The sequence below is a fragment of the Chiloscyllium plagiosum genome, unplaced genomic scaffold (genome assembly GCF_037043375.1).
Source record: "Chiloscyllium plagiosum isolate Xiang-an unplaced genomic scaffold, Cpla_swu_hap1 HiC_scaffold_35, whole genome shotgun sequence".
Taxonomy (NCBI): Eukaryota; Metazoa; Chordata; class Chondrichthyes; order Orectolobiformes; family Hemiscylliidae; genus Chiloscyllium; species Chiloscyllium plagiosum.
In genome coordinates this window covers 71,112,608-71,184,696 of record NW_028270173.1, presented here as the reverse complement: position 1 = coordinate 71,184,696, position 72,089 = coordinate 71,112,608, and the positions used below count along the sequence as shown (strand labels likewise).

General features: G+C 42.5%; 1 protein-coding gene across 1 annotated transcript in view; it reads right to left on the bottom strand.

The window, feature by feature from the left end:
* Positions 1-71,818: 71,818 nt before the first annotated feature.
* Positions 71,819-72,089, bottom strand: part of LOC148141110 (putative G protein-coupled receptor 139) — a 4,512-nt gene continuing 4,241 nt past the window's right edge. Inside the window, exon 2 of the mRNA XM_087979765.1 lies at positions 71,819-72,089. This exon is cut by the window's right edge and continues 2,439 nt beyond it. The gene's annotated coding sequence lies outside the window, so the exon portion shown is untranslated.

Here is a 72,089-nt window from a genome sequence, read left to right as displayed (position 1 = left end):
TAGGTTCTAATGTTTAGATGTTTCATTAAGAACAGAAAAGGTATCAAAAGAGGGTGAGGTGTGGCATTATTTGTCAACGACAGTATTATGGTGACAGAAAGGACACTTGATGCGGACTTGTCTACTGAGGTAGAATGGGCAGACGGTAGAAACTGGAGGGGAGAGGTGACATTGTTGTGAAAAGTTCCAGAGATGTCGAGGACCGATTTCAAAGATGATCCTGGAAATGAGGGAAAGTAACAGGGTCGTTGTCATGGGTCCTTCAATTTTCCGAATAGTGACTAAAAATGTTGCAGCTTGAGAATTCTAGATTGGCCATCTTTTTTCCAATATGCGCAGAAAGGCTTCCTGACACAGTGTATAGATAGACCAACAAGATAGATGTGCACTTTGGAGTTGTTACTGTGTAATGAACGAGGCAGGTGTTAAACTTGGAGGAAAGTGAGCACTTTGGTGATAGTGACCACAATTCGGATATGTTTATTTCAGCGATAGAAATTGACAGGGAAATACCTCAGAGCAAGATTTATAGCTGGGGCAAAGACAATTAGGATGCGATTAGACAAAAATTAGGATGCAGAGGATGGGGAAGAAAACGGCAGAGGATGGGAACAATTGTAATGTGGAGCTTGTTCAAGATCAGCGACCACGTGTCCTTGATAATTATATACCTGTCAGGTAGGCGGAAGTGGTCGAGCAAGAGAGCCGTTGTTTAGTAAAGAACTTGAATCGTTGGTCAAGTGGACGAAGCAGGCTTATGTAATGTTGAGACGTGTAGGCTCAGTTAGGGTGATTGTGTTACAGGTTAGTCAGGAACGTCCTAAAAATAATAGTAATAAATGGCCAGGGGGGATACAAGAAGTCATAAAATCATAGAGTCATAGACATGTACAGCATGGAAACAGATCCTTCAGTCTCACCCGTCCATGCTGACCAGATATCCCAACCCAATCTAGTCCCACCTGTCAGTACGCGGCCCATATCCCTTCAAACCCGTCCAAGGATCAGGAAATCCCTCAAGCTTTCTGCAGGTATGTCAGCAATAAATAAATAACCAGAGTAACGTAAGGGCCAGTCAAAAACCGTATTGCAAAGCTGTGCATGGACTCTGAGGAGATAGGAGTGGCGCTAAGTCAATATTTAGTGTCAGTATTCACACTGGAAAAAAATGTTGACGAGAATACCGAGATAAAGGCGACTGGACTAGGAGGAATTGCTGTTCATAAGAAGGAAACGTTAGCAATTCTGGAAAGCGTGAAATTTTGTAAGTCGCCTGGGCCAGATGGGATTCATCCTCGGATTCTCTGAAAGTTCAGAATAAGATTGCAGAAACTTTGGCTTTGAGCTTTATGCCGTCATTGTCTACAGGAATAGTTCCAAAAGATAGAGGATAGAAAATGGTAGCCCCTTGTTCAAGAATGACAGACAGCATTTATAATCATCAAGAAAGGGAATAATTCCATTGGGGATGGGCAACACCGTTTTGTGAAATGTAGATCTTGCCTCACAAACGTTATTCAGTTATATGACAAGGTCACTAAACAGTGAATGGGGGTGAAGCGTTTGATGTGGTGTCGATGGATTTCAGTAAGTCATTTGATAAATTTACCCACGGTAGGCTCTTGCAGAAAATACGGAGCCATGGAATTGAGGGGTTTTTTTTTAGCCGTTTGAATCAGAAATTGGTTAGTCGAAGGAACACAGAGGTCGATGTTGATCGAAAATGTTCATCCTTGTGTACTCTTGGTGTACCACAAGGACCTGATGTGGGCCCACTTCTTTTGCATTTAAATGACCTGAATGAGGGCGTAGAAGGATGGGTTAGTAAGGTCAGTGGAGTTGTGGACAGGGTCGAATGTTGTTGCTGGTTACAGATTAACATAGATAAGCTACAAAGCAGGGCAAAGTGGCGGCAAATTGAGTTTAATGCGCTATAGTATGAGTTTTATCACTTTGGATGGAGTACAAGGAATATGAAGTACTGGCTTCATGATGTTTCTGGGTCGTGTAGATTAGCAGACAGATTAGATTAGACTCCATTCAGTATGGAACGGGCCCTTCTGCCCTACAAGTCCACATTGCCGAAGGGTAAGCTACCGACACCCATTCACCTACCCTATATTTACCTCTGACGAATGCAGCTAACCGTTTGGGCAATTGTGCATGGCCAATTTACCTGACCAATACATCTTTGGATTGCGGGAGGAAACTGGAGCACCCGTTGGATAGCACCTGCTGTTATTGATCGGGCCGAACACGCTCAAATCATTTTAAGAGGGTAACCCAGACCCTACCGTTTTCAGTTGTTTTCAGTAATTACAAGGTGGAAATCCCAGGAATGATGTAGCTGGTCTGAAGTAAAGCATAATTTACTTGTGCACCAGCAAACAAAATATAAACAAACGCAAAAACACAATTTAAAATAGCAATGCTTTGAAAGCCCGTCCAACACAATACCCCCCACAACTTAACAAACAGCTGTTTCAATTTCCCACAAGTTCCCATAATATATCGCTAGGTCAAAAGACATATTCAGGCATAGGATTCATGCAAGCAGCAGAGATTTCATGGAGAAAGTTCAGGCAACATAACTGTTGAAACTTGCATTCTCTTTTCACTTCGGCTGTTTGTCTTGGAGCCCTGCTAAAGCTAACCTAAACATGAAACTGAAAGGGGAGCAATGAACACTCCCGTATCATTGAAGAACGGTTAAAACAAAAAGTCTAAAAACCAAAAACCATTTCCTGATTATTGCCTTATGCAGAACCTGTTAGCCATAATTAATGTGGCCTTTCCCAGCCAAATCAGAATCTCCGCCTTTCATAAACCCCTCTGAAAATAAATCAAGTGCAACAAATCGTTATTGAAGGCATAGTGTCGTCATTCCTGTGTACGCATTTCTTGGCTATAAAGAATCAACATGAATTTGTGTAAAAGACAGAAATTTCCAAACTCAATTTGTCTTCAACGAACCCGGAGAAAACCGTTCAGGATCCTAGGAACATGTTCGCCCATGTATCAGAGAACGTGGAAATGCCCCAGAAATCGTCTTTGTTACGGATGTGTGTCTGAGGAGATGTGATTCTTTGTGTTTTAAGTCACATTTTTGCAAGTAATTCAGAACTTTACACTACCTATTTCCACCTCAATTTTCTCAAAACCTTTCTAAATACAGCGACACATGAGAAAATATCACTGGGTCGTCAAACAGGCTGGTACCTTTGCATCCAAGCTATTGTATAATTTGCTTGTTTTCTTTCATCACAGTCAACGTATTGACGATATATATCCTGCTTTATAAAGAGAGTTCCAGCCTGGACCTGATTCGATAGGTTCAGCAGCATTTTTTTCACTGCTAAAGAAAATCAAACCAGCAGGAACCCTGGGCTGGGAGAACTGGCCACACTCTTTCATTGAAAGCCTCTGCCTGTGGCATTGTCTGTTACCTACTATCTGATCTGTCCAAAACTCTACACCCCAGACTTTTCCGAGTCTGTGTCAATTACGATCACGGTTAAAAATTAACACATGGACTACACAATCTTGTGAAAGGAGCCGATTCGTTGCATTTCAATCGCTGACACATCAAGGTAGGAAAACTAGTGGTTGGCTTTTGTTATGAAGCTGTAGAGGTGACTGTACCTTTAAGATATTTGAACAGCTTGCAAGGGCAAAGCACAGATAGCCCAGAACAAGGTTAAAAAAAAGTCACACGTGGTCGAAACAAATAACTGCGAATGGGTTGCCATGAAACAAAAACCAAATTAAAATTGGCCAAACGGTTTAAATTATGCCCCAGAAAACCAAAATCTAATCATTTTCAATTTAGTGTGCATTAACATTAATACTTAACAAATTATCCGGTATTTCGGAGTAGAAAACCGGACCGGTTTAGTAGTAGTCAGGGATGAACAACCAAAGACCAACAAATGTAGACTGCTTCTTGAAGAACTCTCTGAAAGGTTCTTGTCTGTTGTCAGTTTGCATAGCAGGCCGACCTGAAGAGAATCGAATAAACAAGACAATCGGCAAAGCTGACCGGTTTTGAATCGTGGTTATCCCATTTTTTGTAAGTCTTAATCGGGATTTCTTTATCAGATTAGTATTGAAGAGTGGCAGGTAAAAGATAGGTTTAGTAGAAAAAAAGTTCGAAATGGTTGTTGGTTTTAGTATTCTCCATTGGATTTGAAGAACAATGTTGTTTATTTTTATTTTAAATAGAGACGTCTGTGATTGTTTTTGCCTCTGGAATTTTAACAGACTATTGAGTGAGTTTTTTTTTCTGTTGAAATTCGCAGAAGGGTTTTCCCTGTGTCATAACAGTTTTGGGATTTCGTCCACAATATGAACTGGTTTCAACAGATCCAGCCTGAAACATGGAGAGATTCGAATAGATTTGGGATACTACACCGCCCAGTATACTTAGACATGGGCAGGTTAATGTCCTAGATCTTTAGATAAAACATGGGTAAGACAATTTGTTTAATTTCGGTGACTTGTGGTTGGTTAAATTAAAAGTGAGAGAAATGTCTGCTCAAATTGAGAAAGAGGTTTTGAGATTTGAAGATGATTCTCAAATTTGCCAAAACGTTTAGAAGGAAAGAAAAAAGCCACAATTTTATAATTAACAAGGAAGTTAAATTTGGGTTTAACCAAGGACAGAAGGAAACCTGAAATTGTAAGCGTGGTACTCAAACACTTGGGTTTATCAGAGAAACTAGATGTAGAAAACCTTAAAATACAATTGATAAAATGGAGTCTGAAGAGAAGGAAAGGAAGTCAGAAAGAGAAAGACAGAGAGAAGAAAGAGAAAGAGAGAGAGAGGAAATTAGAGGGAGAGTCAGAGAAAGAGACAGTTCTTAGCTGAGCAAAGGGAGGAAGAAGCCGGGGACAGAGGAAGAGACAGGGGAAAAATAAAGATAGAGAAGGTTCTGAGCTGATGAACAAAGAAGAAAAAGATTTTGAAGTTGACAAATTGAGACTTAGCAAAGTCAACTTGACAGTTTGGAGATTAAAAGGGTAAGTAGCGATATATATATATAAATACGTCAAAACCCTGTTGCATTTTGATGACAAAGATACTGAGGTCTTATTTATTTTATGTGAAGAATTGGCTCGGCAGATGGAGTTGAGGATCCAAAATTTGAATTTATGCTGTTGTCAGAAGCAACAAGTATGTTTAGGTTTGTATCAACCACAAAATGGCTTTTCAATTTAAAATGACACATCAACATGGTACAACTAATGATTTGACGCTGTGAACTTGAACTGATGTTTTGCTAAGTTGGTTGTATTTAGAGATAAGAGAAAACAATGGAGTTTTCATAATATAAATCATAAGACAGTCATTCCGTATTCGAAATAACTTTGAACTGCTGCCATGAAATGACGATTTATGAAATTAAGACTCCTTTCTCAGGGAATATAATTGGTTAGCCTGCTGTCAATTATGTCACCTTATTACATTTTATTGGTCTTTTCTAGTAAATAAGGCTGTACAGTCTCTTATAAAACAAATTAAAATTGTGCAATTTTTGAATGTAATTATACCATTTTCCCACGGAACGCAGGAGCATTTGACCTCCCTGTTGCTGGATAAATCTGCGCCAGGCTGCATCAATTTATTAAACTGATAAACTTGCTTTAAACAGACCGTACTCCTCGTGATTCTTTTCACCGATCTCGAACCAAGAAACCTTTTTGGAGGGGTCCAGATCTTCAGAGTCGCCCGAAGATTTATGGGTAATGCGAATTCAGACTAAACTGGTAGGCGGCGCCAGTGAGGTAATGCCATATGCTGTTTATAACTGATTGTGTCGAAACCTCCCGAGAACTAAAAGGGTGAAGCAGCAATTGTTAACGAGAATGGATGTGTCTATCATATGTGTGGAGGCAATTCCATTATGGAGTATCAAGGCAAAAATAGTGTGTGAGGTGTTAGTAGTTTTCTTCAGATGGTCTGAGCTACCCAGAGAGTTTCAGTCAGACCAAGGTTCAGATTTTACTGCTCGGCTCTTGAAGGAGGTTAAGGATTCAAAGTTCGGGAGAAGATTTGTAGCTCGGGTGCTCGTTGTTGTGGTTCTGTTCGCCGAGCTGGGAATTTGTGTTGCAGACGTTTCGTCCCCTGTCTAGGTGACATTCTCAGTGCTTGGAAGCCTCCTGTGAAGCGCTTCTTGATGTTTCCTCCGGCATTTATAGTGATTTGTATCTGCTGCTTCCGGTTGTCAATTCCAGCTGTCCGCTGCAGTGGCTGTTATATTGGGTCCAGGTAGATGTGCTTATTGATTGAATCTGTGGATGAGTGCCATGCCTCTAGGAATTCTCTGGCTGTTCTCTGTTTGGCTTGTCCGATAACAGTAGTGTTGTCCCAGTCGAAATCATGTTGATTGTCATCTGAGTGTGTGGCTACTAAGAACAGCTGGCCATGTCTTTTTGTAGCTAGCTGGTGTTCATGTATCCTGGTGGCTAACTTTCTTCCTGTTTGTCCTACGTAGTGTCTGTGGCAGTCCTTGCATGGAATTTTATAGATGACGTTGGTTTTGTCCATGGGTTATACTGGGTCTTTTAAGTTTGTTAGTTTTTGTTTGAGAGTGTTGGTGGGTTTGTGTGCTGCGAGGATTCCGAGGGGTCTCAGTAGTCTGGCTGTCATTTCTGAAACTACACCCTAAACCTCAACCTGAGTTACAAAACTTCACAAACCTTGCGAAAACCTATGGCCGCAACACGCTATAACTGGCCCGAAGATGGGAAAGGAATGCCATCCGAGAGAGTTCCACCCGCGAACAACTGTACTTCCTGCATGGATGTTTAAGAAAACAGGTACTGCCAAAATGTCTCCAATATAAACCGCTGAAAAAAACACCTCAAGACAGAAATTTAACAGAACAAAACGGCCGCAGAATGCTCCAAGAACTAATCAGTGACGCCCACCACAGACTCCGAAAATACAACCGGGAAATTGTGCGCCAAAAACTGTTATTCAAACAAGCAACAAATCAAGAATGGATAGACGCGGTAGAAAAAGCCATAAACACCAAACAACGACAAACGTAGATAAAGAAAAATCGGGATCTGAAGAAAAAACTTGACAAACTCACAAAAAAAGACAAAACCGATAATTCAGAGTCATGGATAAAGAACCTATCAGACCGGACCCTATCAGACACAAAAAAAGTGGTACTAGTCAAAGGATTAAATTTCAATTACCGAGATGCTGACAAGAAGGATTTTCGAGCGGAATTAAAAACCACATTGAAGGACAACAATCTCACGGAAGAAACACAACAAACTATCAGACAGACAGTTGCACCTACTCTCAGCCGAAAAAGGGAAGGAAACAAACTGAACACACAAGAAAAGAAAGCCCTAGAGAACCTCAAAAAAGTCAAAAACATCGTTATATTACCTGCTGACAAAGGTTGGATCACAGTCATCCTGAACAGAAGGGACGACATAGAGAAAGACAATTCACTACTCGCAGACACCAACACCTACCAAAAGGTGGCGCTAGACTCGACCCCACAACTAGGAAACAAAATTACATATCTCCTAAGAAAATTACACAATTCCGGACAATTAAACAAGACGGAATTCCAGAAAATGAAACCCGACGGGACCAACACCCCACGATTCTACGGACTACCAAAAATCCATAATCCAGGAGGCCCCCTCAGACCTATACTCTCACTACTTGGAACAGCAGCTTACAGACTAGCAAAATAACTACACGCAAGACTGAAATACGTAGTAGAAGAGTCACAGCACTCCATCCACTCCACCAGGAATTCCAAAAAATCATCAAAAACAACAATGTAGAGGAAGACGAAGCAATAATCTCATTCGACATAACAGCACTGTTCACCTCCATCAACGTCGACTTAGCAAAAGAAACACTCGCCACACTTTTAGAAGAGACCATTTCACACACACCAACCACCATCAATCACATTACCAACGAAAGCATCATGAAGCTAGTGGACCTGTGCCTCACCACCCACTTCACTTTTAACAACATAGTATACAAACAAACCAACGACACACCCATGGGATCTCCACTATCAGGATTCATAGCAGAAGTGGTAATGCAAAGGCTAGGACAAACAACCCTACCAATCATCAAACCAAAAATCTGGGTTCGCTACGTAGATGACACCTTTGTGATCACCAAACGAAACAAGATAGAAGAGACATTTAACATCATCAACAACACCCTCACAGGCATAAAGTTCACCAAGGAGGAAGAAACCGACAACAAACTCACATTCCTGAACGTCACAGTAGAAAGAAAGGACAAGGGAGAATTACAATCCTGCATATACAGAAACTCACAAACACTGATCAAATACTCAACTACACCAGCAAACATCCCAACACATACAAACGAAGCTGTATCAGAATACTATTCCAACGAGCCACCACACACTGCAGCGCAGACTAACTTCGAAAAACAGAGGAGAACCACCTATACAACGTATTCAAGGAGAACGGATACTCAAAAAACACAGCACGCAGATTCCTCAAGAGCAAACCACGACAAGCAGACAAAACCCAGCCAGAAACCCTAACCACCTTACCATATATCAAAGAAGTTTCAGAAATGACAGCCACACCACTGAGACCCCTCGGAATCCTAGTAGCACACAAACACACCAACACTCTCAAACAAAAACTAACAAACTTAAAAAACCTAGTACAACCCATGGGCAAAACCAACGTCATCTATAAAATTCCATGCAAGGACTGCCACAAACACCACAAAACAGGAAGTAAGTTAGCTACCAGGATATATGAACACCAGCTAGCCACAAACAGACACGACACCCTCGCCCTCATAGCCCTACACACGGATGAAAAAAACCACCATTTCGAGTGGGACAACACGTCTATCCTGGGACAGGCTAAGCAAAGACATGCCAGAGAATTCCTAGAGGCCTGGCACTCCAACCACAACGCCATTAACAAGCACATAGATCCAGATGCCATCTATCAACCCGAACAGGAAATGACATCACCACAAACCCCAGGAAACCTATCCAGGAGAAAGATATAAATAGAAAGCAGGAGACAACAGCTTCGCTTCACTTGGAGGTCGCCACTGATAATGTTACCTAGCCAGGTAATGAAACGTCTGAATATCAAACCTACAGCTCAGCGAGCAAACCTACACCCTAAACCTCAACCTGAGCTACAAATCTTCACAAACCTTGCCATTGACTTGTATAAAAGAGGTGAGCGCAGTGATTCAGCTAAGAGTGACGGAACCGTATAAAAGATAGTGGATGACTCAGGATGGCATCAAGAAACCTGGCTAAACTGAATTTAAGCTGACACTTAAAATATTGTCTAAAATCTGAGCATGTTTTAGGTCGTGTGTCATGGATATCGCCCCTGCCTCTGTGCCGGTGCTCTGGACTCGATTTCAGTCCATCAGGTTGTGATAGTGTCCATCTCTTTGGAGCGGACTGTCTGGATTCAAGTCCTGAATTTCACAGAGGTGTGTCACAAAATGTCAGAATGGGCAGAAGTAAAAACACACAGCAGATTACTGTTGCAGCTTTATGGGCTATTGGTGTGTAGTGGTAGTGTCAGCATCTCTGGGTCTAAAGTTCTTATTTCCAATCCCACAGAGGTATTTCTTAATGTGCCTGAACAGGTTGATTAAAATGAATTTATAATTGTGATTTGATCGAGAAGGAAGAGGTATCGGTATTAAATTTCAGAATGTAGGCCCGGGATGACTGAAAGCACAGCCATTCCTGTTGATTGGAGACAAATTAGCACCTTCGAGAGATTTATAAAATTATGAATATGGTGAATAGTCGAGGTCTTTTTTTTAACCAGGCTATGTGAATTTAAAACTAGAAGGTATAAGTTTAAGATGGGAAAATAAAGATTTCAGTGAGTTCAACGGTTAACTTCTTTCACGCAGAGGATGATGTTTTTATGGAATAAGCTGCCAGCGGCTGTACAATTGCAAAATTTAAAAGACATCACGAATGGTATTTGAGTCTGAAGAGTTTACAGGAATAAGGGTCAAATGCTGGTAAATGGGACGAGATTAGTTTTGAATTTTTCGTCAGTTTGGACGAGTCGAAACGTTTTTCAGCGGCAACAGCACGTCGAAGGGCAGGGGGTTTGAACAAGGGCCTGCCGGGAGCGGTGAGTCAGTGATTTGAACCTTTAAAAACTTACTTCGAGCGCGGGAGTCCTCCATTATGTTTCTCAGCGGCAGCAGCAACTCGAAGGGCAGGAGCTTGGACCAGCGGCCTGCCTGGAGAGGTGAGTCATTGATGTGAGCTTTTACTTTTGAAATCTGAGAGCAGCGGTTTCTGGGAAAGGAGGGACTTCTTAATTTTATTTCCATTCAGCTATATAAGTCAGTGTTTTCTAAAACCGAGACCCTGCCTTTGTAGAGCCTCGCACCCAACCAGCTCTTCTGACCTTAAAGATCCGGGACACAAGAGGTAATTGTCTCCTTTTTTAAACTTTGTAATAAGGGGACTAGCAGGGATTGCAGTGCGGGAGGTCAATGCTCCCCCTGCATAATGTTTGAGGTGAGAGATGCTTCTAGTGTTCTATCCAAATACATCTGCAGCAAGTTCACCCAACTCTCACTCCTCCAAGACCGTGTTAGGGAATGGACGGGAGCTGGATGAACTTCGGATCACTCGGGACGCAGAGGCTGTGATAGACAAGAGTTACAGGGAAGTAGTTACACCTCGGCACGAAGAAAGCTGGTTGTCTGTTCGAAGGGGGGAAAGCAGTCACTGGAGGGATCTCCTGTGGCGGTTCCCCTGAAAAACATGTATATCGTTTTGGATACTGTTGTGGGGGAGGACTGACTGGGGTAAGCAGTTGTCCAGGTCTCAGGCACAGAGCCTGTCCCTGTTGCACAGAAGGTAAGGAGGGAAACGAGGAAAGCGCTAGTGATTGGGGACTCAATGGTTCGAGGGTCAGATCGAATGTTTGTTGAAAACGAACGAGACTCACGGTTCGTGTGTTGCCTGGCAGGTGTCAGGATCCATGAAGCTTCAGATTGTATCTTTGGGGTTCTGAAGGGAGAGGGTGACCAGCGTCAAATCGTGGTCCATGTATGTGCCAACGACATAGTAGAAAGACGGATAGGGATAAGGCTGGATTTCAGGGAGTTAGGGTGGCAGCTGAGAGGTAGAAAAAACAGAGTTGTTGTCTCTGGTTTGTTACCCATGCCACGTGATAGCGAGGCAAGTAATAGGGAGAGACATCAGCTGAACACGTGGCTGCAAGGATGGTGCAGGAGGGGGTGCTTTCAGGTACTTGGATAATTGGGGCTCATTCTGGGAAGGTGGACCTGTACAAACAGGGCGGTCTTCACTTGAAACAGAGTGGTACTAATAAACTAGGTGGGGCATTTGCTGGTGCTATTTGGGTTGATTTAAACTGGCTCAGCAGGGGGAGGGGAACCTAGAATGTACTTGCAGTGCACAGGAGGATGACAGGAGGGAGAACAGGGACAGGATTTCAGGGTCACAGGAATGTGCTGGCAGACAGCAAGCCGGTTTGAAATAAGGCAGTTGAACTTGCAGCATGGATAGGTACCTGGGACCTCGATGTTGTGGCAAATTTGGAGACATGGATAGAGCAGGGTGAGGAATGGATTTTGCCGGTTTGAAGTTTAGATCTTTCATTGAGAACATGCAAGGCAGTAAAAGAGGGGGAGGCCTGGACCTGTTAGTCAAGGATAGCATAAGTGGCTGATAGAACATTTGACGAGGACTCGTCTACTGAGGTAGTGTGGGCTGAGAGTAGAAATAGGAAGGACAGTTCACACTGCATGGAGTTTTTTATAGGCCTCCGCAGTGTTTCAGGGAGGTGGACAAGGGTAATAGCAAAATTATTCTGGCGACAAGTGAAAGGAAAAGTGGTCATTATGGGAGACTTTAACTTCCCAAACATTGACTGGAATTGCTATAACTATAGTACATCGGATGGATCAGTTTTGGCCCAATGTGTATAGGAGGGTTTCCTGACACAGTATGTCGAAGGGCCGACAAGAGGGAGAGCACACGGGACCTAGTGCTTGGTAATGAACCAGGCCACGTGTTTGATTGAGTTGTAGGTGAGCACTTTGCAGAGAGTGACCATAATTCAGTTGCGTTTAGGTGAGCGATGGAATGGGATAGATACATAGATTAGATTACTTACAGTGTGGAAACAGGCCCTTCGGCCCAACAAGTCCATACCGACCCGCCGAAGCGCAACCCACCCATACCCCTATATTTACCCCTTCACCTAACACTACGGGCAATTTAGCATGGCCAATTCACCTGACCTGCACATCTTTGGACTGTGGGAGGAAACCGGAGCACCCAGAGGAAACCCACGCAGACACGGGGAGAACGTGCAAACTCCACACAGTCAGTCGCCGGAGGTGGGAATGTCTCTGGCGCTGTGAGGCAGCAGTGCTAACCACTGTGCCACCGTGCCGCCCAGAGGTAAAGAGTTATCTATGGGACAAGGGCAATTACAATGCGATTAAGCAAGAATGAGAGTACATAGAATGGGGTAGCAAAATGCAGGGGATGCAGACAATGGAAATGTGGAGCTGTTTTAAGGAACAGATATTGCATGTCCTTGATAGGTATGTTCCTGTCAGGAAGGGAGGAACGGGTAAGGTAAGGGAACCGTGGTTTAATGCAGACGTTGCATCTCTTTTTAATCAAAAGAAGGAGGCTTATGCATTGATGAGGCAATGTGGTTCAGATGAGGCGATGGAGAGTGACAGATCAGCTAGGAACGATTCAAAGAGAGAGATAAGAAGAGCAAAGACAGGACACTAGTAGTCCTCAGCAAATAGAATAAAGGAGAACCCTAAAGCTTTCTATAGGTATGTGAGGAATAAAAGGATGACTGCAATAGGAATAGAGCCAGTCAAAGACAGAAGTGTGAAGTTGAATGTGGACTCTGTGGAGATTGGAGAGGTGCGAAACGAACATTCCTCATCGGTTTTCACTCAGGAAAAGAACAATATTGTAGAGGAGAAGAATGAGGTATGACATATTAGACCAGAATAGGTTGAGGATAATTACGAAGAAGTTATTAATTGTACAAGGAGTGAAAGTAGACAGATCCCCTGGGCTGGATGAGATTTATCCGTGGATTATCTGGGAAGTTTGGGAGGAGATAGCAGAGCTTTTGGCTTTGATATTTGAGTCGTCATTGTCTACAGTACCAGAAGACTGGAGGATTGCAAATGTTGTATCCTTGTTCAAGAAGGGCAGTGGAGATGACCCAGGTAAATATACGCCAGTGAGACTTACGTCTATTGTAGGAAAGGTTTTGGAAAGGATTATAAGAGATAAGATGTATAATCATCAAGCAAGCAACAATTTGATTTCAGATTGTCAACAAGGTTTCGTCAAGTGCAGGTCGTGTCTCACAAAACTATTGAGTTTTGAAAAGGTGACCAGGCATGTTCTTGAAGATAGGGCACTTGACGTGGTTCACATGGACTTCAGTAAAGCCTTTGATAAAGTTCAACACGGTAGGCTGTTGGAGGAACTGCAGAAACATGAGATTGAGGCGATTTAGAAGTTTGGATTAGAAACTGGATTTCTGAAAGAAGGCAGCGAATGGTGATTGATGGAAAATATTCAACCTGGAGTCTAGTGGTGTGCCACAAGGATCTGTTTTGGGACGACTGCTTTTGTCATTTTTATAAATGACTTAGCCGAAGGCATAGGTGGTTCGAAGAGTAAATTTCAGATGACACTGAAGTCGGTGGAGTAATGGACAGTGTGGAAGAATGTTACAGGTTGAGGGGGACATGGATAAACTACAGATTTGGGCTGAGAGCTGGCAAATGGAGTTCAATGCAACCAAATGTGAAGTCATGTACTTTGGGAAGAATAACAGGAAGGCAGAATACTGCATCAATGTAAAGATTCCTGGTTGTGTGGATGTGCCGAGGGATCTTGGAGTCCAGGTGCAAAGATCTCTGAAAGTTGACACCCAGGTTGATAGTGTTCTTAACAGGGTTTGTTAGGCTTCATTGATAGACGGATTGAGTTCTGGACCTGTAATATCATGCTGCAACTATACAAAACCCTCGCGTGGCCGTACATGGAACATTGCGTGCAGGTGTGGTCGCCATATTTCGGCAAGGATGTGGAAGCATTGGGAAAGGTGCAGAGGAGATTTACCAGGATGTTGCCTGCTCTGGAGGGAAAGTATTATGAGGAAAGGCTGCGGGTCTTGGATCTGTTCTCATTGGAAAGAAGAAGGCTGAGAAGGGATTTGATAGAGACATAGAAGATTATCAGAACTGCATCAATGGAAAGATTCATGGTTGTGTGGATGTGCAGAGGAATCTTGGAGTCCAGGTGCATCGAGCCCTTAAAGTTGGCACCCAGGTTAATAGTGCTGTTAAGAAGATTTGTTAGGTTTCATTGGTGGAGGGATTGAGTTCTGGAGCCGCAATATCATGCTGCAGATATGCAATACGCTCGTGCGAACGTACATGGGATATTGCGTACAGTTGTAGTCGCCATATGTCGGGAAGAATGTGGAAGCATTGGGAAAGGTGCAGAAGAGATTTACGAGGATGTTGCCTGTTCTGGAGGGAAAATCTTATGAGGAATGGCTGAGACACTTGGGTCTGTTCTCATTGGAAAGAAGGAGGCTATGAGGCGATTTGATAGAGACATACAAGATGATCAGAACATTATATAGGTGTACAGGGAGTCTTTTTCCCAGGATAATGACGTCAGTTTTTACGGGGGGGGGGAATACTTACAAATTCAGGGATGATAGATTTTAGTCAGATATCAGAAAAGGTTCTTTACTCAGAGTGTGGTAAGGTCGTGGAATACCCTACCTGCCAATGTAGTTAACTCAGCCACATTTAAACAAACAGATTTAAACAAAACGTGGATAAGCACATGGATAATGATGGGACAGTGTAAGGGACGAGCTGAGAATAGTTCACAGGTTGGTACAACATTGAGGGCTGAAGGACCTACTCTGCGCTTTATTGTTCTATATTCTATGTTTGTTTCCCTGCTGAACATCCCTATGTTTCACTGATTCTGTTGGTGAGGATCTATTTGCCATCATATATGTTAACTTCTATGCAAACCTATGCACGATACGTGTCACCCACATACTTGCTAATCATTCCTTCTATAATTCCTATCTAAATCATTAATGTAAATGACAAGCAACAGTGGATCCAGCACTTTTACCTGCAGATCATCGCTGGTGACAAGCTTTCAATCCGACAAACAGCCGTCCTCGGACAGCCTGTCTCCTGCCATTAAGCAGATATACATAGAAAGACAGAAGCTCATATATAGATATATAGAGACACAGACACAGTCATGTCTTCAAGATAGAGATAGGTAAGGTTTGAGTAATACTGGTATCAAGATTAAAAGTGAAAACGCGAGATAATTGTGTTGAGAAATTACAACTGGCAGGCATGATGGAACAGCAGAGCGGACTTGATGGGCCTCACGGCTTATTCCACTATCCTCTGTTGCATTGTCTTAAGGAATCATGAATATTGTCTGAAGGGAGAAGTGGAGGCTGTTTTTGATAAATACATATTGAACAATCAATAGGAATGTGGAATATTTCTTAGAGGCTGAATGGTCTACATCTGTTCCTGTTTGTGTGCCCTTATTTCTGAAAAGAGAACGTGACTGTGACGTTAACAGCCTTTAAAATTCCGGGGTCTCCCGTTAAAATTTGGAATAAGTTTTTTCCTTTCTCCGAAAAATTGTGTTACCTGTGGTGCTGTTTTGACCAGGAAACTGTGAAGATATTCAAGACTGTGTTCGACTGATCGTTGATGAATTGAACAGTGTTTATGTGAACAGGTAGGAAGGGTCAGCCATAATCCGACCAGCCATGATCTTTCCAAAATTGAACAGAAACCTCCAGTAACCGAGCACTCAACTGTGCTCCTACCGCAAGTGTTGTTTTCTCAAATCACCCTTAGAGGCTGTTGCAGAGTGAGAGGAAGACCCCATTCACACACTCATCATCTTTATTGTGAGACAAGAGGAAACCATTTTGCTCCTTCATGGAGTTACACAAGAATAGCATGACGTATTCCGTCAATTGTGTAAATTTTTACAGGATAGGACGAGACCACGTAACCATTCTCGGCTATTACACAGGATCATGGAAGCCCAGGATAGTCACAAGGAAATACTGATTAGTGATAATTACTCGTTTTCAGGTTGGAAAGTTGTATCGAGTGGAATTCCTAGATACAACTAGGAATCACGTGAAATCACGTACAATTTACAAAATAGCTTCATGATTTGAATAGAGGAACTGATTGATTTGGAGCTCAATTTGCGAATACACCAGGGCAGTTATTTAATCGATGTCAAGTAGAGATAGAACATCTGCAATGGGGAACAGACAGGGGAGGTTAGTGAGTAAACCCTCACCAAAAGAATCAGGACAATGTGTGTGATGTGATCCGTGTGTTTTGGTGAAAGGATAAACAGCAGTTTTAATCTTACTCGCCGCAGAATGCAGAACTCGGTGAAACAAATGGATTTGTGTGTCCTGGTACATGAAGCACATCAAGTTATTCTGGAGATGCAGCAAGAAACATTGAAGGTAAACGGAATGATGCTGTTCCTTGCAAAAGGTATCAGGTATGATCTTAAGTATGTTTTTCTGCATCTGGGCATGGCATTGCAGAGAAAACAACTCATGTATTGCATGAAGTTATGCTGCCCGAAACCGAAACAAACAAAACAGCAAAACTGATTGTAAATCTTTTCAACGATGTTTTTTATTTACTCGTTCTTGGGCTGAAGGCATTATGTTATTATAGTTGAACCCTTTAGAGCTGAGAACAAGAAATGTTCTTATTGATCATATTTGATCTTGAGGTCAGTGCACTTGGTGAAATCCCGATTGATATTTCCCCTTGTGTGAGAGGATAAAACTGGGCAGTAAATTAAGAATAAGACCGGGATTAAAGAAAGGTCTCTTCACCCGAAACTTTAACTCTGGTATCATTTCAGACATGTTGCAAGACCTGCTGAGCTTTGCATCAATTTCTATATTTGCTTAAAAGTAAGACACTCATTTTAATAAAGATGTTGTGAAGACATTAGACACTTCATTTTTTAAATTACGTCGACACATATAAACACATCTTCAAATTATGTAGAGCCTTTTTTTTAAGGAAATGGTTGTACATATGACAGCAGCAGTGGTGCACCTACGTGGAGCAGGGATTAGGATGGAGACATATCGTTCGGATAATGTTCAAAGAGATCTCACATTGTACACGTTGGGTTCTGATAACATTACTCGTTCAACTCAAAGAGGAGAAAATGTAACCTGTCTCTCAAGGAACAGTCTTTGCAAGTTTTGAAAAGATTTGTCGCTCAGGTTGAGGCTCTGGAAGGTCTTCTTATTCAGTATGTGGACAAGATGACGACGGGAGAGTCCGTTTTGGATTTGGTGCGCGGCAATGAGCCTGGACAGGTGTCAGATCACGAGGAGGGTGAACAATTTGATGACAGTGACCATAACAGCCTCACGTTTACAATAGCCATGGAGAGGGAAGGGAGCAGTTACCATAGGAAGATTTTTAATCGGCGACAAGGAAATTATGACGTTATCGGACACGATTTGAGAAGTATAGATTGGGAGCAATTGCTCCACGGAAAGGGCACAACAGGCAAGTGGAGACTGGTTAAGGAGCAGTTGTTGTGAGTGATGCACAAATTTGTTCCTCGAGACAGACAAGAAGGGTTAAGATTAAGGAGCCTTGGATTACGAGAACAGATGAGCTTCATATCAAAAGGAAGAAGGCAGCTTATGCAAGGTGTTGAAGCAAGGGTGTGGCACAGTGTGATAAGATTACAGGCTTGCCAGAAATAAAACCCGCAAATCGACTGAGGAGAGCCAGGAGGCAGCAGAAAAAGGGCTTGGCGTTAAGCATTAGAGAGAACCCAAACGCATTTTACTCATACCTGAGGAACAAGAGAATATTCACGGAGAAGGTAGGGTAGATCAGAGATAGTGTCGGGAACTTGTGAGTGGAGTCTCAGAAGAGAGGGGAATCCCTAAATACATTATTTGCTTCGGTTTTCACGAAGGTAAGGGACATTGTTGTGAATGAGAACTTTGAGAAGCTCGGAGTTAAGCCTGAGCAGATCAAGATTGATGAAACTGATGTGCTGGAAACTTTGGCTAATATTACGATTAGTAAGGTCCAAGGGTCAGTCCAGATTCTTCCTCGGTGGCTCTGGGAAGGGAGAAAGGAGTTTGCTAAGATGCTGGGGAAGATGTTTGCTTCTTCACTCACACAGGAATCGTACTGGAGGATTGGAGGGAGGTGAATGTTGTTTAGTTTCAAGAGTGTAATAGGAAAATCCCTGGCAATTACAGTCCAGTCCGACTTACGTCTGTTATCAGCAAGGTTTTGGAAAGAATTCTGAGACATAGCATTTTTGACTACTTGGAAAAGCAAAGCATAATGAAAGCCAGTCAGCATGGTTAGGTGAGGGGTAATCATGTCTCACAAATCTTATTGAGTTCTTTGAAAAGGTGATGAGCCAGGTCGACGAAGGTGGATATGGTGCATGTGGATTTCAGGAATGCACCTGATAAGGTTTCCTACGGTCGGCTCATTCCCAAGGTCAGGAGGTATGTGATACAGGAAGATTTGGCTTTCTGGGTTCAGACTTGGTTGGCTGAAAGAAGGTAAAGAGTAGTTGTAGATGGAAAGTATTCTGCCCAGAGTTCAGTGGTGAATGGTGTCACGTAGGGCTCTGTTCTTGAGCCTCTGCACTTTGTTGTTTATTTTTATATATAACTTGAATGAGGATGTTGAGGCGTGGGTTAGTAAATTTGCCGATTACACAAGGGTTGGAGGTACCGTTGATAGTATCAAGGTCTTTTGCAGGCTGCAGCGTGATATAGACAGGATGCAGAGCTGGACTGAGAAATGGCAGATGGAGCTCAATTTCGATAAATGAGAAGTGATGCATTTTGGAAGGTCGGACTTGAATGCTGATTGTAGCATTCAAGACAGGATTCTTGGAAGTGCAGAGGAACATCTGATTCTTAGTGTTCAAGTGCACAGATCCCTTAAAGTTGCCACCCAAATGAATAGGGCTGTTAAAGAAGTGTATGGTATTTTAGATTTCGTTAACAGGCGGATCGAGTTGAAGAGCTGCGAGGTTTTGCTGCAGCTCTACAAGACCCCGATGAGACCACATTTGGAATATAATGCCCAGTTTTGTTCGCCCTATTAAAGGAAAGATACCGAGAATTTGCAGAAGGTTTGTGTTACGAGGAGAGTTTGACTCAGCTCGGACATTTCTCTCTGGAATGAAAGAGGAAGAGAGGTGAACTTATAAAGGTATGCAAGGTAATGAGAGGCACGGATAGAGTCTAAAGCCAGAGACCTTTCCCCATGACTGGATTCACTAGCACTAAGGGTCATAGTTTTAAAGTTTTTGGAGGAAGCTGTCGAGGAGATATCAGAGGTAGGTTCATTCCACTGAGAGTCGTGAATGCATGGAATGCGTTGCGAGTGGTGGTTGAAGTCGAGTCATTCGGGACACTTAAGCGACGCTGGACGTGCACATGGACAGCTGTGAATTGAGGGGTGCCTTGATTACATTATTTTATTTAAGATTTGGAATAATCGTCGGCAAAACATCGTGGTGCGAAGGACCAGTTCTGTGCTGTACTTTTCTATGCTCTGTTATGCTCTGCCAACTGCCAGTCAGCCAGTTCTGTATCCATTTTTGTTCAACTTAAATCGGATCCCATTGGCTTTGATGTTTGCTAACGCCTGGACATCGACTTACCCCTTAGAAACCTACAAGCGAATTGTTTAGACATGACTTCCCCTCAACAAGCCACGATGAGAATTTTTGATTAATCTTTTACATCAAGACTAATCCCCCTCCTCAATAGGTCCAGTTGTTTCCCTACGATGTGAGCCTGGTTTTACACGACGGTGGTTTAACACGCCGGTGGTTTAACTGTTAATTCCTTCATCCGTCCTGCATAGCGCTACCGCGTTGGCTGCTCTACACTTATTTGGCACATCAATTGTGGCCAGACAGGAATGCTAAATTATTGCCAGCGACTCAACTATTTCATTCTTTGCATCACTCCATATCCTGGCATGCATTTTATGGGCCCTGGAAATGAAAGCACTCTTAATGCAGCAAGATAACACAGAAACTCACGTCATCTGTCTTAATTTCTGAAAGGATCCACACATTTTTCCATGATTTCTATACACATATTGTCTCTCTCTGTCGTGAATACTGACACAACGCACTGATTTCGTGCAGAACCTAATCCTCCGGCTCCACGCCAATAATAACACTGTAGATTCTCATGGGCATTGCTGTTTCCTGCATTATCCTTTTAAGATATATGAACTGGTAATGTGCTTTAATAATTTCCCTTACTTTGACTGGTATTACTTTTCCATGGTACTTTTTGCTCTCCGAATTTCGCTTTTTTGAGATTCCCTCTTGCAACGTCTGTACTCCATGAGAGTTTCTATTGTTTTGAGACTTCATTATTTACCGTCCACCTTCCTTGTTTCTCTTTTTTTCTCACCCTCCCTGACCATTGATGTCTTAGTACCACGCTGTGGCTTCATCAGAAATGTCATCCCTGTGCTTTGCCGATTTCTATCCCGCTGCCCTGATTCACATTTGCCAATGAATGTCAGACTCCAGTCAATTCTGGTTACATCGTTACTTGATTTTACTAAAACTTTCCATCCATCATTTCAGAGTTGTTCAGGCCCTTTCCTATAACTTTCTGGAACTAGCTTAAATTCAACAGATTCATGATCTTTTTCTGCAAAGTGCTCCACCATTGATGTTTAAGCCACTTCGCCGACTGTATTGCCTCAACTTAAGTTCAGGTTCACCACTCTTGAGCATGGTGTGTATTAAAATTCTCTCTAATAAACACGCACTTCATTAAAATATTCTCCTGCAGTCATTTTCAGAATTCTGCTCCCTTTAAATTTCTGACGTGATGAATGCCTAAGTTCTTCACCCCCCTGTTTAACTTGTATTTCTCTGGTGTTTGCCTATGTATGTACACCTTTTGAGCTTTTGGACGTGTAGTGATGTCTATAGCGCTCTCCAAATAATTACGTTTGCTTTATTTCAGTTTTGAAGAACTGTCTATTTGCCTTCATTCGTGGAGGTATTCATGATTTCACTTGTATTTGCAGCTGAAAATAATCTGTCAGAATTGGAATGGTACCGACTTTCTCTACCTCCTTCCCTCAACCAACCCCCTCCACCACCATCCCCAACCCTGCTACAACCTTCTCTGTGCAGCCTAAAAGTACTCTATCATGGACTGTTGAACAGCCACTCCTGACCCTCCTCAACATGTGTCCGTCGTATCAATTGCACCATTTCCTTATTTATGCCATCAAATAATCTGCGTTGCTCAACAGACTCTTTCATTAAAATTAATTCATCTGAATTTGCTCTCTCCCTTCTAATTTAACCAGCCTATAATTTCTATACCTCCCTGACTTCCTTGTCGTGACTTCTAATTTTGGCATCACATCATTATGTACAGATCCGCTCATATGATTCTGCTAGTCTTTCCGGGTGGATCTCAGCTTCTCTATTGATCTGTATAATTATGGTTCTTTTAATATCGAGGTTAGTATCTAGTAAACACGACAAACTTGATATTTAAGAACTGGTTGTTTTTGTGATCGATTCGTCAGATAATTTATACGATGTGTTTCCTGAAGGTACATTAGATATTGGCCACCCAAACCTTCTCCTAACTGTGAATGTCAAAGAAGAAATCGCAAACACCAAATTTGCAAACATCGTCGGTTCAAATATTGATTTCCATCCGAAGTAAATCTCTGTTGGTTGGTTGAAAAATGGCCGACCCTTGGATTCTGTCTTCTTCCCGTCTCCTGTGTGTGTTTAGAGAATGGAAACTTCGCGGTGACGAGTGGGCTGATAGTCTCTTTTGGTGAATGGTTTAACAGCGCAGTCTATACTTGTCAGGTCACTCATAGAGAGAACACTCAACGTCAATACATCACAACGCCCCAGGAAAAGAGAAATGTACTGATAGAATTACAAATTATTCCGAACTCGGATGTTAATCAAATTCACATTTTATCTTGTTTTGTAAACAGCACAGTGCAGCTCCTAATTTACCAACATGTCATTTGTCTCTTATTTACATTTGAGTGTTATATTGGCATTGCTCATAAATTAACTTTTAACAGATTAGAAAAGCTTGCTTCCCTCCATGTTGAAGACAATTAGACTGTGAGCTGGATTAACTGTCTTTTGTAAAATAGCCAGTTGGCTGACGATACTGGGAGAATCAGTCAGACATCCGAATCCATTTCTAGTAACGGCATCAAAATGACGTGGGGATAGGATGTATCACGTTGAAACTTAGACAATACTGAGAGACCGAGATAAAGTAAAATTAGAGTACATGTTATAACCAATAACCAAGCCTAGCACCGAAGGGCACAGCCTCAGAGGCAAAGGGCACAGCATTTTGAACTGAAATGGTGATGAATCTTTGGAAATCATTGCTGCAGTGATCTGACGACTCCAAATCATTGTGGATATTAAAACAGACAGAGTTTGGATTTCACTTAATAAGTGATGAAGGCAGGGAAATAGGCTAGTGAACCACAGCAATCACGATAGATCAGACATAATTGACCGAATAGACTCACTCTGCTCCATTATCTTCTGGTCTTACGGTCTCAAAATGACATTGTAAAAATATGCAGTGACGCTTATTTGAAAATAATTAGTGCGTTTTCAATACTCATTCGCTGCTCATGAATGATTTGTTGACCTTGCATATTGTACGACATACCTTTTATCCAGTACTGAGCTCTTTAAATTCATTCATATGGGATCAGACCACAAAACAATTGGGTATCACATTTGATTGACAGGAATAAGCAATATCTAATTGAGCCTCTTTGAGATGCTAGTTAAATTAGTGACTGTTCAGGAGAATAAATTCCGGTGGGAATGCTTCAATCGTGATGAATCAACAAAGAATTCTAGCCAGGCTGTTTCAGCCTTGTTTAAGGTTGGAGATATTCTTATCGTGCTTCGTGGAAGTATGAATAACACGATCACAAATTTCCATCAGATTTGTACTATTCTACGAAGAAATTCCAGCAACATTTGCAGATTAGTAAATAAAGTGAAAGTGGAGAACAGTCATGATCTAACTGAATGGAGGGATATGATGGTTGTCCTACACTATATCCAATGCTGTACTCACTGTATAGTTGTCAGAATACTCCAGATTTGGTACATGAGGAACAATGAAACACATTAGAGAACGATTTCGCATCAGCAATGTAATTCATTTTCGATTATGTTCAACATTGTGAACAGAATTTCCATGGCTGTTCCCCCCTCCTGTAACACCTTATAACCTCTGCAAATCATGAAGTCAAAGAGAATAGTTACGATTGATTACAGTTTCCCTAAAATTCTGGATGTGATTTGGCACTCGGCCTGACCACGAGAAAGTGATGAAGTGCAGATACTGGAGATCAGAGTGTCGAATAAAGAGTTCATGCTCGAATCGTTGACTCTTCTGCTCCTCGGATGCTGTATTTTTCTAGCGCTTTTCTAGCGCCACACATTTCAATTCAGCGTGAGCAGCAGCATTTGCATATAAGGATCCTGAACATATAAATGAAATCATTAGTTCCGGGCTTCTCTATTCACAACTATCAATAGATTGTCTTATGGTACCTGTGATGATTTTATTTTTTCATAGATTGCATCATGGTACCTGTGATGATTTTACTTTTTCCAAAGATTTCACTTATTAAAAAGGTCGTGTTCTTCATGAATAATTACACAGGTTTATGTTATAGGTAACCACGGATATGGGCGGCACGGTGGCACAGTGGTTAGCACTGCTGCCTCACAGTGACAGAAACCCGGGTTCAATTCTCAACTCAGGCGACTGACTGTGTGGAGTTTGCACGTTCTCCCCGTGTCTGCTTGGGATTCCTCCGGGTGCTCCGATTTCCTCCCACAGTGCAGGTCAGGTAAATTGGCCATGCTAAATTGCCCGTAGTGTTGGGTAAATGTAGGGGAATGGGGGGGTTACGCTTCGGCGGGTCGGTGTGGACTTGTTGTGCTGAAAGGCCTGTTTCCACACTGTAAGTAATCTAATCTAATCTGAATGTTTTCACAATTCAAAATATATAAACAACAGCAATTATCATTACAACAATAGTCGAAAGTGAACATTTCCAAGGTGGTTTCGTTATTTTGTGAGGAAAAAGCCTGAAAACCGATTGCACTTATTTCATTTACTTTGATTTCTGTTTAATAGGAGTTACCAAGTGCCACGATTATACAGTTAAAATTGTACTGCCGCGAGTAGAACAGGTCTTACTGGAGGCAATGGTGATATTAACTCACGTTGGTATCCAGGTCACCTTGATACAAGAAAAGAATCCTCTGCAATTAGAGATTGCTGACCAGCCTGGAGAGAATACCGACAGCGTGATCAGCAAATTAGGCATTTCAACTGAAACCGGGCTGAGTGGCATTAGGTTTAAATGTCTGGTGAACCATCAGTTTTTACCGACTCCTCAGAGACACTCTATCCACAAGGAGAAATGTGGGGGCTGAGACGAACGCACAAAGTATCCCATGTGTAATTTCGATCCAGTTACGTAAATGGCATGACTTGATTGGTAAGAAACAAATACCGTTGGTAGCATTAATGATGAATCTGATGGCAAGAGAGCTAAGTAAAAGAAGACGGACCAAAGAATAGTCTATTCACATTAAGCCACAAAAGGTGGGAAGATGTCTGGTTTGTGACATAAACGTGACCAATGACAAATGGCCAGAATGTCCGAGTTGTGTTCTGGAAACATCGAGGCGACCTTCAATTTAAACTCTTTATTTCTTTACATGAATAGAATGCATATCATTCTGCTCCTGTACAAAACGAAAGTGAACAAATCCCAAGTGAAAATATCGTACTTAAATATTTAGTGGAACTTAAATGTTGACTCTGGATTTTCATCGTTGATTTATATTTGTTTCAAAGGTTTTGCAGCAATAAATTCACTGGAGCCATTTGTGTCTGTGCTCCAGCCACCGACAGAAGAAATCTCCATTCGAAGGTTTCTTTTCCTCACCTGTTTAGTGAGAGGTTTATCCCCCCGAGAAATCTTGGTCAAGTTAACAAACATTGACAAGCCGGTGAATCATAGTAACTACAAGAACATCAAGGTGATGGTGGAGAATGACAACACCTTCTTTTCATGTACAGCCTGTTATCCTTTGCAGCAGACGAATGGGCCAGCGGTGCTTCATATTCCTGTGTGGTGAGACATGAAGCGATTGCATTGAAGACCATCAACAGAACAGTTGATAAATCAAGTGGTAAATCGAGTTTTGTGAGCATTCCAACTGCATAGGTGGACACTGTAAATTCATGTCAATAAAAATGACAAAGTTGCATTTAAAAATGCAGCACAGTAATAAAGAATTGTTCCTCCAGTTGTGATTTATGTACAAACGTTTAATTGTGTTTCCCACTTTTACTTGCATTCCATCTGCCCAGTTAAAATGCCTTATTAATCGGTCAATGGTTCGTGTCTTGTGCAGTTAATTTTTCCTTCTCAGACACACCCTGGTTAAGAGACATAGTAAATCTCACCTGTGCAGGATTCGGCAAAATAACTTATCCATATTAAATCCCTTTGAATTGGAATCTGACAATGTCTATTTTATGGCAAATGAAGGTAACGAATTGAGAACTTAGTGATCCTGAGTCCCCGATGGCCCATTCTTACAGAGTTCATGTCAACTTTAAACTGCCACATTTCATCACTTGGGAACATTAAGCTTAAGAGACGTTTCTTCCCGCAGCCCAAAGATGTGCAAGTCAGGTGAATTGGCCATGCCAAATTGTCCCATCGTGTTCAGGGATGTGTAGGTTGGGTGCATCCGTCAGGTGTAACTGTAGGGTAGGGGAAACGGATCTGAGTGGGTTACTCTTCTAAGAGTCGTTGTGGATTGTCTGACCGAATGGTATATTTCCACACTGTAGCGATTCTACGATTCTATGAAATCAACACACGAACAGATACCATCATGTAAACATAAACCTCCATCAAAACATGAAGTTACATAATAACATTAGTGTAGAACCACCATGAAGACAACCTTCTATTGGTTGTATCGGAAATAGAGACATAACACGTATTTTTGATCACACAAACGAAAAATAAACACATTCACAAACAAATTAAAGATAAATCTATGCATGAATGAAGTGGCATATTAACACATTGTGAAATGAATAAAATGTACGGACACAAACTCGTGAATAATCACAAAAGCACTAAACGAACGTGAATATGCTTGACTGAATTACCTACAGTATGGAAACAGGCCATTTAGCTGTACAAGTTAACACCGACCCTCTGAAGAGTAACTCACGCAGACTCATTTCCCGACATTTATCCCTGCCTATTGCACCTAACACTATGCACAATTTAGCATGGCCAATTCACCTTAGCTGCAAATCTTTGGACTGTCAGAATAAACCAGAACACCCGGGGGAAAACCCACATTGAGGCGGGGCGAACTGCAAACTCCACACAAACATTCTCCCGAGTCAGGAATCGAATCTGCCCACCCAGCACTGAGGCAGCGTGCAAACAACAGAGTCACTATGCCAAGCGTTCAGTTTGCTTATGCACTAACTCCAATACAGACAAGTGCAAAGTGAGAGGCACTCATACCCACAAGCACTAATGTGAAAAGAAAAACATACACACCAAGCATGAGCAAAATTAAATTCAGGGACACATGCACAAAAACATTTTTCCTAACTAACCTACAAACAAAAATAAGAAGCAATTATCTTACTGTGGATGTAATTTATATTCATGATTTTCCAAGCAGTTAGTCACCAATAAATGAAGATGGCAATCACATTTGAACTCTTACCAGTTATGGCCACAATTTTCAACTAAACTGCTGTCGCAGCTCACATTTAAAATATAATAACGTAATTAAAATAATCGTTCCCAATAAGTGTTCCCCAAATGATAGACCACCATAGTATTCTTGAATAATAGATTTAAATGCAAAATAATTCAAAATGTTCTGACATGGATAATAAAGAAAGAGCATGTGCATATAAGATGATAACGGCAACATCTGGACAAGTGCTTCCACATTCATCACTCTTTACTTCCTCAGTATTTTCTACAGTGCGGTCGTCACTCTTGTGAAGGTGAGAATAATAAAGTCTTTCAGGCGTCATGCAGCAGAATACATTTTGTTAAATTTCTAAGCCATTGTTCTTCCATTTGGAAGGCAGAGGGAGTTATTGAGATTGATTATAGCGAGGTAGTTTCTCCACAGCTCCGTGAAGAATGCAGATGTGTTACCGTCAGGGAATGGAAAGGGACCCTGTAGGGTGTGCAATGATCTCCTGTGATGCTTTCCATCAACAACAAGTGTACTGTTTTGGATACTGTTGGGGGTTGACTTACGAGGGGTAAGCAATGGAGAGCAGGTCTTGGCGCAGAGTCTGTCCCTGGTCCTCAGAGGGAAAGGGGGAAGAGAAGAAGCGCTTTAGTTACTGGTGATCCCATAGTTAGGGGACACATTGTAGGCTTTGAGGGAAAAGGAGAGTCTCACAATTAGTTTGTTGCATCCCAGGTGCCAGGGTTCACGATGTTTCTGATTGTGTTTTCGGGATCCTTGAGGGGGCGAAGGGGCAGCACAAAGTCGAGGCTCACATAGGCACGAACGACATAGCAAGGACGAAAGGTGGGGATCAAAGGCAGAAATTCAGGGAGCTAAGTTGGATGCTTAGAATTAGAACGAACAGAGTGGTTATATCTAGTTTGTTGCATCTGCCATGTGCTAGTGAAACGAGGAACAACGGGGGAGAAAGGAGCTCAACACATGGCTAGATGGATGGTGCAGGAGGGAGTGTTTTGGATTCTTGAATTATTCGAACTCTTGCTGAGGAAGGTGGGACCTCTACCAGCAGGGTGGCGTTTACCTGAACCTGTAGAGTACCAATGTTCTGCAGAGTAGGAAAGTTGTTGATGCTGTTTGTAGGGGGTTTAACCTAATGCAGCAGGGGGGGTGGGAACCAAAAGTTTCGTCCAGTGTACATGAAGTTGAGGTTAGTGAGGACAGGGATAGGTTTAAAAGGCCGTGAGACAGCACAAGCAACCAGGATGTTGGTTTGAAATGTGTGCACTTCAATGACACGAGCATCCAGAATGAAGCGGGTGAACTTGCTGCATGGGTTGGTACCTGGGATGCACCATGGCTAGAGCAGGGGCATGGCTAGACGAGGGACAGTAATGATTGCGATAGATTCCGGGGTTTAGATATTTCAGCAAGAACAGAGATGATGTTAAGCGTTGGGGGTGGTTGGAAGGCATTGATAATCAAGTGTAAGATAACAACAGCTGAGAGAACATTTGCGCACTTATCCAAAGAGGTCATTTGAGCTGAGTTTGGAAACAGTAAATGAGAGGTCACCCTGTCGGGTGTTTTCTACAGGCCTCCTAATTGTTCCAGATTTAAGAGGAAAGGTTAGTAAAGAAGATTCTCGATCGGAGCGACAGTAACATTGTAGTTGTTATGAGGGACATTAACTTCCCCAATACTTACTGGGAATACTATAGTTCGAGCAGTTTAGATGGATCAGTCTTTGTTCAATATGTCCAAGAGGGTTTTCTGATACAGTGTGTAGACAGGCCAACAAGGGGGCATGCCATATTGGATTTGATACTGCGAAATGAGCCCGCAGGTGTTTGTTTTGGAGTTAGATGAGCAGTTTGGCGATAATGACCATAATTCGTTTATGTTTACAATAGCAATGAGCAGGGAAAGGTATATACTGCAGAGAATCGTGTATTACTGGGGGGAAAGCAATTACGATGCGATTAGCAAAATTTAGGATGTCTACAATGGACAAGGAAACTGCACTTGGAATGTGGGGCTCATTCAAGGAACACTGTGGGTTCTTGACATGTATATACGTATAAGGCAGGGAGGTAGTTGTAAAGAGACCGAGCCATGGTTTACTGCAGAAGTTGAACCTCTTATTAAGAGGAAGGAGAAGGCTCATGTGCGGATGAGATTTCAAGGCTCAGTTAGAGGGCTGGAGATTCAAAAGTTAGCCAGAAAAGATCAAAAAAGAGGGCTAAGAAGAGCCAAGAGGGAGCACGAGAAGTTATTGGCGGATGAGATGAAGAAAAATTCTAATGTATTCTATAGGTATATCAGGAATGAAAAAAAAAGACTAGACTAAGATTAGGACAAACCAAATATAGTAGTAGACATATGTGTGTGTGTGATCTGAGTACAAAGGAGAAATACTGAATGAATATATTTCATCAGTATTAACATTAGGTGAGGTGGGATTGCAGTTAACAAAGAGGCGGGTTTCACAATTTTGGAAGATCTGAAAATACATAAGACCCCTGAGCTGAAATGGATTTCTACTTGGAATCTCTGGAAGGTAGAGAGGAGATTGCAGGGCCTTTGCTTTCGATCTTTATGTCGTAATTGTCGACAGGAGTAGTGCTAGAAGACTATATAACAAATGTTCCTTTGTTTAAGAAGGGATTTCGGGACAACCCTGGTAATTATAGGTGTGTGAGTCTAACTTCGGTTGTTGTTTAGGTGGTGGCAAGGGTTATAAGAAAGAGGATATATAATCATCTGGAAAGGAATAATTTGATTAGGTATCGTCAACACGGCTTTGGAAGGGTAGGTTGTGCCTCACTTACAATATTGAGTTCTTCGAGAATGTGATAAAGCAGTTGATGTGGTGTATGAGGACTTCAGTAAGATGTTTGATAAGGTTTGAATCGGTAGGCTATTAGACAAAACACCGTGTTTCGGGATTAAAGGTGATTTAGCGAATTGAAACAGAAATTGGCCAGCTGCAAGAAGACAGAGGGTGATGTTTGATGGAAACAGTTCATCCTGTAGCTCTGCTACCAGTGTTGTGCTGCAAGGATCTGGTTTGGGGCCACTGCTGTTTGCAATTTTTATAAATGTTCTGGATGTGGGCATAGAAGGATGGGTTAATAAATTTGCTGATGGCACAATGCTAGACAGAGTTGTGAATAGTGTCGAAGAATTTTGTGAGTTACAGATGAACATAGACAAGATGGGAGCTGTCATGAGAATTGGCAAATGGCGTTTAATGCGGAAAAGTGTGAGGTAGATTGCTTCCGAAGAATTAACATGAATGCAGAGCACTGGGCAAATTGTAAAATTCTTTGCGTAGATGAACAAAGATATCTCGGTGTCCTGGTGCATACATCCCTTGAATTTGCCACACAGGTTGATTGGATTGTTCAGAAGATATATGGTATTTTAGCGTTGATTGGTATGGGGATTCTGTTTCTGAGCCACGAGGACATGCTTCAGCTATATAAGACAATGGCAATGTCACAACTGGAGTATTGTGAACAGATCTGGTCACGGCATAATAGGAAAATGAGCAGGTTTTGCAAAGGGTTTAGAGGAGATTTACGAGGATGTTGCCTCGTATGGAAGGAAGATGTAACGAGGAAAGGCTGAGGGTACTGAGCCTGTTTTCGTTGGAGAATAAGTGACTTCATCGAAACGTATAAGATATTCAAAGGATTAGATAACTTCTACAGTGAGAGCTTTTTCTTTCCCCCACGGATGGTGAAGGCTAGCACAAGGGGGCATAGCTTTAAATTAAGGGTTGACAGACTTTACAGATATTAGGAGTAGATTCTCCACTCAGAGTGTTGGTGGGGCGTGGAGTGGCCTGCCTGCAACAATAGTGGACTGGCCGACATTATGGGCATTTAAATGGACATTATTCATAAATATGCATCATTACTTTATATCTCCTTACCAGGTTTAAGTGAATGAGTTGCAGAAACCTTAGATATTCCTTATCTTTTCACCGAGGCCTCTGAATTCCCATCTACAATCTGTCCTGTTGTTAACTCTAACACTTTAGCTTATCAGTGTGTAACTGAGAAAAGTATTGATTTTTTTTGCTTCATTTCCTTTAATTGGTTTTAATTTGCTTGATATCATTGAGGTGATTATGGTTGGAATAATTTGTAGCTTCCCAATTTGAAATTTATTTGATTTGTTTTCATTTATTCCTTATTCACAATTTTGTTGAGACCTTGTTTTCTCTTTCTGACGTCTGTTACAGAGGTACGTAAAATTCACAGCTCAGAGCGCATGCATTCTTGTCTCAATATGACTTTCAACCAAAACGTTCACTTCTGTTAACTTTAACATGAACATTTCAATAAACATGCTCTCTGAAATGGTTAATAAATCTTGAATGAATATGCACTAAAATTGAGTTTGCTTAATTCTTTCTGCAAGTCCAATCAGTAATAATATTTTTTCCAAAGGTTACAGGTCCTATTCCCTTCTCAACCAAATCATTTTCACTTGTTCTGGCTGGTGGTGTTTCATTCAGTTTATGGGTTAGTATCTTTGCAGATGACATTAAGGTCAGTGGAGTTGCAGATACTGCTGAAGGATGTTGCAGATTACAGAGGGACTGAGATAATCTGCAGATATGAGCTGAGAGGTGGCAAATATATTTTATTGCAGAAACGTTTGAGCAGATTCACTTTGGACGGAGCAACAGGAACAAATATCACTGGGCTAATGGTAAGATTCTTGGTAATCTCAATGAGCAGATATTTCAGTGTCAATGTGCATAGATCCCTGAAAGTTGCCACCAACGTTGATAGGGTTGTTAAGAAGGCAAACGGTGTGTTAGCTTTTATCAATAGATGGATTGAGTTTCGTAGTCATGAGGTCATGCTGCAGCTGTACAAAGCTGTGGTGCATCCGCAGTTGGACTATTGTGCACAGTTCTGTTCACCGCATTATTGGAAGAATGTGAATGCTTTAGAAAGGTTGCAGAGGAGATTTTCTTAGATGCTGCCTGATATGGAGGGAAGTTCTTCGAGAACATTTCCTCTTATGCCCAAAAGGTCACGGCTTCCGATCAAGTAATGAGAAAAATCAGGGACTTTACTCCACCATAAACCAATAAAAGGCAGGCAATGAAGTACAAAATCTGACACTATACTACCTAAACTAAAGGTCGAGACATCTTGGGATAGCAATGTACAAATCACCACCTAAAATGCCCAACTAGACATTCATCATCCAGAAATGTCAACCGTCATTTAGAAATGCCAACACAACACGTGGACAAGCCAACGGCTGATTCTCAGAACTAAAGTTTTTCTCACACATTAGTCTTACAGAGTCTCATCTTGGCATCTATTTGATACACTACTTCTGTCAAATCCCAGGGAAGAAGGCGGAGTTCTATATGATACAGGGATATTACTGAATAGCAACCCTCAAAAACTATAAATCGGAGGTCGATGTCGATCAGGCATGGCAGAGATCAGAATTGCTGTAAATATTCAGCCATTGGGATCTTTATGGCGAAAGACAGAATTCAGCAAAGATCTTTGCAACTGTTCAGCGAGTTTGGTTCCTATCTGGTCTGGACACTCTGAAGCCTTTACCATAAACTATAATGTAGTTTTACTATGTGTTACAGACGTAATGTAAATCCTTTATGAAAATAAATGCAGACGTTTCAAATCGTCCATTAATTTAAATTTGCCTTGGCAAAACCTTGTATCTTGATCAACCTGGAGGACACAACGTTCGATAACTATTCGAGCCGGATAGGAACTTGGCAAAGCTGAGCTTTCCCAGTTATCTTAATTGCTAAGCTTTCCCAGTTATCCTAATCCTTAAATGTGAAAGTTGTCCCTCAACAAGAGCCGAATGATCCACGGAAATAAATATATAACAGTTACACACATTTGAGTTCTCAGTTTTAAAATGAATTGCCCACTGAATGAAATGAGACACACGCACAGACTGTCCCTAAGTCATTCGAGTAAAGTATGTTTTCCAGAGATCATCACAAAACAAACAAGCACGTTATGCCCCCATAAGATTGAGATCTATGTGGAACTAAGACATCAATGAACATCAACCCTCGCAAATTATACATCAGAGTTCGATTTCGATTCGGGAAATCAGAGATCAGAGGTATTGGAAATCCTGTTGCTTTCCATTTGACGTCCTTTCCCGCAACCATTGTCAAATTTTGAATTTCTGCGCTGTTCTCCTGATATCCTAATATTTTACCTTAAATTGTTGTTGGTAGTTATTTTGCAAAACTACCTTACACACCGAGGCACATGTTGAAACAACAAGGATACCAAACACTTACCTCCAAGATACATTATATGCCAACCTACATTCTGAAAAGGCAAACTGCCGGTAAAAACTTGTTGATTAGTTCAAAACAGCAGATGGTATGAATTTGAATTAACCACAACAAATGAAAAATACAATTAAGGTACAGCAGCGTCCGCAAGACCTGAGCAGAGTGAATGAGGTTAGTTTTTTTATTATCTTTTATATCCAGAATTTTCCTTACACATAATGTCATCTTTTATTTCCCGTCACAATCACCCATGACATATCTATTTTCAGCTCTTAACTATCACCAGTAAATTGAATAAATTATGTGCGAAACTTCTGAGAGCAATTCAAAAATCAAATGTAAGGCAGAAGTAGGAAGAACTAAAAGGGGCTTAGAGTCAGTTTTCTTCTTGTTGTGAGATATTACTGCTGTCCTAAGAGAGAATATTTCTGAGGGATGGTCCGGTAAAGTTATGTGAATGGAACTCAGAAATAAGAAGGGGATGATTACCTTGATCTGATTGTAATGGACCCCCCAGTAGTCACAATGAAATTGAGCAACAAACATATGGAGAGATCTCATATACATGTAAGAATAATAGGGTTGTAATAATAGGGAAGATTAACACTCCAGATATCAATTGGGACAGCCATTGTGCTTGAGCTTGGTTGTTGAGGAATTTGTTGTAGGTGTGTTCAAGAAAATTTTCTTCATTAAGATGGAGATGTAAATACGACAGAAAGAGCAAAACTTGACCTTCTCTTGTAATATCACGCGGGGCAAGTTATTGGAGTTTTAGTAGGGAAGCACTTTGTGGCCAGTGACCATAATCCAAATTGTTCCAAAACAGCTACGGAAAAGGTAGGTTTTGTAAATATTTTAAAGTTTTAATTGGATTAGAGCAAAATTTGGTGGCTTGAGACAAAAACTTTCAGCAGTTGATTGGAGTCGACTGACTTGCAGGTAAAGGGACGGCCGACAAGTGGGAGTCTTTCAAAATAACGAGATGTCAGAGGCATTATGTTACTGTAGGATTGAAGGTGAGCCTGGAAAGAGGAGTGAAGAATGGATAAGAGCGATATTGAAGCTCAATTTAAGAATAAGAAGGAATCATATATTACGTATAGCCAACTGAGATCAAGTGAATCTCTTAAAGAATATGAGGCGTAGGGACATACTTAAGAGGGAAATCAGGAGAGCATAAAGGGATGTGCCATAGCCTTAACGATGTTAAAGATTATCCAAAGAGAGTCTACAAGTTCATTAAGAGCAAAAGAATACAATAATAGAGATGCACAACACGGAAATAGACCCATCAGTCCAACTCATCCATGCCGAAAAGATATCCTAAACAAATCTGGTCTCATTTATTGGTATTTCACCCATATTCCTCTAAAACCTTGATGTTCCTATCCCCATTTTAAATGTTGTGATTGCACCAGCCTCCACCACTTTCTCTGGCAGTTCATTCCAAACAAGGACAAAGCTCTGCATGAAAAAAGTAACCCCTTAAATCCCCCTCAAATGTTTACACTCTTACCTTGAACCTATGCCCGTCTGTTCTGGACTTTCCCAACACAGGGCAAAGACCTTGTGTACTTATGCTATCCATGCCCCTCATGACTTTATAAACTTTTATCGGGTCATCCCTTGGCCTATGATGAATCCAGGGAATGCAGCCAAGGTCGATTGAAACACACCCTATAGTGTTACGTTTGGATATGAAGATGCATTAACAATCTTGTTGCAATCATATAAATGCTATCTTTTTATTTTAACGTCAGTTGTTTTAAAGTCGAGGATGGGTACCTTTTCCAATTTGAGACCAGTAGCACAGAAAGACCTGGGGAATAAGCTGTAACAACAACAAAAAAGAAATTCACAAAGAATAATCTCACCATATGATTCCTATACACATTAATTTTCTGTTTTTACCTGAAAGTTAATAGAGCCTATGAAATAGTCCTGTGTTTCAATAAGTTTCATTTATCCGTCATTCCACACTTCGTTGTTATATTTACGATGTGGATTAAACTTCAAATTAAATAATGTCCCCAATTATTGCAAAAGAAAAACATTAAGCAATTAAATGACATAATATTGGAAGAGGAATGTGTGAAGATATTCAAATCCGAGGACTGCAAGAAGTTACAAGTCATGGATACATTTATTGAATGGTCAAATAATTGGCAAATGAAGTTTGACAAAGATAAATGTAAGGGGATACATGTTGGCAAGACTAAAGTGCAGGTCACTTATTTGAAGATGCACATCCAAGTGGGAGAGACGAACAAAAGGATTTCAAACAATTAACTCAGTTTCTAAGGAAATTGACCACTGGTTACGAAGGCCAAAAACGCAAAGAAAACTTGAAGCTTTATCTCTGAAAGGATAGATTTTAAAGTAAGAATGCCCTGCTGAGTCCATATAAAAGTATAGTTGACTATAAGTAAGGGTGTTGCCTCCACTTGCAGTTACCATGTTATGGAATGAATACATAAGCAGTAGAGTGGGTGATGAGACAATTTACAAGAAAGATACATAAACGTATGGCTGTGTATATCAGCTTTGTCATGCTGTTCACTTCTGCCTTGAAAATAAAAGAAGGCTGACGGCTCTAAAATTATGAAAGATTTTGATAAGAGCAGGTAGAGACCAAACATTTCCTCTATGGGTGGAGCACAACTATAAACTGTCAATAAAAGACTGATGCCCAAGAAATGCAAAAGATAATTCAGCAAAATGATGAGACTAGGAAATATGTGACAAAACGGAATCGGGAAAGTAAACACTTGAGATGTTTTTCAAGGAAACCATGCAAGTATATGGAAGAGATAGGAATAGGAAATTATAATGCTAAATTTAGATAAGTGACGATATGAAACAGTTTGAGTGGAACATAAGCACTAACATGGACTGACACTGCCAAACAGTCAGTTTCTGTTCTGTATGCCTTCTGTAATCCTATTCAGAAAATCACCACTGCATGAAACAAATAGAGTATTAATTATATCTGGAGGATTTATAAAGTTTATTTTACACCCACAAAAAGTCTCAAGTGCACAGCACTGAATGTAAATGATTTTAGTACATGGCCACTCTTCAATATTTGCTTGATAGCAGTGAAACAGCATTGTTCACAAGACTCCCACGAGGACTAGGGACGAACCCATTGCCCATGCGTCTTAAGTTTCTCATTAATGGCCTCAGTCGGAACTACCAGCTGACCCTCACCACATTATATACTCTCCAGCCCACACGGCCTCTTCCATTCACTTATTTTCATTTCCAATTCCAGTAATGATCGCCTCCGTGGGTAGGATTCTGTTCCAGTATACAGATGGGATACCCTGTTGTGAGCGATATGTGGTTGTTTTATGAGGGACATCCTGAGTCGACAGGCGTGTCTCTTGGATGCAGGAGATGATCTTCCACACAATGGCGGAACCATGTACTGCTGATGAAATGCCAGCTATAGTGAGAAAAAAATCTACATTGGCCGCATCCTTTCCCTGCTGTGAGGACAATAAAATACCATGGAGGTAAAAATATGAGAGGCACTGTGACTCCTTCCTGCCCATGCTAAATTACACCTTATCATCGATGAAATCACCTTGCAGCATACCCCTACAGGGCTGATAGAATTAGTTCCCATTAGTGTGAACCTGGATTAAATATTCAATAACATGACAGGGTTGCAAAATAGTCAAAAATGATAACGTTAAACAGAAACACTCTTTACCTGACTCTAAAATTCAGAACTTTGATTTGGGCTGAGTTCAACAAAAATGGAGAAAGTGAGGACTGCAGATGCTGGAGATCAGAGCTGAAAATGTGTTGCTGGAAAAGCGCAGCAGGTCAGGAGGCATCCAAGGAACAGGAGAATCGACGTTTCGGGCATTCCTGAAAAAGGTCTTATGCCCGAAACTTCGATTCTCCTGTTCCTTGGATGCTGCCTGTCCTGCTGCGCTTTTCCAGCAACACATTTTCAGCTTCAACAAAAATGGCCAATGTACAGAAAAAAAATACTTCCATGTATTAAAAAAATAAATTCTACGAATGGTAACGTGTGGTCCACTATTTGGAATGGATCAGAGCATTTGAAAGGTAATGAGAAACAGTAACGTTTTGTGTCAGATGTGCAAACAGTTTGAAGCTGGTTCCTGCTTTAGTTTTGCTAGAGGTTTGGCAGACATATATAATTAGCATCAATTTAATCTGCCAAATTGAACATTAAATACTCATTTTTTGAGACGCTTTAACTGCAAAGGATGTGCCAAATGCCAATCAGGAGAAAGTTGTTGGCATTTATCAGAAGAGTTAGGATCGATGACCCGGAATGTGAAACAGGGCTGTGGAGCAATCTCTCAAAGTGACAGAATTAATGCCAGAAAATATCTGAGAAGGTTTCTCAATAGAGTGCAGCCAATTAAGGGGGATCGAATATTAACATGGATAAATGAAACTAAAGAACAGAATGCAAATATTCAAGGTACAAAAAGAGCGTTGGATCAGAGCCGTGAAAGTTTAAAAATAAGTACCAGTTTAAATTAGCTGACAGTGCACCAGTTGAGATCTCAGTACTTCCTCTATGGAGAGAAATTTAATTTTATCAGTCTTGTCCAGGCAGCGTTGACGAGGATTTTTATTGGACTGTGCATATCTCCTGATCTCGCAAAATATCACAATTTTGTGAATTTTGGGCGGCACGATGGCACAGTGGTTAGCACTGCTGCCTCACAGCGCCGGAGACCCGGGTTCAATTCCCGCCTCAGGCGACTGACTGTGTGGAGTTTACACGTTCTCCCCGTGTCTGCATGGGTTTGCTCCGGGTGCTCCGGTTTCCTCCCACAGTCCAAAGATGTGCAGGTCAGGTGAATTGGCCATGCTAAAATGCCCGCAGTGTTAGGTAAGGGGTAAATGTAGGGGTATGCGTGGGTTGCGCTTCAGCGGGTCGGTGTGGACTTGTTGGGCCGAAGGGCCTGTTTCCACACTGTAATGTAATGTAATCTAATCTAAAGTAGAATATATTTTCCACACTTTTAGCAATTTATTAAATCGCAGTTAATAGAAATGATCCGTATGTCAACATTATCTTTCAAAAGCCAGACTGATACAATATTCAAAGAGAATTTGCAAGAACAGAATGGACTTGTCAGTTTGTTAAACCATTTCAAGTCTGCAACCTAGTTTTTACTTTAATCATATCATCTGTATGTCAAATACTCCATTAGCAAGGGGTTGCCATATACAAACGCAGAACTTGGGTGTTGCTGTAAAATAGCACTTTTTTCAAGGTTTTTGTCTTACGTTCATCAGGATAACCACAAGAATATCGACATAAAGGGGAACAAACTTTTCCTTTGCACAAGAAAATAGCTCTGATGGTTTGAAAGTGCACTATGATTGATAGAGATGTTACCAATTGAAACCTGACTACTTAGATCATGATGAACAGTTGACAGCTAAACTTTGTTAAATTTTTAATTGTCAGTTTGAATGATTATTCAAGGCATTGCCCTGTGAAATGAATCAGAGAATGGAAATCATAGTTTTTGTTCAATCAAAACAAGCCACAAGATTTGGTAGTTCTGGTCCATTCTCTATGTCTGTGCCGATTAGCACTCATTGTGCATACAGTTTGAATGTTTTCCCCTTTTACGTTGGGACTTTTGAGAGTGTACTGATGGGTAAAGGCTTCAATTTTTTTTCCTCAATACTCAAATTTCCATGGTGTATCAGCTTGCAGGGGTGATATTTTTTTAAAAAAAATATCAGCTCTACAATTAACATGCACAGATTTGCACTGGTCTCAGAAGAAAATCAGGAACAATGTCCTTGTGGAGAGAAAAGAATGGCATTCCGTTTCCTTTGACCAGATACAGCAAGAATTGCAAGCCACTGAGGAACAGAAATAAATTGAAATAGAGCGCATGCATATACACTCGAGACACCACTATTTAAGGTAACAAAACTGGGAAAAGTAATATCACTTGAAGAACCTTTGCTCGAGCAGAAATTTTAAGTATTATTCTGAATCTTGAATGTGACATCCAATACGTCCTTGTGATTACAGCAGTTTGAAAATCCAGACCTCATTGCATTCAGCAATTAAAGAGTTAGCCATACTATTTTGAGACCTGCTCAGTTCCTATACCACTATGTGATCATATGTTCAGATCTTTTAAGAGACATACATCAGCATGAAGTTTCACAGTAGCAGAAGCTCGGTACAGCACAACGGAGATCCCGGCTTCCATTGGCTCTTTCTTATGTAGTGAGACGAAAAATAACAGGTGAGAACCAATGTAATATAAAGGGAAATGGGAAGACAGGAATCATTTTCAAGATTTCATCTAATCCAATAATAACTGATACCTGATCAACAAAATCAGCTGCCACCTTTTGCAATGATGAAAGAAGCCCAATTGAAGAGATACTGCAGCTTCACTTGGTTCTACTTGACATTATTCCAAGAGATTTTTGCAGTTGCCATTCAGCAGGCATTTCCCCCCCAAACCACATAGCTGCTAGAAAGAAACGTTGGTCCTGATCACAGATTAGAGCTAAATAATGTAGAATCACACCATAATTCATCTGGAGAAACTGTGTAAATGGACATTTGGGGTTTATGTGTCTCGTTATTCCGAGCTTCGGTCCAACTATCTTTCTGTTCCAGAGTTTTACTTTCTGGGCAAATTGCGTTTGCAGTTCGTTTGTATGCTATCCATGTCCCAGATTATGGAGGTTATGGTAACACTAAAGTAGCCTGGTTTCTCAATGCATTGCATCGGGCTGAGCGTTGATAGAGAGCACAGCTCCCTGTTCAACATCAGAAAACAAGCAGAAATTTGCACATTTACATAATATCCTTGAGTAAAGAATCATTTCCAGACCTCTGAAACAAAGGCAGAACTCTAAGCGACAGTGTCAATCACATACGACCAAAGCCTGGGAATCACAGACAGGAATGTTAGCACGTGTGCATATAATAAATTAAAATGTGTGTTTAATATCTCAGGTTTAGATATATGAACAAAGAACGAGAGTTAGCCACTCGCCCCCTAGAGCCTGCTTTGCCATAACAATAAGATCTTAACTTACCAGATTTTAACAAGCGAATAAAACAGTCAGATGACAGCATCCCACGGCAGCTTCTCTAGGTCCATTATTTTAGTGTATTTTATGACATATCTATACTAATCTGAAGTCCAATTTTCTTTTTGTTAATTGCTGGTCCATTCTGTACTACTCTCCTAATTATTCGTTGACTTTCCTGCTCCAAGGATGCTGCCTGACCTGCTGTGCTTTTCCAGCACCACACTTTCTGACTCTGAGCCTCGAGCACCCTCCGTCCTCACTTTCACTCTGTCACTGCATCATTTTAAAGTCATGTCATTAGGTATGAAAAGTCCGTCAGTCACATTCCAAAGACTAAACAATAAGGTTGTTTCGGAATACTCAATTGAGTGGTGTACATCGACCAACTGGTGATTGTTAATTGCACGTGGGACGAACATTTGAAGGATCATGTGGAATTATTCAATTGACGTTGGGAGGCGGTTTTGGTTATGAACTGGGCTCAGAGTTGGCAAAAGTGCAAAGCACTTTCCTGGGTCACATCACTGAACATGGACAAATGGTTTTGGGGAAAGCAATGGTTTTGGGGAAGTTCCTATTTCGTCGAAAAAGAGAGTTGTGCTACGATTCCTGCGATTGACAGTTTTTTTTCTTGGAAGTTTCGACTAAATTATTCAGTATGTTGTTCCACTGACAGATTCAAGACGTACACAAAATTTCAGTAGAGGACTCTAAGAAACCATTTGACAGCCTGAAATCCACGTTAACCACTGCCCAAGTGCTGGCTACACCTAAATACGCAACGTCATTCAAGGTGGCTCCCGACGCGAATGATATTGGAAAATAAGTGAGAGTGATCAAAGTTGTCCCCCTTCACGTGTGGATGATGCTATCACATTAAAGAGGTTATTTTGTTCTGGGTTTTGTTTTTAAGAGAGGTTATAAAGTCGGAATTGCCAAAATGGCTTCAAAAGACTGCCTGAGTCAACAGTCAAAGGAGGCCTTTCAGTTATTGTTACAACAGTTCGACAATGGAAGGGCAGTGGCCAGTTTTCCCATTTCAGGCTTTTTCGTTTTTAGATGTCGCAGTCACGAGATGTTGGAGAGAAGAAGGGTTGCAAGTCTCATTAAATGATTCCGAACCAAACTTCCCTGGGTGTTGTTCCCTGGAATATTAAGAATCTGTGTCTGTGTTTACCTTTTGCTAGGGGGTGTTTTTGGGGATGTTAATGTATTAGAACAGTTATGTCCTTAAGTTACTGTACCGAGTATAGGCTTTCCAATAGAAAAGTTATTCTAAATTATGCTTTCTTTTCTTTATGTTTTAACAATAGTGTTTAAATAAATTGCCGAATGGTTTGATCGGGTACATCACAACTGGGTCATCCATTTTTTATATATATAAAAAAAAGATCTCGGCTACCATATTAAAATATTTTGAGGAAGTCTGGCCTGGTCAATAATATGCGTCTGTGTCTGAACTGAGGAGTTTCCTTGGGTTCGTGAACTATTACAAAATGTTCACAAGTAACCTGGCCTCCATCCTGGCTCCTTTGCATCAACTCTTTTTTTTAAAAAAGGTCAACCTTGGAAATGATCGAATATCCAAGGCATAACGTTTAGTCAAATGAAGAGACAGTTAACTTCCTCTAAGGTGCTGGTATACTATGATCACAAGCGAGATGTGGTCTTTACATGCAATATTCCCCCATATGATATCAAGTTCGTGTTAGTTCATTGGTGGCCGAATGGAGAAGAACACCTAACAGGGTACACGTCTCAGATCTTGGCTAATGCAAAGTGTACAATGCAAAGCCCACTTAGGGAAGGAAGGTTTACTGATTATATTTGGAGAGAGGAAATTCCACCAATACGTTCATGGATTAATTTTTAGCAATAAATGGATCACAAACCACTGCTAGGTCGACTTAACGAAGACAAGGCAGTGCCACCCATAACTTGGGCTAAATTCAACAGTGGTCTCTGATAAGACATGTGTCAAGTTGCAAGTTGGAACACCGTTTGGGAGGCCAAGTAACAAATGCGTTGAACTCCCTCCAACTGTTAGATAAACTGCCAGTGTTACAATCGCTGGAAGAAGTCATATTGATTATAATTTTTTTCTGGACACACTTCCAGTCACAACTATCAATTTTAGACTTTGGGCGCAGAATGTTTTGGTCCAGGAAAAATACTGAAACAGCTGACTGTGATGGGGAAACCAAACAGCTATCACAAACAGAATAGAAAACCTTTTAGGTCCAGAGAGACCAGATCCCTGTAGAGGATGGCATAATATTAAGGGAGCATGAGTAATTGTCCTGTGTAAAGATAACCGCTAGACACTGGCTGGAAACTGTCTGTGTCATCCAAGGCTTTCCAAAAAGGTGATGTTGGTGAGACATTGTGTCTGATGGCCAGGATTACATGCAGACATCGCTGCATTAATGGGGAAATATACAAACTTCCAACAGGACAAAAACTATCACTAGCAGTTCTCCCACATTCAGGGAATGGCCAGATAAACCATGGACTCAGTTACACATCAACCATGCACGTCTTTTCATGGGTTCAATGTTCTTAGTCAGTGCAGACACCCAAATTGGCTGGTCGTGGATAGGGTTGTCAAACACGGGGATGACAATAGCAACACTTTTTGCAATGCACAGATTCCTGGATTTGTTGGTCACAGGTAACGGTCCATCGGTTTCCAGCAGAGAATTTTAGCATTTCCAAAAGGCAAATTTTAATCACCATCAATCAAGTAATGGTAGGTGTCATCAACAGTGTTATCATGCAGCACCTGCTAAGTACTAACCTGCTCACTGATGCCCAGTTTGTGTCTGTCAATGCCACTCAGCTGCAGACCTCATTGCAGGCTTGATTCAAACATGGACAAAAGAGTGAATTCCAGACATGAGATGAGAGTGATAGCTCTTACCATCAAGGCTGCATTCGATAGAGTTTGACATCAAATATCCCCAGCAAAATCGGAATCTATTGGTATCTGTGGCAAAGTCTCTGATGGATGCAGTCATACCAGACACATCGGAAGATATTCATAATCCTTGGAGGTCAGTCACCTCTACTTCAGGACATCTCTGCAGGCGTGTCTCAAGGTAGTGTCCGATGCCCAATCCTCTTCACATCGCCTCCACCATAAAGTCAGAAGTTGGGATGTTTACCAATGATTGCACAATGTTCAGCACCATTTTCGACTCTTCAGATACTGAACTAGTCCGTGTTTAATATCAACAAGGTCGGGAAAATACTCACACTTGGCAACAGTTAGCAAGTTAATTTCACGCCCCACAAATGCCAAGCTATGAACTTCGCCAGTAAGATATATCTCAATATCGCCCCTTGACAATTAACTTTGTTACTACCAATCAATCGTCCACTATCAGCATCCTGAAATTTATCACTGATCAGAAAGTAAACTGGACTCCCCACAGGGATGCAATGGCTACTAGTGCAAGCCAGAGAGTAGGAACCCAGCAGTAAGTAACTCATCTCCCGGCTCCCCAAAGCCTGTCTACCATCTACAAGGCGTAAGGCACAAGTGTGGTATAATAATTTCCACCTGTACAGATAGATCCAGCCTCGACAACTGTCAGAAAGCTTGACATCATCCAGGTCCAAGCAGCGTGCTTGATTGGCACTGCATTCACAGGCATCCAATCCCTCCACCAAAAATAGTCAGTCGCAGCACTATATAATACCTGCAAGAAGAATTGCAGGAATTTACCGTATATCCTGAGACAGCACCACTTCCAAACGCACGACCACTTACATCTAGAAGGACAAATGCACCAGAAGTATGGGAATACCACCACATTAAAGTTCCAGACCAAGCCACTCCCTCTCCTGATTTGTAAATATATCACCGTTCTTTCATTGTAGCTGGGTTCCAATTCTCGAATTCTCTCCCTAATGGCAATAGTAGGTGGACTGCAGCAGTTTAAAAATTCAGTTCCCCACTTCCTTCTCAAAAGCAACTAGGGACAAGCAAGAAACTCTAGCCATCCAGCGCCTCCTAAATCCCACGAAACGAAAAAATAATAATCTTTTAGGACAGCTCCATACCACCTATCTTCCAATGATCTAGCAGAAAGAGCAATCCAAAAAGTGAAGGCAAGTTAAAGAAACAGCCAAAACCTTCGCAATAGGATCTGTCTTGTTCCAATATGACTACAGAAGCGCACTTCATGCAATGAGAAGGTAAATATAAAGTAGAAAAACGTTCCCATTTATAGGGCGAGTGCACGGTGTGTCTAGTGACACGGTACTGTCGGGTACGTGATGCTTTGTATTTAGGCAGTTGCTTTACCTGAAACAATACGGACCGTGTCTCGCACCCGTCCACCTCTTTTAACTAAAAAAATGCTCTGTGCATCCGATTGTTAAGGTTATTAGTTAATATCTTTTTTTTTTACTTTTTCAGAGTTCGGGAATTTATAATTGAGGAAGTGGGGGTTAGAGCGGTTGAAAACTTCTCCTGCAGAATGTGGGAGGTAAGAGTCACCAAAACTGACCCTGTTAACTGCACCCAACTTCAACTCCTCAAAGACTGCATTCGGGAATTGGAGTTGGATCTGGATGAACTGTGAATCATTCGGGAGGCGGAGGGGGCTATTGAGAGGAGTTACAAGGCGGTAGTCAGACCTCAGGTACAAAAAGAATGTAGATGGGTCACCGTCAGGGGACGGCAAGGGAACCGACAGGCAGTGCAATGATAACCTGCAGCCGCACCCCTAAACAACAAGATTACCGTTTTCGATACGATTGGGAGGGGAACGAATTGCAAGGGTAAGCCATGGGATGCTGGTCCCTGGCGCAATGCATGTCCCTGTTGCTCACTAGGGAAGGGGGAAGCAGAGCAGCGCATTTGTTATTGGGGACTCCATAACTGGGGAATAAGTAAGAGGCTCTGTGGGAACGAGAGACACTCACAGTTGATGCGTTGCCTCCCTGGAGCCAGGGTTCGTGACCTCTCTGGTTGTGTTTTCGGGATCCTAGTGGGGTTGGGGGGGGGTTGGGGGGTGGGGTAGAACAGACTCAAGTTGTGGTCCACATAGGCAACAACGAAATACGGAGAAAGTGAGATGAGGATTTAAGGCAGAAATCCAGGTAGCTAGGAGGGAAGACTTGAACTAGTACAAGGAGAGTTGTTATCTCTGGCTTGATGCCCGTGCAACGTGCTAAAGATGCGAGACAAGGAAAAGAAAGGAGCTGAATACGTGGCTACAAGGTTAGTGCTGGAGGGAAGGACTCTTATACCTGGATTATTGATACTCATTCTGGTGTAGGAGGGACGTCTACGAATAGGATAGATTTCAACTGAGCTCAAAGGATACCAATATCATCTTGTGGGGGGGGGGGGGTGTAATTTGCTAATGCTCATTGGGTGGGCATAAACTAATTCAGCAGGGGGATAGGAACCTAAGTTTTAGTTCGAGTATGCAGGAGGTTGAAAGTAGCAAGGTCAGAAATAAGTTTTCAAGGTCGCATGAGCGCACTGGCAAGCAAGACGTTGTTGAAGTGTGTCTATTTCAATGCCAGGAGAATCCAGAATAAGGAGGATGAACATGCAGCATGTGTTGGTAACTGAGATTTCGATGTAGTTCCATTTCAGATACATGGGTAGAGCAGGGACAGGCTTGGTTGTTGCAGGTTCCAGTATTTAGATGTTTCTGGAAGAACAGAGAATATTGTAAAAGAGGGGGTGTGGCATTTTTCGTCAAGGACAGTATTATGGTTGCAGAAAAGACATTTGAGGACTCGTCTACTAACGTAGTATGGGCTGATCTTAGAAGCAGGAAAGGAGGGGTCAGCCTGTTTGGAGTTTTCTTTCGGCCTCTGAATAGTTTCAGTGATGTAGAGGATAGAGTAGCAAAGATGAATCTCGATAGGAGCGAGAGTGACAGTGTAGTTCTTATGGGGTCTTTAAGTTTCCAAATATTGACTGGGAATGCTATATTGCAAGCAGTTTGGATGGGTCAATTTTTTTCCAATGTGTGCAGGAGGGTTGCCTTACACAGTATGTATTCAGGCCAACAAGGGGCGAGGCCATATTAGATTTGGTACTGGGTAATGAAATCGGCCATGTGTTAGATTTGGAGGTAGGTGAGCTCTTTGGGGGCAGTGAACACAATTCGGTTATATTTCCTTTAGTGATGGAAAGGAACAGGTATATAAGCAGGGCAAGAAATATAGCTGGGGGAAAGGCAGTTACGATGTGATTAGGCAAGATTTAGAATGCATACGATGGGGAAGGAAACTGCAGAGGATGAGCACAATTGAAACGTGGAACTTATTCAAGGCACAGCTACTGCCAGTCCTTGCTAAATGTGTGCCTGTCAGGCAGGGAGGAAGTGATCGAGCGCGGGAGACGTGGTTTACTAAGGAAGTTGAATCTCATGTCAAGCAGAAGAAGAAGCCATATGTTAGGAAGAGATGTGAGGCCTCGGTTAGCGAGCTTGAGTCTTACAAGTTGGTCAGGAAGGAACGAAGGAGAGAGCTAAGAAGAACCAGGAGGGGACATTAGAGGTCGTTGACTGATAAGATCAAGGAAAACCGTCAGACTTTCTTTATCCCAAATAAAAGAATGACTAGAGTAAGGTTAGGGCCATTCAAGGATAGTCTTGGGAAGTTGTGTGTGGATTCAGAAGGGATATGGAAAGCGCGGAATGAATATTTTTCGTCGTTATTCATACTCGAAAAAGACCGTTTTGTCGAGCAGAATACTGAGATATAGGCTAAGTGACTACATGGGATTGAGGTGCATTAGGAAGAGGTGTGACCAATTCTGGAAAGTTTAAAAATACATAAGTCTCCTGGACCAAACGGATCCGCAGATTCTCTGGGACGTCAGGGAGGAGATTGCTGAGTCTTTCGAAATTATCTTTTTGTGGTCATTCAATAAAGGAATTCTGGCAGAAGATTGGAGGACAGCGCATGTTCAAGAAGGGGAGTAGAGACAACCCTGGTAAATATAGGCCAGTGAGCCTTACTTTGTTTGTGAGTAAAATGCTGGAAAAATTCATAAGAGATAGAATTCAAAATCAGCCATAAAGGAGTATGTTGATTCGGAATAAAGCTGAAAAATGTGTTGCTGGAAAAGTGCAACAGGTTACTGCCAGAGCCTAACGCCTCTGTTGTCGCCAACGCCCATCGATACCCGGAACTGTGGCAGCTATTACCCAGACTCCCAGTGTCATGATGACCATTGCTTGAGGCCTAAACGGTAGACCCCACCAGGAGTGGCACAGCAGCACACACTGATGAGCCATAATCTAAGACCCTAGTTGCATTTATGCTGGTGCAGTTGCTGCCCTAGGCTCGGCTGCTTCAACCCTAGCTGCAACCCCTAACCCGCTTTAGGCACGTAATTACACGCCTCGGGGTTAGGTGCTACCCCCACCCAAGCAGGAGCATCGAGACTTGCAGCAAGGCCATGACTAGTGTGGTCGCCCACTAGCCATTGTTGGTTCTGCAGGAATGAATGGGGAAACGGCATTTTTCCAAAGAAACAGGCAGTCAGAGAAGGGGTTCCCTGTGGGCAGGACTTACCTACCCGCTGATCCAGTCGAAGTCATGGCCCAGAGGGGAGGTATTCCCCATGGCATGTTGACGGTGCTATGCATCCCAAAGGAGTTTGCACGCAGCGCCGCCTGCCTTCCGGCACCGTGGCCCGACATGACTGTAGCCCCGGGGATCACAACAGAATTCCCTGCTACCGCCATTTCACCAGCCCCCGGGGACAAACATGTACACCATGAAGGCCACGTTGCAGGCTGTAATAATGAAGTTACTACCATTTGGTCATCAAGCAGTGGAGGGGAGGAAGGTGTAAACCTCACTTCTCCCTCACAGACTGTTTTTTCCGGTCGCCTTAGACTTGGATGAAGACCTTTTCCTCAGGAGTGAGGCGTCCCAATGTGGGAGAGCAGCGGGTTCCCAAGCATTTCCTGCGTGATTACCCATCCTCGGGATCCCAAAGAAGGGGAGCACTGAGGAAGTTTTCACTGGTGACCCTGAGTGTGCGGTGGCAGGGGGATTGAGGCCAGATGGTGGTGTCGAATCAGCCCCCACGATAAAAGCGGGGTAGGTGCTTCTCGCTGAGGGTGACTTCGCAAAGGAATGTTCAGATTCGGTGGTGAGCACTGGGGATGACGCGGAGTCGATCTCCAGCAAGGTTTTTGTGTCCCAGGTGACCCCCAACGAGATCTCCCTCATCCCCATCAAGGACCTCCCAGAATTAGTTCAGGAATCTTACAGTCGCTGGGATAGAGCCCAACTGGCAGTGGACTGCTGGACCTCAATTTAGCAAGTGTTTTGGGCGGCCCAGGCTGTTGTCAAGCATCTGAGCTGGATAAAAAAGAAGGAAAGCTTTTCAAAAACTTCCTTCGTACACTCCTGGTGACGGGAGATTTCAACTGCATCCTTGAAGACAGGGAACAGTGCGGACTGGTTGGGCATCAGGGAGGAGGTTGTGCGACTTGGTCAATTCCTTCGACCTGTTGGAGCTCTCGTGGAATCTCCATCCTGACTCCATTGTCTTCATCTTCGTGAGGCCTGAATTCGGAGCTTCCATAGTCGGACCGAGACAAGGGATAAACTCGTATTTCACCAGTTTCCTCATTTCCCCTCCCCCCACCCTGCCTCAGTCAAATCCATCGAATTCAGCACCGCCTTCCTAACCTGCAATCTTCTTCCCGACCTCTCCGCCCCCACCCCAGTCTGACCTATCACCCTCACCTTGACCTCTTTCCACCTATGACAATGACAACGTCCATTCTGTCCTGGACCTGATCCATTTGTGTCGAAGGGCTGGTCTGCCGTGTGCCTTTCAGTCTCTTCCTCAGGGTCGATCTCGACTATCTGCTCGAGACTCTGCAGTGCCGCTTGCTCAGGAGGTTGCCGGGGATGTTCTGCAGGCCGTGAGCATGGGGGTGGTCTGTTTATCTTACGGCGATGACGTACTCCTCACTTTCACTGACCTGGGGAGGACCCAGGCAGTGTACTCGGCTGTGTTTTCTGCCAGGATCAACTAAGTCAAATGTTCCAAACTACTGGTCGGTCTGTGGTGGATTGACTCTGCCAGGTGAGTTACGGTGGTTCATCTGATGTAATATCCATGTCCTCTCTCTCGGGGTCTACCTCAGACTCGTGAGAATTCTGGCTGCAGAACTGGCAGGAGACGGAGGGAAAAGTTACAGCTCGCCACTCTGCTGGGCAAGACGGCTCCAAGTGCTGTCTTAATGGAGTCGAGTGCTGTTCATGGTGATGGTCATGCTGTAGTTCCAGGTCGTCAATTTGGTCCATCCTCCCAGATTTTCTGCTGGTATGCAGAGATCTTTCATCTGAGACAACAAGATGCACTGGGTTGTGGCGCAGGTTCTGACTCTCCCCATTGAGGAGGGCGGTCAGTCACTGGTTAGCATTCGCACCAGGTATCTTTACACCTTCCAGACCTTGCTGTGATACCTTTATGTCTCCGCCACTGGTGAGCCCGGGCAATGTAACTCTTCCACCCGGTGCATAAACTCCACTATGATACTCAATTCCTGTTGAATGACCATGACGGTTTGGTTGTCGCTCTCAGAACGCTGCCTCTCTTTTCCCAGAATCGAAACACTGTCTGAAAGATGGTCGAATCATGTCGCCCATACCCTCCAGCAGGATTAGCGTCTGTCGTTAGGGAGCTTTTGCCTATAAATCCACAACTTCATGCTCGTATTTTCGAGTGGCTGTTGGACGGAATGGCCATGGTGAGGAGGGTTACCAGCTTAGTCTGGGTTGTGGTAGTCTGGGGTGGACACTGCCGCAGGATAGAGCGAGCAGGGCAGTAGTAGACGTCCGGTTCGTTGCCACCACCTTTCGATAACTTAAAATGTCAGTGCTATGACCTGACGTTGTGCAGCATATTGAGGATGCTCAGGTGTGTGGTGGAATCCAGTCTGGACGCAACACTGCCCGGATGAAATTTCATATTCACCCCAGGGTGAACAACCTCCGATGTCCCACAATGTGAGCTGCCTCCACAATTTTAGTTTGCCACCTTCAGACACACAAGACAGCAGAAAATGTACGCTGTTGCACACCGTCCATCTGTTTACCCTTATCCTTCGTCTGGACACGCCACTGTATGCCCATTTGCCACAAGGTTGTGGAGATGCCCAAGGGAGGGCACACTTCGCTGTAGGCTTTCTCTTTTCCTTTGTGATCTGGAGTGAAGTGAGCTGCACACAACGGTCAATTTCAATTGCAGATTGTGGTGGTTCACGGACTCTTGGCCCAAGTGCTTGTTCAGAAGTGTTGTGGAGTCCATGGATCATTTATATGTTGGGTGTGGACATTTGCACTGCTTTTTCAATTTTCTTAAAATCCTTTATCTTTGGTTTTGGTGGGACGTTAACACCACGCGTCTGATCTTTGTGCACCTGGTGCAGAGCGGAGATGTTAGGACATAGGACCACTTCGTGGGTCTCCTCCTGGGCCTATTCAATCTAGCCATAAACAGATCCAAGTAGCGGGCCATGAGGGGAGTCGTTAGGGTCGATTGCCTGCCCCTCATCTGTGGTTACATTCGAGCCCGGATGTCCCTGGAAAAGGAGCATGCGGTGTCCACCAATACCCTTGAACTATTGAGGGAGAGGTGGCACCACGGGGTGTGAGAAGTGATTTATTTGGCCTTTGGTGAGAAGGGCGCTGCTTGCCACTGGCAACTCTGGTGTTTCCTTTCTTCCTGGTAGCTGAAAGTGAAAAAACATCCATTGTCTGTCAGTGTGAAAACAGCAGCACACAGACAGCAGTGCTGCTGGGGAAAATAAAGATTAAAAACAATCACATGACATCGATGAGAATCTCCAAAACAGGGGGTAAAATATTTTTTTAAAAATAATAAAGTAGAACTACCGGAAGTAAGAGGCAGGTTGGACCAACTTTCGCACTTTTTTTCAAATTATGAGTCAAGGTGATCTTTTCTGAGAGTCTCGGTTTTAATTAACAAACTCTTGTCGATCTCACCTTTGTAATAAGTTGAGAGCATTAAGCCTGAAGGTGTGTTGCCTTATCATCATAGCATTCTTCCCATCAACCTCACGAATTATAGCATTAGCCCTCCCCATTCTACTCCTACACATACACTCATTTTACTGTAACAAGATTTCAATATAATTATTTTCTGTTCCTGAGACAGATATTTTACTATCCTATCCCATTCTTTCAAGATACCAATCAATCAATCTCCTCTGAGGCACATCAACATCAGATCATTGGGATTTGATTCCTCACTCTGAGGGTCAGTAACTCATAGCTGTTTCTCCAGTTTCTTTCTCTGTCATAATATTGCTTGAACACGTTCATAGAAGATACCCAATAATTTATTTTGCTATCCAGCATCTGGCTTCTCCCACATAACCTGTACTTTCTTGGACACCATGGGAAATTTAGAACGTCCAATCAATAATGTCTGCATATCTTTTTATTATCCGATGAACTTTGATGGAATTTCTGCAGTGTATTTTAAAGGGTACACACTGCTGCTATTGATTGTTGTTGATTGGAAGGTGTGGATGCCTGTTGGCTTACTGTCAAAGAGTCGGACCACATTTGCTTGGATGGACTCAAGCCTCTTGAATATTTTTGGAGCCGCATCCATCAGGCAAATGTGGTGCATTCCATGATAATTCTGATCAGCTTTGAGGAGTTAAGAGTTGAATAAGTCGTCACAATATTCCTAGCCTCGGACGTAATCTTGTAGCCACTGTAGTAATGTGGTGAATACAGTTGTGTTACTGGTCGAACAGTAACTATCAGGATGTTTTTCGGGGAATTTGGTGATGTTAACACCGTTTGATGTGAAGGTGCACGAATTAGATTATCTGTTACTGGTGATGGATATTGCATGGTGTTTGGTTGCATAAATGTTACCTATCGCTTGTCATTCCAAGCCTGGATAATGTCCAGATCTTGTTGCATTTGACCCTGGACTTCTTCAGTAAATGAGGTTGCGCAAATAATGCTGAACTGTGTGCAAACTGTGTGAACTCGGTGATTATCCCCACTTTTGACCTTCTAATGGGCGAAAAGACAGTGATGAGACAGCTGAAGATGAATTGTTCAAGGACATTACCCTGACGAACTCCTGCAAAGATGTCCTCGAGCTGAGATGACTGTCTTCCAACAGCGACAACCATATTCCCACACGCCTGCCATGACTCTAACAACTGGCGTTTTCTCCATATTACGAACTGATTTCAGTTTTGCTAGGGCTTCTTGATGCCACAAATGTTTGAATGCTGTCTTGATGTCAAAGTCTTTCATTCTCACCACATATTTGGAAGTAAGCTCTTTTGTCTATTTTTGAACCAAGTCTGTGATGTGGTCCGGAACAGATGAGCCCTGGCAAAACCCAACATGGTCGTCACTGAGCAGGTAGTTGCTGAGCAGACGCTGCTCGATAGCGCTGTTAATGACATAATCCGTCACTTTAATGATGATCGAGAGTATGTGGATAGGGTGGGAAATGGCTTGATTAGGATTTGTACAGCCTCTTTTATGCATAAGACATGCCTGATCAATTCTTCACAATATCCGGCAGATACCAGGCTTGCAACTATATTTGAAGAGCTCGGCTGGTGCACAGAACTTCTGTGTTATTGCCGGAATGTTATCCGGACGCACACCCTTTACAGTATCCATTATTTCCACAAAAAATTGTAGCCATTATATGGAGTGAATCGAATTGGCTGAAGAGTGGCATCTGTCATGATGGGGACCACTGGATGAAACCAAGTTGGATCATTTACTTGGCACTTTTGGCTGAAGGTTGCTGCGAAGGTTTCAGCTTTAGCTTTTTTACTGATGGCCTTGGGTTCTTCCATCATTGATGATGGGGTTGTTTGTGTCGATCCTCCCTCTCCAATGAGTTATCTAATTGTTCACCACCATTCACGACTGGATGTCGCAGGACTGAAGCACTTCGATCAGATCCGTTAGTTGTGGAACATCTTAGCTCTCTCTGTCTCTTGCAGCTTCTCTGTTCGGCATGTAAGTCATCACGTTTGGTGACTTCAGTAGGTTGATGCGTTATCTTCAGATATGCCTTGTGTTGTTCCTAGCACGCCCTCCTGCACTCTGTATTGAACTAGGATTTATCGCTCGGTGTTATGGTAATTGTTGAATAGGGGACATGATGGGACATGACCTTGCAGATTTTTCTGGAGTACAGTTCTGTTTCTGTTGATGGCCCATAGAGTCTTGTGGATGTCGCTATTGAGTTGGTAGATCTGTTCCAAGTCTGTCCCATTTAGCTTTTCAACTGGAAACATGGTCCCTTTACACTGTTTACCGTGTAGATTAACGTTTCCAGAACAATTTATAGATCAGTGTATGGAAACGAGAAAGGATCTAACTTCAGGTCCAACAGATAAGGGAACAATTGCGAGAAGATGAGCAGTAAACGTAGTACTGAGGCCAGTGTACATACATATGTGCAATACACAGAGTAAGATTCTCATTGAAAGATTTTTAAATATGAAGTAAAATGCTTTGGGTTTAGAAGAGAGATGGCTACAGGGGAATCAAATGTTAAACCAAAGCATTCCACTGTTGCTCGGTTATGGTCATATGCAACAATTGTTGGCACAAAGAGGACAAGTGCACAATGTGTACATCAACTAGTAACCTTTACTAGTTTAGTCAAAACACACGTATAATGAACACGATTTGTTTTAGAAACGGTAAACAGGAGGCATGCAACTCACAAAAGGTTAAAATCCATACACTCACACTTTTGTTTTCGCGTGATGTTCTGTGAACCGTAAGCATAAGTAACATACCGAGAATAGATGTTCACGCTGTTCAGAGTATTCATCCAAGAACTCAGTGTCCTTTCAACTCTTCTACGTGTGGGGTCAACGACCTCGCGAACGTCACCCTTCGGAGTTTCTACTGCTTTGACGTCAAAATCCTTAATTGTTAGCCATTTTCCTTAACTTGCTGAAATGTGGCGTTGTCCTTCTTAATTCTTAGCTCACCTGCAGCTCGTTAAGTCGCGGGGCCCGTACGTGAAGTCGCTGATTTGACTCCTCCAGGACATCGTCTATGGCGCCCCCTTCTACTCACTGGAAAGAAAGGTGTCGCAACCGTCAGCAGCTCCTTGAGCTACTGGCCGACGACGGATCCATCGTTTCGGATCCAAAGGTAGAAAGTGAGCACTGCTGATGCTGGAGACCAGAGTATAAATGTCTGGTGCTGGAAATCTACAGCCAGTCAGGCGGCATCCAATAAGCAGTAGAATCGAATTTTTGAGCATAACCTCATCATCAGGAATGTGGGAACGGAATGGAGCAAGCTGTCTGAGAAATAAATGGGAGGGGCTGGGGCTGAGGAGAAGGTAGCACGCCTTGATCTGACATTTGTACACCTCCACAGAGTGTCTGGTTAAAATTAACTGTCCCTGATGGCACCCTTTCTCTTTGAGAGTGTGCGTAAAGGCTGCCCCTTTCCAGCCAGCTGGTATTCCTTGTGTTCAGAGCCTTTCCTGTGCAGTTTGCAGAGTAGAGTGTCAGAGCTGGTTATGCATGGTGCGGGCATGGTGGTGATCTTCTTGGCCTACGCCGACAACGTTCTCCTCACATTCACTGACCCAGCTGAACTTGCAAGAATGTGTGAGTGCGAGGTGGTGTTTCACAGCATTATTTCCAATGAAACATCTATTAAATTTACATCAGCTTAATTTCAAAACCACACATTAGCTGTCGGCTGTGTCTTCACTCTTGCAGCAGTGGATCTCCCTTGCTCATCTTCATTCTTTTTATTGTGAGTGTATTGCACATCAAAAGGGACTTTTGATACAGAGTATTTTCTAATTACTTTGACAACAAGATGTTACATGAGCAATTAGCTCTCCAGGAGTTTCTCTCCTGACGGAAGTGTCTCTCTGACCGATTTTCAAAATGGCTGCAATTTCATACCTCAAACATTAGATCATCTCATTGGTTCAATGTTGGCAAAACAATAAGTTCAATCTCAGTTGTGTTTTAGAACCCGGGGCAAAATTAAAACTGATTGGGTAAAGTCGAATTGTTTTCAAAGAAGAAACTAAACCTAGGCATCTATTTCGCAGCCATTGTCACATATTTCAATATTTTTAAGTACACTCTCAGCTGCTATCCAGTCGTATTCACAGGGGCTTATAATCTCTCCGTTCAGAACAACATTCTCTCTCTTCAGCTTCGAAACAATTCTTCCTTTAAGAAAAACATGGTTTCTTTTATTTTCTAATTCTTACTCCAATTACAATGAAATATATAGGTCACTAATCTAGGTTATCCTTTTCAATTAATTTCTGTGCACAAATTAACATCGGAATCTGTCAAAACTTATCTTCAGTTTTGCCTTCATGTCCGTGATAACGCATCTGCTATCACATTTTTACGACATGTACAATTTGTAAATTAAAGTCCAGAACATAAGATTCCCATGAAATACTACCATATTTTTGTCCTTAAATCATTCCAAGAATGTAAGAGACTGTGGTCCGATACATTATCTATCATATCAGCGTTTACAATGTTATAAGGCCAGTCCCAAACTCAACAACTATTTCTTGCTGGTGCAGCATTTCCTTTGATGGATATTAAATTTGTTTGAAAAGGAGCCAATTGACCATTCAATTCCATCATCATTTTCCTGTAGCAGTACAGCTTCAACTTTAATCGCGTTAACATCGATTGCAACTTCGAAGTGTTTTAAAAAATGGCGTCACTAAAACTGGTGCAGTGGTTAATACGGCTTTAAATTCTCTAAATTTTCCTTGCATTTTTCTGTCCATCGAAATGTTATGTTCTTCTTTCGTAAGCTTGTTAGCGGTGCCACCACGCTGCTGAACAAACTTCTTTTAGTATCTGTTCAGTTCCAGAAACTGAAGCTGCCCTTCCTTCGAGGTTAGTCGGGAAATGTCTCGATGGCCTTCGTCTTGCCGTTTCTTGCAATCGACCTGACATGACTGATGTTATGTCTTGATTCAGAGATGCCGGTGTTGGACTGGGGTGTACAAAGTTAAAAATCACACAACACCAGGTTATAGTCCAACAGGTTTAATTGGAAGCACACTAGCTTTCGGAGCGACGCTCCTTCATCAGGTGATTGTGGAGGGCTCGATCGTAACACAGAATTTATAGCAAAAATTTGCAGTGTGATGTAACTGAAATTATTCATTGAAGAATTGAAGAACAGATGAAAGACTTAACAGACAATCAATTCTTCAATGTATAATTTCAGTTACATCACACTGCAAATGTTTGGTATTAATTCTGTGTTACGATCGAGCCCTCCACAATTACCTGATGAAGGAGTGTCGCTCCGAAAGCAAGTGTGCTTCCAATTAAACCTGTTGGACTATAACCTGGTGTTGTGTGATTTTTAACAATGTTATGCCTGAAGAACGTGATCTCTGCCTTCACGAATTCTGTTTTCTTTCAGTTCATTAACAGATTTACTTCTCGTAATCATTCAAAGAGTTCTGTTAACTAGACCGTTTAATCCTTCCATGTGTCGCCAAGGATCGCTACATCTGTCTGCTGAATTGCACATTTCGTTAATCCAGCCACAATCTGTTAATTATTCTTTAGACTGTTGCTCGTGCATTGTTTATTCCAAAGGGTATGATTTTGAGGTGATATGGGTCAATTACGGTTGTAAACACAGAAACTTCTTGCGCTCTCTGATAAAGCTACCTGCTAATAACTATGCATAAGTCCAACTCCGTGAATTAAGTGGCTTGATCAACGTTCTCTAGTGAAAGTGTAAAGTACCGGACCTTTAAGAGTGAAAAAGCTAGCAAGACGTGCCTGACACAGCACAAAGTGTTCTGAACAAGGGAACCAAGTAACATTTGGGCCTAACGGCTAGCAATATGTGGGTTACCATGAGTCAAAAACACATTCAATTCGGCCAAACAGTTTAAATTATTCCCCAAAGATAGCAAAATCCAATCAGGTTTGAATTTAGTATTTGATTTGATTAAAACCAATGAAATGATCCGATGTTTCGAGGCATAAAACAGAACACTCCCATTTGAGTGGGAGCAGCGGCCGAGTAAAGGCGAACCCGTGAGACTACAGCTAAGGTAAAACAGTTTGTTTCAAAATTACTTACCTGTAGCGGGCAGCGGTGTTTTTTTTTATTCTCTCTTCACAAAAAGAGCGGGAGCAGCAGAGGAAGTGACGGCAAGCAGAGGGGCAGCCGGGAAGGAGAACTGTGAGTATAAATACTCACCCTTTAATCACCAACGGTCATTTGAGTGGGAGCAGCGGCCGAGTAAAGGCGAACCCGGGAGACTACAGCTAAGGTAAAACAGTTTGTTTCAAAATTACTTACCTGTAGCGGGCAGCGGTGTTTTTTTTTATTCTCTCTTCACAAAAAGAGCGGGAGCAGCAGAGGAAGTGACGGCAAGCAGAGGGGCAGCCGGGAAGGAGAACTGTGAGTATAAATACTCACCCTTTAATCACCAACGGTCATTTGAGTGGGAGCAGCGGCCGAGTAAAGGCGAACCCGGGAGACTACAGCTAAGGTAAAACAGTTTGTTTCAAAATTACTTACCTGTAGCGGGCAGCGGTGTTTTTTTTTTATTCTCTCTTCACAAAAAGAGCGGGAGCAGCAGAGGAAGTGACGGCAAGCAGAGGGGCAGCCGGGAAGGAGAACTGTGAGTATAAATACTCACCCTTTAATCACCAACGGTCATTTGAGTGGGAGCAGCGGAAGTGAGGTTGGAGCGCATAGCTGGGCGGGAAGGTAAGTGATTAGTATTTGAGTGCGTGTGTTCTAGACCCCAGGTCCTACTTCCGTAGGGCCTCCCTCCCACCCTCCTCCTTTAACCTAACTTTAAAGTCCACAGGTAAGTGACTCAGTGTTATTGACTCAGTGTTCTTGTTTTTGGAGAAAGTGTACAGTCATGGCAGCGCAGGCGGTGAAATGTTCCTCCTGCAGGATGTTTGAGGTAGGGGTGACCACCGATACTCCTGCCGACTTCGTCTGCAGGAAATGCAGTCAGATCCTGATCCTCACCGAACGAGTTAGGGAACTGGAACTGGAATTGGATGAGCTGAGGATTATTCGAGAGGCTGAGAGGGTGATTGATAGAAGCTACAGGGACATAGTTACGCCGGAGAACAGAGGTAGCTGGGTAACAGTTAGAGGTGGGAAGGGGAAGAAGCAGGCAGTGCAGGGTTCCTCTGTGGTCGTTCCCCTAAAAAATAAATATACAGCTTTGGAAACTGTTGGGGGGGACAGCGTTGCAGGTGTAAGCTGCAGTGAAGGGGTCTGTGGCTCTGAGACTCAGAAGGGAAAGGGGGAGAGGAGGAGAGCGCTAGTTATAGGGGACTCTCTAGTTAGAGGGACGGACAGGCGGTTCTGTGGACATGGGCGAGACTCACGGATGGTTTGTTGCCTCCCGGGTGCTAGGGTCCGAGACGTCTCAGACCGTGTCTTCAGAATCCTTAAGGGGGAGGGTGTGCAGCCAGAAGTCGTGGTGCACATTGGCACCAACGACATAGGTAGGAAGAGGGATGGGGAGGTCATTCAAGAGCTCAAGGAGTTAGGCTGGAAGCTAAAAGCTAGGACAGACAGAGTCGTCATCTCTGGGTTGTTGCCGGTGCCACGTGACAGTGAGGCAAAGAATAGGGAGAGAGTGCAGTTGAACACGTGGCTGCAAGGCTGGTGTAGGAGGGAGGGCTTCAGATATTTGGACAATTGGACTGCATTCTGGGGAAGGTGGGACCTGTACAAACAGGACGGGTTGCACCTGAACCAGAAGGGCACCAATATCCTGGGGGGTAGGTTTGCTAGCACTCTTCGGGGGGGTTTAAACTAATTTGGCAGGGGGATGGGATCCGGACTTGTAGTCCAGCAAGTAGGTTAGCTGTTTGTCAGGATGCCCAAGACTGTAGGGGGGCTGTGGAGAAGGTAGCACTGACAGGGACTACGAGCGGACACAGAGATGGGCTCAAGTGCGTATACATCAACGCAAGGAGTATCAGAAATAAGGTGGGTGAACTTAAGGCGTGGATTGGTACCTGGGACTACGATGTTGTGGCCATCACGGAAACGTGGATAGATGTGGGACAGGAATGGCTGTTGGAGGTTCCTGGTTACAGGTGTTTCAGTAAGATTAGGGAGGGTGGGAAAAAAGGAGGGGGGGGTGGCATTGCTAATTAGAAACGGTATAACGGCTGCAGAAAGGAAGTTTGAGGGGGATCTGCCTCTGGAGGTAGTATGGGCTGAAGTCAGAAATAGGAAAGGTGCAGTCACCTTGTTGGGTGTTTACTATAGGCCCCCCAATAGCAGCAGAGATGTGGAGGAACAGATTGGGAAACAGATTGTGGAAAGGTGCAGAAGCCACAGGGTCGTAGTCATGGGCGACTTCAACTTCCCAAATATTGATTGGAAGCTCTTTAGATCAAGTAGATTGGATGGGGCGGTGTTTGTGCAGTGTCCAGGAAGCTTTTCTAACTCAGTATGTAGATTGTCCAACCAGAGGGGAGGCCATATTGGATTTGGTACTCGGTAATGAACCGGGACAAGTGGTGGGCTTGTTAGTGGGTGAACATTTTGGTGATGGTGACCACAATTCTGTGACTTTCACCTTGGTTATGGAGAGAGATAGGTGCGCACAACAAGGTAGATTTTATAATTGGGGGAAGGGAAATTACGATGCTGTAAGGCAGGATTTGAGGAGCATACGTTGGGAGCATAGGCTGTCAGGGAAGGATGTGGTGGAAATGTGGAACTTTTTCAAAGAGCAGATACGACGTGTCCATGATATGTATGTACCTATCAGGCAGGAAAGAAATGGTCGTGTGAAGGAGCCTTGGTTGACGAGAGAGGTTGAATGTCTGGTAAAGAGGAAGAAGGAGGCTTACATAAGGTTGAGGAAACAGGATTCAGACAGAGCAGTGGAGGGATACAGGATAGCCAGAAGGGACCTGAAGAAAGGGATTAGGAGAGCTAAGAGAGGGCATGAAAAATCGTTGGCGGATAGGATCAAGGATAACCCCAAGGCATTTTATGCGTATGTGAGAAACCAGAGAATGACGAGAACGAGGGTAGGTCCGATCAAGGACAGTAGTGGGAGACTGTGTATTGAGTCGGAAGAGATAGGAGAGGTCTTGAACAAGTACTTCTCTTCAGTATTTACGAACGAGGGACCGTATTGTAGAAGAGGAGAGTGTGAAATGGACTGGTAAGCTAGAAGAGATACCTGTTAGAAAGGAAGATGTGTTGGACATTTTGAACAACTTGAGGATAGACAAGTCCCCCGGGCCTGACGGGATATATCCTAGGATTATGTGGGAAGCTAGAGAGGAAATTGCAGTACCGTTGGCAATGATCTTCTCGTCTTCACTGGCAAAGGGGGTGGTACCAGGGGACTGGAGAGTAGCGAATGTTGTGCCCCTGTTCAAAAAAGGGAATAGGGATAACCCTGGGAATTACAGGCCTGTTAGTCTTACTTCTGTGGTAGGCAAAGTAATGGAAAGGGTACTGAGGGATAGGATTTATGAGTATCTGGAAAGACACTGCTTGATTAGGGACAGCCAGCACGGATTTGTGAAGGGTAGGTCTTGCCTTACAAGTCTTATTGAATTCTTCGAGGAGGTGACCAAGCATGTGGATGAGGGAAGAGCAGTGGATGTAGTGTACATGGATTTTAGTAAGGCATTTGATAAGGTTCCCCATGGTAGGCTTATGCGGAAAGTCAGGAGGCATGGGATAGAGGGAAATTTGGCCAATTGGATAGAAAACTGGCTAACCGGTCGAAGGCAGAGAGTGGTGGTAGATGGTAAATACTCAGCCTGGAGCCCAGTTACAAGTGGAGTTCCGCAGGGATCAGTTCTGGGTCCTCTGCTGTTTGTAATTTTTATTAATGACTTAGATGAGGGAGTCGAAGGGTGGGTCAGTAAATTTGCAGATGATACGAAGATAGGTGGAGTTGTGGACAGTGAGGAGGGCTGTTGTCGGCTACAGAGGGACTTAGATATGATGCAGAGCTGGGCTGAGGAGTGGCAGATGGAGTTCAACCCTGCCAAGTGTGAGGTTGTCCATTTTGGAAGAACAAATAAGAATGCGGAATACAGGGTTAATGGTAGGGTTCTTAGTCAGGTGGAGGAACAGAGGGATCTTGGGGTCTATGTTCATAGATCTTTGAAGGTTGCCACTCAGGTGGATAGAGTTTGTAAGAAGGCCTATGGAGTATTATCGTTCATTAGCAGAGGGATTGAATTCAAGAGTCGTGAAGTGATGTTGCAGCTGTACAGGACTTTGGTTAGGCCACAGTTGGAGTACTGTGTGCAGTTCTGGTCGCCTCACTATAGGAAAGATGTGGAAGCTTTGGAGAGGGTGCAGAGAAGATTTACCAGGATGTTGCCTGGAATGGAGAGGAAGTCGTACGAGGATAGGTTGAGAGTTCTCGGTCTTTTCTCGTTGGAACGGCGAAGGATGAGGGGTGACGTGATAGAGGTTTATAAGATGATCAGAGGAATAGATAGAGTAGATAGTCAGAAACTTTTTCCCCGGGTACAACAGAGTGTTACAAGGGGACATAAATTTAAGGTGAAGGGTGGAAGGTATAGGGGAGATGTCAGGGGTGGGTTCTTTACCCAGAGTGGTGGGGGCATGGAATGCGCTGCCCGTGGGAGTGGTGGAGTCGGAATCATTGGCGACCTTTAAGCGGCATTTGGATAGGTACATGGATGGGTACTTAATCTAGGTTAGAAGTTCGGCACAACATCGTGGGCCGAAGGGCCTGTTCTGTGCTGTATTGTTCTATGTTCTATGTTCTAGAACATTTTTGAACAGTTGAGAGAACTGTCACGGGGACTGCTAGCTGAAAGGGTCGCCGTATTGCACCAGTCTGGGGAAGGAGTTTGCACAGCAGACTATTGAGGCCGACCTGGGGAGGATGTACAGAGGAAGATCTGCAAAGGAGACCCCACAACGGTGACTAGTTTTGAAACGTGTTTTACTTTTGGTAAATCTTAATGAACATTTTTTAATCGGATTAGAACTGTAGAGTGTGACGTAAAAGATTGGTTTAACAAAAATAATTTTAAAATTGCTTTTGTTTTATTATGCACTGTTGGACTCTGTTTACTAAGAATAGTGATGTTTGTGATACCTCTTTGCGTCTCGAATTTTAACAGATTACAGCCCAGAGTGAATAATTTCTGTGTAGCTGGTTCAAATTAGCACAGGGGCTTACCCCATGTCGTATCAGTTTGGGGGCTTTCTTTCAGGATTTGCATAGTTTAGACAGGCTGGAAGAGGTTTTGCGGTACAAAAGCGTTCAGCATATTTAAACACTTGTTGTGCAGAAGCTCAAGGAATACCAAGATACTGAGGAGTTTACACAGAGTATCCTGGTATTTTCCCAGAATGTGTAGTAATCAGATCCCACGACCACAAGTCACAGCATGAAGTAAAAAAATTGAAAGAAAGATGAAGGAGTTAAGGTTCAGTTATCAGACAGCCTGTTTGTTGGAATGGTTCAGGAAAAACCTGAACAGGCAGACGGTCAGATAGAAGTATTCAGTCCTGAAAGGCTCAGGGACTTGCAATGGAAAGACAAGACGATAAAAGATATATATTGGATGTGTATTCCGAAGAGTAGGCACAGAATATTCATGAGGGTTATCTGAAAGATAGAATCCTAAGGCTGAAATGGAGACAACAGCTGGTTAGTGCAGAATGGAAATGGGCCGAAGTGCATCAGATTGTGTTGCCGGTAGCACAGACAGGAATTTCCATGGTTAGCACATGAGAATTACCTGTAGGAGGTCACCCGGGGGTATGACAGACTAAAGCCAACGTGCAAAAATATTTTTATTGTTTTGGAATGCGCAAGGTTGTGTATAACCTTTGCCGTAAATGCCATACTTTACAAATGGTAGGTAAACTACAGGTGGTAATAAAATGAGAATTATTGTAGCCTATTCTGTATTTGAATAACATTTCACACTAGTTGTAATTGATTGTGCAGGCTCCCTCCCGAGAACTGAAAATGGGAACCAGCACTTGAAAACCATAACGGGCATGTCTACCATATGTCTGGTAAATTACATTCAGGAGTATCCAGGCAAAAAGGGCGACAGAGGGGTTAGTAATTTTCTTCACACGATATGGGTTCCCAGAAAGATACAGTCGGATCAAGCGTCAGTTCTAATTGCTAAGCTTTTTAAGGGGGTCATGGATAGCTTAGATATATAACACTATAAATCGAATGCGTATTATCCTGATTGCCAGGGAGTTTAGGAAGTGTGCATGGGACCTTGAAGACCATGTTATGAGTATAATGTCAGGATTACACCAACGATTGGGTAAAAGCATCCCATTTGTATTGTTTGCCATTAGAGATGTCCAAAAGAATCTCATCACTTGACTACCTTCGAGTTAACTCTCGATCATGAAGTGAGAGTCCCTTTGAAATTTATTAAAGAAAGGTCTCGAGGACCAAAGTCGGAGATCTCACATTAGATTATGTATCGGAGGTAAGAGAGAGATTATATCGGGCAGGTGAACTAGCTCTCCAGCAGATAAGTGCCGATGAATTTATACATAAAGCATATAGATAGTGTTTCAAAAACACAAAAAAGAATCAGTTTGGACTTATGTTGAGTTCTAAAGAATTGAATGGAGTGATTTTGATAGAAGGGCGCGTGCTTCAAAATAGATGAAACCTTTGAGGATCTAAGAGAGAGCAATCTGCTGGAGGAGTGTAGAAACTCACTTCCAGAGATGGTAACAATTCACAGGAAGCCCAGGAAGTGAGAAGAGCAGCAGAATTAGCAGATGAATACATGTTAGGACTGAGGACAAGTTTCCCGGCAGACTTTCATCCCGTGAGGGATAGAAGTTGGGAGAAGGGGATAGCCTACATTACGAAAAAAGTGTAGAAAACACTGTTAAGAGTTTTCCCCAGTTTAAAAAGAAGCCTAAGAGCGTGAAAAGCAGGTGAAAAGCCTCAGTTGCTTCCACTGTGGTAAAGTGGGACACGTAAAGTCAGAGTGCTCTTCGTTAAAGAAAGGCATTTGGGAAAATATGTGGTAAAAGACGCTAATCCAGTGGTATTTGTGAAGGAAGGAGAAGAAACCCCAAGAAGAGGAGAGAAACTGCAGGAGGATTATTAGCCGAGCCTTTGGGCTGGGTATGGAGTTAGTACCAGATCTCTATAAACAGTTTACCTCTGTAGATGAAGTTTTTACAGAAAGAACAGGGGGTGAAGGACAATCAGTTATAATTTTGGGAGATACAGGATCTAACCAGTCGTTGATAGTAAGAGATGAGCAAGTTTGCACTCTTTCTGATATGTTACCCGACAGTGTGGTAATTTTGGGGATAGATGGACAGAAACACGGTGCTCCCCTTTGTACGTTTGGTCTGCCAACTCAAACTGGGGATTTTACGGTGTGAGTTATTGACAGAACGTCAGTTCCAGGAAAATAGTTGTTCTTGGATTTAAGTTGAGAGTGACATCCCTTGTTGTGGAGAAGCCCAAGGAACTGAGGAGTTAATACAGAAATATCCTGATATTTTCGCAGTCTATGTTGTCACCACATGCAACTGCCAAAAGACATAACAGGAAGCAAAAACTAAAGAGAAAGATGACGTTCAGTTAGCAGACATCCTATTTTACTTAATGGTGCAGAAAAAATACCTGAACTGGCAGAGCGCCAGACAGACGTGTTTCATCCTGAAAGGCGAAGACTCTTGCAACAGGAAGACAAGCAGATTAAATATGAATGTGGATGCCTTAACGGAATAGAAGACATAGGATATTCCTGACGGTTATTATCTGAAAAATATAATCATAAGACGGAAATGGAGACCACGGCAGGTTAGTGCAGAGGATAAATGGACCGAAGTGCACCAGATTGCGTTGGTGGGAGCATATTGACAGGATATGTTACGGGTAGCGTATGAACGACCCGCAGGAAGTCACCGAGAGTAGGAAAGACTCCGGTTGAGGTACAAAAACATTTTTATTGATCTGGAATGAACAAGGATGTGGTTACTTTCTGCTGTATGTGTCATACATGCAAGATAGTGGCTGAGCCAAAGACAGTAATAAAATCAGCACCTTAGTTGCCTTTTCCCACGTTTGATGAAGCTATTATGCTGATAATTTATTGTGCATGTTGTCTCCCGAGAACTAAAAGTAGGAACCAGTGCTTGTTAACCATAATGGATGTGGAGAATCGACGTTTCGGGCATAAGCCCTTCAGGATTCCTGAAGAAGGGCTTATGCCCGAAACGTCGATTCTCCTGTTCCCTGGATGCTGCCTGACCTGCTGCGCTTTTCCAGCAACACATTTTCAGCTCTGATCTCCAGCATCTGCAGACCTCACTTTCTCCCCAACCATAATGGATGTGCCTACCAGATCCCTGTAGGCAATTGCATTACGGAGCATAAAGGCAAATAGGATGGTAAAGGAGTTAGTAGAATTCTTCACGCTGTATGGGCTACAGAGATTCAGTTGGACCAAGGATCACAATTTCTGTTAGAATATTTAAGGAGATTATGGATAGTTTACAGATACAGCTAGATAGATACAGATACAGTTACAGATAGATACAGCTCTTTAAATCCAGCACGTATCCATCTTTATAAAGATGACATTAAACGTTGAAGAGCATACTGTCAGGATTACCCGAACGATTGGGATAAAGGTATCCTATTCATATTGTTTGCCATTAGAGATGTCCGAAACGAATCTACTCAGGTCTCTCCCTTCGAGTTAATATTTGGGCATGAAGGGAAAGCCCTTTGAAATTAATTAAAGACAAATTGACCAGACCAAAGTCGGAGATCTCACAATTAGAATATATTTCGGAGGTGACGGAGAGACTAAATCGAGAAGGTGAGTTAGCAAAGTACAACCTCAAGAGGGCTCAACGCATAATGAAGCACGTCGCAGATAAAACCTCTGAGACTCGGATGTTTTCCCGAGGGGATGACGTGTTAGTGCTGTACCAGTGACAGGACATTCCTCTCAAACCAGGTTTAGTGGTCACAATCAAATTGAGAGAAAAAAATGAGTTAGGTGAACTATCGAATAAAGATGCCAGATAGAAAGAAAGTTATTAGGGTTGTCATGTGAACATGTTAATACTGGAAAGAATGACTTCGAGAAACTGGTATTAGGTACTGCCCGCAAAGTGAGGAATCAAGTCCAGATGGGATGGATTTTGATGTGCCTCAAATTAGATTATAAGATGAAGACGTCCGGGTGGAGTATGATAGGTTAGTAAACTATCTGTCTCAGAAGGGGAGAAGGCAGTTGAAGAGTTTTTTAGCTGCAGTATATATACCAGCCAGAAGGGACCTGAAGAAAGGGATTAGGAGAGCCAAGAGAAGGCATGAAATATCTCTGGCGGATAGGATCAAGGATAACCCAAAGGCATTTTATGTGTATGTGAGAAACATGAGAATGACGAGAACGAGGGTAGGTCCAATCAAGGACAGTAGTGGGAGACTGTGTATTGAGTCGGAAGAGATAGGAGAGGTCTTGAATGAGTACATTCCTTCAGTATTTACGAATGAGAGGAACCGTATTGTTGAAGAGGAGAGTGTGAAACGGACTGGTAAGCTAGAGGAGATACATGTTAGGAAGGAAAATGTGTTGGACATTTTGAACAACTTGAGGATAGACAAGTCCCCCGGGCCTGACGGGATATATCATAGGATTATGTGGGAAGCAAGAGAGGAAATTGCAGTACCGTTGGCAATGATCTTTTCATCTTCACTGTCAACGGGGGTGGTACCAGGGGACTGGAGAGTGGCGAATGTTGTGCCCCTGTTCAAAAAAGGGAATAGGCATGACCCCGGGAACTACAGGCCAGTTAGTCTTACTTCGGTGGTAGGTAAATTAATGGAAAGGGTACTGAGGGATCGGATTTATGAGTATCTGGAAAGGCACTGCTTGATTAGGGACAGCCAGCACGGATTTGTGAAGGGTAGGTCTTGCCTTACAAGTCTGATTGAATTCCTTGAGGTGACCAAGCATGTGGATGAGGGTAGAGCAGTGGATGTAGTATACATGGATTTTCGTAAGCATTTGATAAGGTTCCCCATTGTAGGCTTATGCGGAAAGTCAGGAGGCATGGGATAGAGGGAAATTTGGCCAATTGGATAGAAAACTGGCTAACCGGTCGAAGTCAGAGTGGTGGTAGATGGTAAATATTCAGCCTGGATCCCAGTTACAAGTGGAGTTCCGCAGGGATCAGTTCTGGGTCCTCTGCTGTTCGTAATTTTTATTAATGACTTGGATGAGGGAGTCGAAGGGTGGGTCAGTAAATTTGCAGATGATACGAAGATTGATGGAGTTGTGGATAGTGAGGAGGGCTCTTGTCGGCAGCAAAGGGACTTGGATATGATGCAGAGCTGGGCTGAGGAGTGGCAGATGGAGTTCAACCCTGCCAAGTGTGAGGTTGTCCATTTTGGAAAGACAAATAAGAATGCAGAATACAGGGTTAACGGTAGGGTTCTTAGTGAGGTGGAGGAACAGAGGGATCTTGGGGTCTATGTTCATAGGTCTTGGAAGTTGCCACTCAGGTGGATAGAGCTTGTAAGAAGGCCTATGGTGTATTAGCGTTCATTAGCAGAGGGATTGAATTCAAGAGTCTTGAAGTGATGTTGCAACTGTACAGGACTTTGGTTAGGCCACATTTGGAGTACTGTGTGCAGTTCTAGTCGCCTCACTTTAGGAAAGATGTGGAAGTTTTTGAGAGGGTGCAGAGAAGATTTACCAGGATGTTGCCAGGAATGGAGAATAGGTCATACGAGGATAGGTTGAGAGTGCTAGGCCTTTTCTCATTGGAATGGCGAAGGATAAGGGGTGACTTGATAGAGGTTTATAAGATGATCAGAGGAATAGATAGAGTAGACAGTCAGAAACTTTTTCCCCGGGTGCAACAGAGTGTTACAAGGGGACATAAATTTAAGGTGAAGGGTGGAAGGTATAGGGGAGATGTCAGGGGTGGGTTCTTTACCCAGAGAGTGGTGGGGTCATAGAATGCGCTGCCTGTGGGAGTGGTAGAGTCAATCTTTGGTGACCTTTAAGTGGCAATTGGATAGGTACATGGATGGGTGCTTAAGCTAGGACAAATGTTCCGCACAACATCGTGGGCCGAAGGGCCTGTTCTGTGCTGTATTGTTCTATGTTATATATATATATTATATAAGAATCAGTTGAGGACGAATGCTATTTTACATGAGATAGATTGAGGGAATACTGCTCCAATGAATCAATACCCAGACCGGCCTAATCCTTTCAAAGCCAGACATGTCCAGAAGGAGGTGCATGATGATGATATCAACGAATCACGTCAGAGCGAGTGCAGATCGCTGATCGTCTTACTTTCCAAAGCAGAGGAATTCAATAATTTTGCGTGGATAGTCGGAAGCTCAATGACGTTACAAACTCGAACTTTTCTCCAATACGGAGATTGGAGAGCTGTGCAGCGAAAGTTGAACAAGTCAGTTAAATCATCAAGTTGGACTTGCTGTGTGGTGGCTGCAGGTACATATATCAGAGACGATGAAAGAAATTTCTGCATTCGTAACCCTAAATGTGCGATATGAATACAAAGTGATACCTCTTGGAGTGAAGAATCTACCCACTGCATTCCAAAGACTCATGGACAGAGTTGCGGTATGTAAACTAAGCTGCGCGGTCTCCTTGGACGATGTCGTGATCTTCCATCAGTCCTCGAAAGATCACATGGTACAGATGGCAGAGTACATTGAACGACTCAGAGAAGGAAAACTGACAATAAACTTAAACAAAACTGAAACTGAATTTGCGAAAGCAGAGGTGACGGTTATTTGGACATAACATCAGTTCTGAAAGATTGACCATACGGAAGGCAATGATGAAGGCCATCGAGAATTTTCCACGACCAACCTCAAAGAAAGATGCGCTTCGATTTTTGGGACTTAGCAGATATGATCGAAACTTTGTTCCAAACTTCGACAGTATAGTGGCCCCGTTAAAACATTTGAAGGTTCGGTGGAGAGAAAAATGCCAGGAGGCATTCGACTTTTTGAAAGCAATATTAATCACCGCATCAGTTTTAACTAAACCTAACTTTTCGAAACCTTTCAAAATTGCCATCGATGTTAGTGATACAGTAGTTGGAGCTGTATTGCTGCAGCAAGGTGATAATGGATTTGAACTGCCAGGTTGTTACTTTTCGAAGAAAACCAACATTAAACAGGGGTAATACTCTATCACGGAAAAAGAACTATGGAGTGTGGTCCTGGCCTTCCAACAATCTGATGCGTATGTCATGAACAATGAGTCAGAGATGGTTGTGCGCAAGGATCACAATTCTTGTATATTCTTAGAACGCTTTAAAATCACCAATATGAGATTATTTCGTTGGAATCTTTTGCTACAAACGTTTAATTTACATAGCGTACATGTTCCATGCCACAAGAATCTAACTGCAGATGCATTACTGTGGATTTAACTGAAAATGTGTAGATATGATTTGCATATATTCAGTGTTCTATCATATGTGGGAAGAAATTAATATGAAGTTAGATTTAAGTCATATGTATGTCAAGATAATGTGGTTCAGGAATAGAGAGGACATTTTTCAATATGATTGTACTTTTCTTTCATTTGGGAAGTTTTATGAAGGTGTCGACATGTACTGTACCTTTAAGACAGACTGGAAGCTTGCACGGAATTAGAGAAGCACATGGCGTACTGAAAGAATTTAAAATGGAATATTTGACTGTGAAATCAACAGTGCAGCTGAGTTGCCATGACACAAAACCAAATTCAAATTCACCCAATCAATTTAAATTATGACGACTTTAATTTGACGACTTTAAAACCAATGAAATAATCCGATATTTTGGGGAATAAAATCGGACATTTTGAACAGTTAAAAGGAGAACTGCCAAGGCATAATCAATTATAGACCAGTAACTGAACAGCTCTCATAGGTACCTGTCTTAAAGTCGTTTATGCAGCAGAACATCAAAGCCGACCAAGAAAAAAAAAACCTACAGAGGAAAAGCTGCAAAGGAGAATCTACAAAGCTGGCTGGTTTTGAAACGTGTTTTTTTTTGAAAACCTTCACCAGTTGTTTTTTTTAATTGGACTAGTATTGTGGAGTCAAAGGTAAAAAAAAACAAACTTTAAGAGAAAGCAGCTGTAAATAGATGCTGTTGTTTTAATATTCCCTGTTGGAATTAAATACTGAACTTGTTAGTGTTTACTTTAAATAGTGACCTCTGGGATAATTATTTGCCCCTCGAAATTTAAAAGATTACAGCGCGAGGTGAACTTCTCTGTGCGTTGGGTTTACATTTGCTGAGGGATTTACCTCGTCGTGGAACAATGCACACAAAAATGAGATTCGTGCAGCTTTATTAATAATATATTTGTTCAACTATGATAAATGCACTTACTTCATATCAACCAAATCTATAGAATCATTGCAGAATGGAAACAGGCTATTTGCATCATCAACAGATCCACACTGACTCTCTGAAGAGCATTCCCATCCAGATTCACCCCGTAACCTTTCCCTATTAGTCATCTTTTCCACCTAACCTACACATATGTGGAGACAATCAGACATCTAGCATATCTGGTCCACTTATCCTGCATATCTTTGGACTGTGGAAGGTCATTTGAGCACCCGGAGGAAATCCGCACAGACACGTGGAAAATGTGAAGATTTCCAGACAATCAGTCGCTGCGAGCTGGAATGAGACCTGGGCCACTGGCGCTGTGCGGAAACACTGCAAACCACTTAATAAATTAAATAATGAAATAACATTTTCCCTGTTAGCTAACAAGCACCAGAATGAAGATGTCAGTGGTGTGGCGTGTAGGTGGGCACTCTAAGAATAGTATTAGAACGAATTTGAAATTCAGAGGTAATCCAGATTTGATAAACATATTGCAACAATCTCCATTTAGATTGAACAGATTTTATTTGAAGTATGAATGCATCGAGTCTTTTCAGGAGATTTATAAACTACAGATGCAAGTAAATAGAAGAGTCTACTTTAATGCAATATACAATAAAATGGGATAAAATCATTATTTCATTGCAAGACGTCCTCTAGTCATAAGTTAATATCTCATCTCATAGCCTTGAAGGAAGTTTACTTGAAATATATACACACGAAGTATATGGCAGTATTACTTGTAAAATGTTAGTAAACAAAATTACAGGTAATAAATGGCCTACTGTAAGGAGCTTATCATGTTTCTTCAATAAAGATCGATACTATTCGAAAGGTAGATGCCCTATCAATGACGAAGTAACGAATGTAAGTGTGGCATAATATTGAAAGACATTACGTACAAAGTACGATAGATTTAAGGCAACATTGATGTTCAGGAAAAAAAATAAAAGCAAACTAAATAAAACAGGGGATGAAATGAAAATATGAGACAAAGTTAACATTTTTAAGGACAATTCCACATTCTTCAAGTTGAGTTCAAATAGAAATAACGGCGAGAGAAAAAAAAAACTTTGTTGTGAGAGTGTGAACTAACAATGGAAAACACTCAAATTGTGTCGATGTTGAACAGAATTTTCACCCATCTTTACATTACATTCAATGCATAATATCAACAACACACTGGAAACACAGAGAGAAAAAATGGAGA